At 39.9% G+C, this 68401-nt stretch overlaps 9 protein-coding genes across 12 annotated transcripts in view; 4 read left to right on the top strand and 5 right to left on the bottom strand.

Annotated features, from left to right (window-relative positions):
• LOC145911111 (uncharacterized) overlaps positions 1-2483 on the top strand; it is a 3316-nt gene extending 833 nt beyond the window's left edge. The window contains exons 1-3 of the mRNA XM_082998358.1: positions 1-72; positions 357-519; positions 951-2483. The exon at positions 1-72 is cut by the window's left edge and continues 833 nt beyond it. Of these exons, the coding sequence (XP_082854484.1) occupies positions 1-72; positions 357-519; positions 951-1928 (1213 nt within the window). The 3' untranslated portion in view covers positions 1929-2483. The remainder of the gene's footprint in view (positions 73-356; positions 520-950) is intronic.
• Positions 2484-7413: 4930 nt separating this feature from the next.
• Positions 7414-10242, top strand: LOC145911092 (GATOR1 complex protein NPRL2-like). Of its 4 annotated transcripts, none has more exons than XM_082998337.1 (8): positions 7414-7563; positions 7661-7821; positions 7882-7973; positions 8059-8276; positions 8378-8574; positions 8792-8964; positions 9487-9805; positions 9862-10242. In XM_082998337.1, the coding sequence occupies exons 2-8, from the start codon at positions 7723-7725 to the stop codon at positions 9988-9990; spliced, it is 1227 nt and encodes a 408-aa protein (XP_082854463.1). In that variant the 5' UTR covers positions 7414-7563; positions 7661-7722; the 3' UTR covers positions 9991-10242. The 4 variants fall into 4 exon arrangements, with proteins under 4 accessions (XP_082854463.1, XP_082854465.1, XP_082854464.1 ...); XM_082998339.1 differs by lacking the exon at positions 7414-7563 and having other exon boundaries at positions 7628-7821; positions 9487-9660; positions 9718-9805; XM_082998338.1 differs by lacking the exon at positions 7414-7563 and having other exon boundaries at positions 7628-7821; positions 9538-9805.
• A 3997-nt stretch (positions 10243-14239) lies between these two features.
• On the bottom strand, positions 14240-15746 carry LOC145911847 (uncharacterized). Its single transcript, XM_082999289.1, has 6 exons — positions 15552-15746; positions 15263-15442; positions 15031-15215; positions 14854-14978; positions 14621-14791; positions 14240-14334 (listed from the first exon to the last, which is right to left on the bottom strand). Exons 1-6 carry the CDS (start codon positions 15744-15746, stop codon positions 14240-14242), a joined length of 951 nt encoding a protein of 316 aa, XP_082855415.1.
• Positions 15747-20262: 4516 nt separating this feature from the next.
• LOC145910907 (gamma-1-syntrophin-like) lies at positions 20263-43131 on the top strand. The gene is made up of 12 exons (XM_082998124.1): positions 20263-20510; positions 20805-20933; positions 21162-21300; positions 22158-22340; positions 22734-23034; positions 23366-23495; positions 24854-25021; positions 27367-27529; positions 28330-28394; positions 39827-39922; positions 40856-40966; positions 41806-43131. Exons 1-12 carry the CDS (start codon positions 20325-20327, stop codon positions 42004-42006), a joined length of 1872 nt encoding a protein of 623 aa, XP_082854250.1. The 5' UTR covers positions 20263-20324; the 3' UTR covers positions 42007-43131.
• On the bottom strand, positions 29765-37000 carry LOC145911295 (uncharacterized). Its single transcript, XM_082998585.1, has 11 exons — positions 36622-37000; positions 35683-35762; positions 34180-34357; positions 33808-33991; positions 33208-33399; positions 32746-32908; positions 32308-32469; positions 31499-32052; positions 31156-31299; positions 30941-31067; positions 29765-30509 (listed from the first exon to the last, which is right to left on the bottom strand). The coding sequence occupies exons 1-11, from the start codon at positions 36759-36761 to the stop codon at positions 30145-30147; spliced, it is 2289 nt and encodes a 762-aa protein (XP_082854711.1). The 5' UTR covers positions 36762-37000; the 3' UTR covers positions 29765-30144.
• A 231-nt stretch (positions 43132-43362) lies between the features above and the next one.
• LOC145911846 (uncharacterized) lies at positions 43363-44265 on the bottom strand. Its single transcript, XM_082999288.1, has one exon. It carries the CDS (start codon positions 44263-44265, stop codon positions 43363-43365), a length of 903 nt encoding a protein of 300 aa, XP_082855414.1.
• Positions 44266-45308: 1043 nt separating this feature from the next.
• LOC145910508 (uncharacterized) lies at positions 45309-57409 on the bottom strand. The gene is made up of 23 exons (XM_082997651.1): positions 56556-57409; positions 56446-56486; positions 56281-56334; positions 56138-56212; positions 55860-56031; positions 54552-54680; positions 54241-54384; positions 53858-54029; positions 53740-53794; positions 53389-53478; positions 52640-53027; positions 52216-52379; positions 51447-51516; positions 50933-51126; positions 50521-50688; positions 50029-50215; positions 49700-49857; positions 49522-49634; positions 48999-49135; positions 47912-48056; positions 47530-47639; positions 47338-47465; positions 45309-47201 (listed from the first exon to the last, which is right to left on the bottom strand). The coding sequence occupies exons 1-23, from the start codon at positions 57334-57336 to the stop codon at positions 47106-47108; spliced, it is 3771 nt and encodes a 1256-aa protein (XP_082853777.1). The 5' UTR covers positions 57337-57409; the 3' UTR covers positions 45309-47105.
• A 1689-nt stretch (positions 57410-59098) lies between these two features.
• On the bottom strand, positions 59099-67726 carry LOC145911407 (kynurenine/alpha-aminoadipate aminotransferase, mitochondrial-like). The gene is made up of 12 exons (XM_082998728.1): positions 67688-67726; positions 67523-67609; positions 67262-67306; positions 66803-66976; positions 66430-66637; positions 65886-66095; positions 65764-65826; positions 65639-65707; positions 65388-65498; positions 65196-65322; positions 64713-64921; positions 59099-59339 (listed from the first exon to the last, which is right to left on the bottom strand). The coding sequence occupies exons 2-12, from the start codon at positions 67534-67536 to the stop codon at positions 59295-59297; spliced, it is 1275 nt and encodes a 424-aa protein (XP_082854854.1). The 5' UTR covers positions 67537-67609; positions 67688-67726; the 3' UTR covers positions 59099-59294.
• Positions 60105-64561, top strand: LOC145911095 (uncharacterized). Its single transcript, XM_082998343.1, has 8 exons — positions 60105-60226; positions 60500-62048; positions 62164-62310; positions 62582-62722; positions 62792-62935; positions 63007-63121; positions 63202-63349; positions 63852-64561. The coding sequence occupies exons 2-8, from the start codon at positions 60562-60564 to the stop codon at positions 64199-64201; spliced, it is 2532 nt and encodes an 843-aa protein (XP_082854469.1). The 5' UTR covers positions 60105-60226; positions 60500-60561; the 3' UTR covers positions 64202-64561.
• Positions 67727-68401: the final 675 nt, after the last annotated feature.

Genomic DNA, 68401 nt, shown 5'->3' with positions numbered 1-68401 from the left:
CGTTATGTGGGGACCAAACAACCAAGTTCAAGAATTCTGGGAGTCTATTTATACTGCCGTGAGACTAAATAGGTATACGGTGTGTGTTATTCTTTCTGGATAGAGTGCTCATCGCTACAAAGATTATAGGGAGGTTAAACCTTTCAAAAAAAATTTTTTGTAATTTAAATTGCAATATGCCTAGCAGCAACAGAATTTAATGATTTATTTTTGTACTCCGTACGTTATTCCAATAATCTTGAGATAAACAATAGACAACATTTTATATTTTTCCATTCAATCATTACAAGAACCTATTTTGAACTGAATTAGCTGTAAGCATCCAGATTAAAGTGATTGGAATTGGTTGCGTGCAGGACGCTTGTACTTCCATTCTTTTACGGCCATCACACGATAGGAGGCGGAAAAATCCCAGCTGATCAAAGGATTGACATCCACCGTGTTTGCCAATTTGTTTCCTGCGTTTCAATACAAGAAATGAGAGAGGCGTGCAACGGTTCGTTTGATGCTGCGTTTATAGTAAGTAATTTGTGGTTCACTATCGTAATTTGTGGTTAAGCGTCATGTGGCATTGTGGCGATACATCGACTTTCTGACTAAGTGTATGTGCTGATTGCATTTTCTGTGATACAAAATTGTGTACAGCGATGAAGTTACTTTTCAATAACCCATTAATCGATCAAAAATCCAGTTTGATTTTGTTTCTGCAACGAGATTACCAGACGGACAGGGCGCAAAGATTGTAGGCATAAGTTAAGGAATGCTTGGCGGTCAGTGTTTGCTTGTATCATATACACCACGCCCGTTTCAAATTTTACACAGCTATTCTTGTTAGTGCCTGAAGGCAAACCAACACATTCCAATCAAACCAATCATATTGCAATCGTATGCTGAATTCATTTAGACTACAATTTATTTTTTTGTTCCACAAGCAACCTTTTATTTTTCAGTTTGGCAAAATGAGAGCGGTTTATCTGCGAATGGTCGAGTCGTCCACGGGAATGCATGTATTTAACGTCACGCGGAAAAACTACACCCAAACACACGGTTCCCGAAAACTGGAAGTGACCGATTTTAAACCCGGCGAAGAAAACGTAAATATTCCGACTTTTCCAGGCATCGGAAAAAAAGTGCCTCCACCCCAAAATGACCTTAACCGCGTAATGACGTTGTTTGAATCGGACGCCAAATGTGCTCTACAGATTATATCCTTTAATGCTCTACTTGTGACACGAAAAAACATCGTTTCTTCTCCTCTGACGGACTCGGTCGAAAACATCACCAAATTAACGGATGACGAACTTTACGCCGCAGCTGTTGACGCGGCACGACGTCCTCAGTGTCTACACGAGGCTGCACTTGCCTATATAAACAAATCCTTTCTAGGGGAGGATTTCGTTGCGGTCCACTGGAGGTACAATGCCGGTGACTGGATAAATGCGAGATGTCTGCTGAACAAACCAACCAAAGAGTGCGAAGATTTAATGCGGATTAAGCCTGAGGATGTTGCTATGGGCATCAACAAGAGCATGGAGAATTTCACGTGGAGAAACGTTTACGTGGCTACACCACCCAACATCAGGGATTTCGGCGAAAAAGTCCACTTTGCACTTCGGCGTTTCCACCCAAATCTTCGCCAAACTGCGCAGGCTGACCTCGTTGAATTTCTGAAGGTGAACTTTCAAAGTTGCTGGACTCAAGGAAAATGGGTGAACCCGAGGGAAATAGTTTCCTCAGTCGAAATGGAGATCGTAGAACTAAGTCGCTGGTTTTTCTTTTCTGTTTCGTCTACATGGTCGGGAAACATTCGGCCAATGAGGGTACAAACACTTAAAAATGGAAAAAGGGAAAACTTGTTTGAGGCTTCTGTTTTTGAAGTAGCGAAGGCCGCTATGCTCGATAGAAGAAATCAATCATTCATCGATTAATGATACAATATTTTTTGTTCGTTTTGTGTGCGAACAGCTTACCGGTATAAGGAGGAATTTCACGTGCTTGCTTTCTAAAGAGAAAGAAAAGTAGCAGTTACGCGTACTTCCACGTTAGCAGAGAACTGGCGTTCAGTCTTGGAATTGTGAACAAATTACTCCAAGTTTTAATTTATTTTTGGTTTGAACAAAGGCCACGTGGTCGTTAAAGTTGCGATGATACCAACAAATTTCTGAATGCATTCCTTTAAGCCAACAGCATACGAATGCTGATGCGCTTTGTTTCCATTTTACCTATACTTTTTGTTTGAATTATTTGGTCAACCATTCAGCGAACGAAAAGTTTGGTTGTATTTGGCGCTTATAATCATAATATAACAAACTTCGTGTTTCATTTTCTGCTCTCAAATGTCTTCAAGAATTCGCAAGTCATTTTCTTAGTCTTGGTCATCAACTGTATGAGCCATCGGTGCAGCCTTTTTTTCTATATGTGCGCCAACAATATGTGCTTGCGTATGTTTATCAAACAAAGAAATAATCTTAGCACCAATAAAAATCGGCAGCGCTCTGAATTTGGAAATATTGCAAGTGGAATTTTACTGAACACGCTGGACAAGTTTAAAGGAAAACACGCGCAAGAATAAATGGATTTGGTTCGCGCGGTTTAAACAAACTGCGAAAGTAATCTGTATATTCATTATTTTGAAAGAACTGGATCGTCTGAAGAAGACAGTGTTCTTCAATTAGGCTCCAGAGTGTTTACGAGCTCTTTAACGTCCTGTGGGGTAGAGCGTGATTTTTTCTTATTTGTGGTTATCATGACATACTGTTTTTTGGTGTGCCTAAGTTTTTTCGATTACACAAAAGATTAACCTGAATATTCGGTTAACTTGGTTGTGTTTGCCTAAAACGATCGAACAAAAAAGTTTTTTCTGCGTGCGTTAGAAGTAAGCATAATCTTCATTTGTGTCTAGAAACACTGTATGCAGGGTTGCCAGAATATTTTTTTTGTTTAGAGCCAAACAACAGACAAAAAACGCCAAAAAGCGCCAAAACTAGTTTTGAGTGAAACAGAAAAGATCCAATCGTTTAAATACTGCATTGTTTAATTTTCTGCTCCCCTAACATATGTTCAATTGTATTTACAGGCAAATTACATTCATGTGGTAGAGCAACATATAATCTCTTCTTTGTTTATTTATGCTCTTGGATTATTTCCGACTTTCTATGTGCATATAGCAATGCCAGTGCTACACAAAAACTCAACAAACAGTCTTTCAAAACTCAAATTATGACGTCACTAAAGAAGTAGTCAAGTTTACGAAAAAGTCATAGAAATGTTTTCTATGGACTTTGGTTTACGCTACCCAGGCATACAGTTTGCAAACCACCCTCATTCTGGCAGAATTCTGGCAGAATAATTTTGCAAATTTGCCACATTTTGGAAGGTACAACAGGCATTTACTCAAAAATTGGTTTCTTTTGAATTAGAATCAAATTACAGAGATAAGCAAGCAGTTCAAACCTCAAAAAACATTTAAACAAATTTTTTCGCAGCTGTATCAATCAAAAAAATCGCGAATTAAAAAAATCGCCTGGTTTTGCGATTCAGCATAATGGCGGCATGCAAAAAACTTCCCTAATACAAAGAATTCTGCTCGGCGTTCTTGCAATAGGTGCCAATATTGACCAACATCACGAGAACGGAAATTTAATGCTCTACCACATGCAATTAACAAATTTGAAATTAAGGTGCCGGATGACCTTCAAATCGCCCATCGAAGACGACCCGCTTTTTTGCGAATCAGCAGCATAATGGCGTAATGTCGGCATGCGAAAAACTTCCCTATTAAAACAATTCTGCTCGGCGTTCTTGCAATAGGTGCCAATATTGACCAACATCACGAGAACGGAAATTTAATGCTCTACCACATGCAATTAACAAATTTGAAATTAAGGTGCCGGATGACCTTCAAATCGCCCATCGAAGACGACCCGCTTTTTTGCGAATCAGCAGCATAATGGCGTAATGTCGGCATGCGAAAAACTTCCCTATTAAAACAATTCTGCTCGGCGTTCTTGCAATAGGTGCCAATAAAAGATTCAATTTTGTGCTTCATCCCCTTGAACATTTTGATGGTTTTTCAACTAAACTTTTCACAGCACCCTTCACCAAACGTCTGACTGACTGAGAAGAGCAAAAATTTGCACTAAAACTGCACCAAACACGCTGAAAATCGCCCTGGCTACACCACGTGACTTCTTGCTCATTAAACAGAAAATTGACCCCAATGCATCACCAGTTGCCTTGTGACGAAACTGAGACTCTCTATGACGCAGGAGTACAAGACGGGCATTCCCCGCGGGCAAAACTATTTTAATAGAATTGCTGACATGCGGTCTTTAGTCCTATTTTGATAAAATAAAGTTTGGTCCTGGCCTTGAAATTCGTTTTGGTCGAAGATTGCCTTTCTTTCTGTTTGTCCCTTATGACGCAATGACTTTGATGTGGACATATTTCACGCGTTATCGTTTGACTGTACTGTTGCATTCTATTAGGATTTGATCTCAGATACCGAAGGGTTTATCAACTCGTATGGATTCGTGGTACCTAACATGAAAATTTTATTAACCCCTCTCCTATTATCTCCTGACTCCCCTACCAATGACACATTTGCAGGAATTTACTACATTTTCAATTTTCTTTTTCCTCAAAAGTAACCACCACAATTCAACTTTTCCTTTTTTTTCGAACTGAATACGACCTGCACAGAAAATAGAGCATATTTTTTTTACAGTATTTTGTCACAGAAATCAATTATGCAACACATGTCACAGGATAAACAGTAAATACATATGTTTGTGTGTATTAGAAAAAATAGTATTTAGCGTTATATATGTCACATACCTCTAAAATTTGTTGCCATTTTATCCAAAGAGCACATGAAAAAGAAATGTAGAAAGCAATCCATCATCTAAACATGTAGCAAAAATGTTTTGTATATGTTTACACCAAGGGTGTACAAACTGCAGTCCGCAAATCAATATTTTGTAGCTTGTCGAAGGCTGCTACGTGGCCCGGCCCCGGAAGTCAACAAATACAATTTTTTACAAATAAAGTTGTGTATTATTGCCAAGTTTGCTGATTTGTGCAAATGTACATGATTGAACACATGTTGTACTTGCATACTGCTAAAGTTATAAATTTAGAAGGCTTATTGGTCAATATGGTCAAATTTGGTCAATATTGGCACCTATTGCAAGAACGCCGAGCAGAATTGTTTTAATAGGGAAGTTTTTCGCATGCCGACATTACGCCATTATGCTGCTGATTCGCAAAGAGCGGGTCGTCTTCGATGGGCGATTTGAAGGTCATCCGGCACCTTAATTTCAAATTTGTTAATTGCATGTGGTAGAGCATTAAAATTCCGTTCTCGTGATATTGGTCAATATTGGCACCTATTGCAAGAACGCCGAGCAGAATTGTTTTAATAGGGAAGTTTTTCGCATGCCGACATTACGCCATTATGCTGCTGATTCGCAAAAAGCGGGTCGTCTTCGATGGGCGATTTGAAGGTCATCCGGCACCTTAATTTCAAATTTGTTAATTGCATGTGGTAGAGCATTAAATTTCGGTTCTCGTGATATTGGTCAATATTGGCACCTATTGCAAGAACGCCGAGCAGAATTGTTTTAATAGGGAAGTTTTTCGCATGCCGACATTACGCCATTATGCTGCTGATTCGCAAAAAGCGGGTCGTCTTCGATGGGCGATTTGAAGGTCATCCGGCACCTTAATTTCAAATTTGTTAATTGCATGTGGTAGAGCATTAAAATTCCGTTCTCGTGATATTGGTCAATATTGGCACCTATTGCAAGAACGCCGAGCAGAATTGTTTTAATAGGGAAGTTTTTCGCATGCCGACATTACGCCATTATGCTGCTGATTCGCAAAAAAGCGGGTCGTCTTCGATGGGCGATTTGAAGGTCATCCGGCACCTTAATTTCAAATTTGTTAATTGCATGTGGTAGAGCATTAAATTTCGGTTCTCGTGATGTTGGTCAATATTGGCACCTATTGCAAGAACGCCGAGCAGAATTGTTTTAATAGGGAAGTTTTTTCGCATGCCGACATTACGCCATTATGCTGCTGATTCGCAAAAAGCGGGTCGTCTTCGATGGGCGATTTGAAGGTCATCCGGCACCTTAATTTCAAATTTGTTAATTGCATGTGGTAGAGCATTAAATTTCCGTTCTCGTGATGTTGGTCAATATTGGCACCTATTGCAAGAACGCCGAGCAGAATTGTTTTAATAGGGAAGTTTTTCGCATGCCGACATTACGCCATTATGCTGCTGATTCGCTCAAAGCGGGTCGTCTTTAATGGGCGATTTGAAGGTCATCCGGCACCTTAATTTCAAATTTGTTAATTGCATGTTGTAGAGCATTAAATTTCCGTTCCCTTGATATTGGTCAATATTGGCACCTATTGCAAGAACGCCGAGCAGAATTCTTTGTATTAGACTAGTTTTTCGCATGCCGCCATTATGCTGAATCGCAAAACCAGGCGTTTTTTTTTATTCGCGATTTTTTTGATTGATACAGCTGCGGCAAATGTTGTTTAAATGTTTTTTGAGGTTTGATCTGCTTGCTCATCTCTGTAATTTGATTCTAATCCAAAAAAAAAAACAATTTTTGAGTAAATGCTTGTTGTACCTTGTAGAATGTGGCAAATTTGCAAAATTATTCTGCCAGAATTCTGCCAGAATGAGGGTAGTGTTTGCAACGCTTCTGAACTAACTTGGGCTGTGATGCGTGACGTTTTTTACCGAAAAGAAGCATACCGCGAACCTGTTTCGTCACGAACGAGCCCGGGCAACTTCCGAAAGCAAAGCTAACAGGAAAAACGCCAGAAAAGGGCCAAATAAGCCAAACCAAATTTTGGGCGCCAGACAAAATGGAAAAAAGCCAAATTCAGGGAATTTGGCGCCGAAAGCGCCAATCTGGCAACCCTGACTGTATGTGGTGTTTCTGGGTTCTATTCTGGACAATTTGCCATTGTAGGTATTCAATTTTCCCCACAAAGGGCTTTGTCACGTCACAACACACGAAAGTCGGGCATTCGAACACACACTCCTGAAAGTCAGGCAATTCCAAGGCGTATAATCACGAAAGTCAGGCAATTCCAAGGCATATAATCACGAAAGTGAGGCAATTCCAAGGCATATAATCACGAAAGTCAGGCAATTCCAAGGCATATAATCACGTCAGGCAGTTGCAATGCACAATAACGAAAGTCAGGCAATGGAAACGCACAATAACGAAATATTTTTGGGAAACACTGCTGTTGAATTCAGGCGAGCCAGACAGTCAGGATTTTAGTCAGAGCAGGGAATTTACCGAAATCTATACTTAAGCTCTTCAATTGTTATGTTAGGTTGACGTTTGCTGCAACAAATTTGCAAAGCAAAGAGCACACAAATCGGAAATACATTGCTTATTACACTAGTATTTTCCAGATTGGGAAGTTTGTTTTTGCGCAAGGATTTTTTTCGGCGATCGTTAATTGCGCGGACGATGGCAACGTTTTTTCGTATGTTAATGCATCAGCTAATTAATATTGCGCGAATTATAGGTAAATTTTCGGAATTTTTTTCTCTATCCGGAGTCTAAATGTACATTTTACCAAACAATATATTTATTTTTCTGTGATCACCTGATCGACAACTAAGAAAAACATTGCAACAACCCACTGTAAACTGCCCAATTGTGCAACTTTTGTACTGATGCAGTCATGGACCCCGGAGCAAAACTTTATGTTCAAAAGCATCCAATTGAATGTATGTTTTTCAGTGAGTTCCATCACACACAAGGTCCAAAGATAACGTATCAGGTACAGGTTTTGTTTAAAATGTTTGAAAAAATTATGATTTGGATAAACTCGCTTTTATAGTACCCTGAGGGATGTATGACGAAAGATCTGTTGGAAGCAGTTATCAATTATATCATACCAAAACCAGATTTGCAACAAAAACTTATTACAGTGTAAGTATTATTTTATCTTGTACAGACTCCTCACAAGGTTATTAAACTATTTTTTATGTATGACTTACATTATTTATTTTGATAGAAATGCAGTTGGAAAGAAAGTCATTGGGTGTCCAGTTTGCTTAAACAGCCCCCATTACCCAAGAAACCAATTTGTATTTAATTTTGGATTGGTTTTGGATAATGAATACAAGAGTTCACCTTGTATTCCATTGATAAAGAAACTATCAACATATATGATTGAAGTGGAGACTGAAGACCATTTTTTGTCAAGTGAGAAAACCAAAAGCAGGATTCCAGGTATTTGCTTTGTGTGTACTAGATGTCCAGTAAGCAACCTACAAAAGTTAAATGGGAATTCCCAATTTATTCATTTCACAAAAATTCACAATGCCCTGCAGACATACTGAAGCAAATGTTCACACAACTTAATAAGAATGGAAGTTGCACAATATATGTAAATGATTCCACCACAATATACCTTAAAGTCTTTCCACCAACAACACCTCCGCCCCCTGTGTACGATCATCATGTTCCCATACTTTGCATTGATGTGGATGACTATGATGTTGATGACTGGGACCTTTCCACACAGCAGGTTTGAAAAATTGCCATAATTATGAAGTATGCATGACGGTAATATATCAATTTTTATGATCACATTCATACCTTAAATGTCAAATGTCCTGTAGGATTTTCTTTTCCAAATAATTTTGTAAAAATTGTGATTTCAATATTGTTCAGTCTTCTGAATAACTTATCTTTAAAAATTAGTGTGTTCATAATAAGTAAAGAGTCTAACTTACACTTTTTAGATACTTCCATACATTGATGGTTTCAGACATGTGCAAAAAATTGCCTCAACTGCTGATGTTGATCCAGAGCTGACTCGAATTTGTATTCAGAATCTTGCTTTCTACAACCTAATTAAACTTATTTCTGTTTTTCAGTACACTAATATCTATGTTACAACTTCTAAATTAAATATGTAAGTATACTTATTCTTATTTGGGTTAAAAAGGTTGTTTGAAAACGTTTGTCTATTGAATTTGCAAATAACAATCAAAGATTAAAGAGAAACACCTTACCCTTATAATAATTAATATTGGTTTGATTTCATGACTCTCTTGGTCAGTAGGTGTTGTATCTGGTCCACTTACCAGTCTTCTGGGAGACCCAGAATTTGTTTAGGATGGTGCCACTGCATTATATTACTATTTTGTAATTAATTGGTATGTTTTGGTGATGTACCTTTGTGGATTTTGCTGCCGTAAGTAACTGTCTGAAATTTTTGGCATTAGTTCATGTCAAAGTTGAGAAGGATATTTGGTAACTTTTACTTTTGGTAACAACAAAAACTTATTTTTTTTTACTTCAACTAAATGCAAACAAGAAATATTTGCTAGTAGAAAAGCCAGATGATTTTTGTAAGGTATACTGCCATTTTTGTTACTGTATACATAAATGTTAACCAAAACCACAGTTTGAGAAATTCTTGCATTCATTACAGGATCATGGATGACATGGAGTTTCAAAATGAATGTTTGAATTATGTGGCTAGGACAGGACATCAGAGACCAGTGCTGCGAGATGTGATGACCCTTTACTGTGGTCTGGCACCTGGTGTAAAAGTTCAAGACCTCTGTCAGAGAAATCAGGATGAAGTTTCCCGTGTTGATGAAAAGTTGAGTATCAATTATTTTTTTTTATTGCTAAGTCATAAGTGCTTTCTTTGTTGCAGGAGACTAATACAGTTTGGTCTTATACATGAACTTATCCGCAAAATTAACATGTACCCTGTCACCCTGAAGCCTACACACAGTTCTAAGGTGAAGAAATTTGACAAGTTTTATTGGTTGCTGTTTGATATTGAGTTGTTTTGCAGTCAAATCTCCACAAGTATACCAATGGTCATTACAGCTCTGATGAAGTGTGCTGTAAGCTTGAAATTAACCAAAGTGAACTTCACAGTCGCTTGGAGCAGGATCACAACATTGTAGCACTTTGGAAATAAATACTTACAAAAGTGATCTGGTTAGGTTTTGACAATTTCATGGCATTAACCTCATTTGTAGCACTGAGTTATTAAACTTCTTTTGCCATCCTTGCTAAAATAATGACCATTGAAAATTGTACAGATAGTGATCGTTACTACATTGATACACATGCAACAAAGCTACTGCCTTTCGTCTGTTGCAGTACTGTTATTTCAGTTCTTTTGTGTTTATGTGTACTTCTAATTTCTCCAATAAACTGTCAAAATTGACTTTTCAAACCAATCCCCAAGTTTAATACATAGCCACATTTATTGCGGGGTAATATGAAAACGTAATTTACAAAACAACAAATATAAAAACATACCAAAAAGTTGTCATAAAACATAAAAAAAAACATATTCAGTGCCGATAACCAACCTCATAACTCACGTTCGACATCATAATTTTCAAGAGTTCTGAAATATGCAAGCATAAATAGTTAGTATTAACGTGTCTGGGATTTTTCCAATGGAAAAAACATTTGAAATTTCAACTACCTTAACACATAATAACAAATGGGACAGGGTAATTTTACAAATTAATTGCAACATAATTCAAGTTGCTTTGGCGCGGAAAAGTAAATAACAAGATACCCAGTCATGCGTGTAAATTTTCCCATATATAAGTTTTCCGTAAAAAAACATACTTGTAAAATCCAGAAATATTTATTTGGTTGTAATAAAATTATGCAAGATTACTGCACTACAAATCAGGATCGTTTTCTTAACATTCATCAAACTTCGCTTTTTGAAAAGCCACGATTGTTTTCAAATGTTAATTTGTTTCTGATGTAATTTTGCTACTACTCCCAATCTGTCTCCAATCTTTACTAAGACTCTGATATGATATTTCACTCAAAGGTACATTTTAATTCTTGCCGTTTATAAAAAAAATTACCGCGAAAATCGTTGGCGCCATTACTCAACCGTGAACAATCTTTCGACGTACGAAATTTATTTTAAGAACGAACAGGGAAGAAATGAGGGTATGAGGGTGAAGTTGGGGTCTAGTGTACTATTGTACGTACCTATCTTCTAAAAATCGGGGAACCCCCAAATTACGTCACAATGAAGGTGGGGTCAAGTTATGACGTCACACCAAAAATTACGTCACTGTGACGTCACTAACCGAAGATATGCAACGACGAAGTTTCTCGCCCACACACACATACGCGGTTCTCCTGCAGGCACATGAAGGTCGGCAAAAGGCACAACAGCAACGAAGAAATACATTTTTACGCTTCATTGATTACATAATGAAACAAACCTGTGAGAAACTTGAAATTGGGTACGATCAACCACAAGGGTGCGTAAACCAACATATGAAAAAATGAAAGTCGGGGTTAACGCGCTTTAGCGCCGTTGGCGGTAAACAAGTCCCAAAGTATACATCCATACGTACCAATAAAGGAGACGTCACACAAACTTTAAATTTGGTACAGACAACCACAAGGGTGACTACACCAACATACTAAAAAGTTAACTCGATACCACTTTATTGACCCTTTGTTTATTGACGACAAATATTTGTTTGTGACGTAACAATTACATTTAAAGTCGATTTTAATCCGTTCTCGAATATTATAAACAAGAGTCCCTCCTTGACAATCGAGCCCATTCTCAACACAATCCAACAAGTATTTCTCTCAAAAATCATCAAAACTTTAACCGACGTTAACACGCTTTAGCGACGTTGGCGGTAATAAGGTTCCATAGTGTACAATTCTACGTAACAATGAAAAAGACGTTGTATAAACTTGAAATTAAGCACAAACAACCAGAAGGGTTTCCACACCAACATACTAAAAATTTAACCCGATACCACTTTATTAACCTTCTCTAAATGAACGATAAACTTTTATTTGTGACGTAACAATTACATTTTAGGTCTATTTTATTCGGTTGTTATATATTATAAAGAAGAGCTCCTCCTTGACAATCGAGCCCATTTTCAACGAAATCCAACCAGTATTTCCTTCAGAAATTATCTAAACGTCAACCGAAGTCGACGCGCTTTGGCGCCGTTGGCGGCAAAAAGATCCCATAGTGTACAATTGTACGTAACCATGAAGGAGACATCGTACAAACTTGAAATTTGGTACAGACAACCACAAGGATGTCTACACCAATATAGTAAAATCTTAACCCGATACCACCTTATTAACCCTCTCTTAATCGACGACAAAATAGTGTTTATGACGTAACAAACATATTTTAGGTCTATTTTAATCGGTTGTCGAATATGTAAAAGAAGAGCCCCTTCTTGACAATCGAGCCCATTCTCAACGGAATCCAACCAGTATTTGTTTCAAAAATCATTAAATCGTCAACCGACGTTAACACGCTTCAGCGACGTTTACGGTAATAAGGTTCCATAATGTACAATTCTACGTACCCATGAAAAAGACGTTGTATAAACTTGAAATTAAGCACAAACAACCAGAAGGGTTTCTACACCAACATACTAAAAAATTAACCCGATACCACTTTATTAACCTTCTCTAAATGAACGATAAACTTTTATTTGTGACGTAACAATTACATTTTAGGTCTATTTTATTCGGTTGTTATATATTATAAAGAAGAGCTCCTCCTTGACAATCGAGCTCATTTTCAACGAAATCCAACCAGTATTTCCTTCTTAATCGACAACAAACTATTGTTTATGACGTAACAATTACATTTTAAGTCTATTTTAATCGATTGTCAAATATTTTAAAAACGAGCCCCTCCTTGACAATCGAGCCCATTCTCAACAAAAACCAACAAGTATTTCTCTCAAAAATCATCTAAACGTCAACCGAAGTCGACGAGCATTAGCGCCGTTGGCGGTAATAAGGTTCCATAGTGTACAATTGTACGTAACCATGAAGGAGACGTCGTACAAACTTGAAATTTGGCATAAGCAACCACAAGGGATCCTACACCAACATACTAAAAAATTAATCCGATACCACTTTATTAACCATCTCTAAATCAACAATAAACTTTCATTTGTGACGTAACAATTACATTTTAGGTCTATTTTATTCGGTTGTTGTATATTATAAATAAGAGCCCCTTCTTGACAATCGAGCCCATTCTAAAGAAAAACCAACCAGTATTTTTCTCAAAAATCATCTAAACGTCAACCGAAGTCGACGCGCTTTGGCGCCGTTGGCGGCAAAAAGATCACATAGTGTACAATTGTACGTAACCATGAAGGAGACATCGTACAAACTTGAAATTTGGTACAAACAACCACAAATGTGTCTATACTAACATACTAAAAAATTAACCCGACACCGTTTTATTAACCTTCTCTAAATCAACAATAAACTTTCATTTGTGACGTAACAATTACATTTTAGGTCTATTTTATTCGGTTGTTGTATATTATAAATAAGAGCCCCTTCTTGACAATCGAGCCTATTCTAAAGAAAAACCAACCAGTATTTTTCTCAAAAATCATCTAAACGTCAACCGAAGTCGACGCGCTTTGGCGCCGTTGGCGGCAAAAAGATCCCATAGTGTACAATTGTACGTAACCATGAAGGAGACATCGTACAAACTTGAAATTTGGTACAGACAACCACAAGGGTGTCCACACCAATATAGTAAAATCTTAACCCGATACCACTTTATTAACCCTCTCTTAATCGACGACAAAATAGTGTTTTTGACGTAACAATTACATTTTAAATCGATTTTAATCCGTCCTTAAATTTTATCAAGAAGAGCCCCTCCTTCACAATCGAGAGTACTTTTAATAAAATCCAACGAGTATATCTTTCAAAAATCATCAGGTGTACGAAGCGAAGGAAATTCGCGAAAGCTTGTGTACCATTTACAATACAAAAGTCAGTCTTTTGCAAAAGAGTGCCAATCAGAGAAAGAATTTATCACATATAGACTGATACGGCAAGTTTAATAAACAAATTATTATAAACTGTCGGAAAGAAAGCACATTGTTCTTTGTCGTTGACGCACCCACTATTTTTGTGGATGTGAAGCAACTCAAGAAACAGCCGCTTGGAGTGGTCCAACTCCTTCTCCAGAACTTGGGCTTTATCGAAGACAACTTCGTGTCGCAATGTCACCGCACGCTTGGACAACGCAGTCTTGCTGGCATCTTTCGATGAGACATCAACAATTACAGTTTCCAACTGTTTTGATCGACTCTTAATTATTATCAAGAAGAACTCCTCTTTGACAATCGAACCTATTTCCGCACTGTAATATTTTTATGTTATTTGAGATTTTCCAACTGCACCCTTGAGGTAATCTCCATGCAGTCGTTAGGGTTTTTTGCAGCAGGACCCTTCGCCATTAGCCATATTTTACCTGCACGAGAGTTAGGTTTTTTGCAGCAGGCCCCTTCGCAATTAGCCATATTTTACCTGCACGAGAGTTAGGTTTTTTGCAGCAGGCCCCTTCGCAATTAGCCCTATTCTACCTGCGCACATGCGTCTTCCGCAACGGGAACGCCAGTCTATCTGAAAAACTACATTCGTATAAACTGTTAAAATGTACCACATTAATCACACTTACATTTACACTTGATATTTTGGATTAGTGCTGATGGCCAGCACCAAATCATGGAAATAGTGCGACTTCGGTCGCCTCTGACGCCACATGAATTCGTCCAGGTACGTCGGAATATAGTCCCGATGGACACCATTTTTTTGGCGTAACTGGCGTTTAGCCGCCGACCACAGGCTTTCTATGGTGTTAGTGTGGACGCCTTGTGACGTAACATACTGCACAGAGTGATTCACTGTTCTGTGAGTATATCCGATGTCTACAAATGCAAAAACACACGTTTAAAAAAACTACATCTACTGGTCACTTAAGTGAAGTTACTTCCTAAATTGTTATAGGCCCGCCACTCGTCGGACCAAATTTCTGTGCCGGGCAAAATGTGTCGGCGTATAACTGCCTCCAAGGTTACTTGGTCCCTCGAAGGAACCAATTCCATAAAACAGTCCCTGTCAAAATAGTTCTGTGCAAAATGCAATTAACACGCTTTTAAAAAAGTACTTGGTTTCCACATCAATGCCACCGAACACCCACTGCTGCGGAATCGGGCGAGCCTGGGCGTTCGCGCAAGGCTTTCTCTTAGCAACCAAGGACTCGTCGATGCTGACGACATGTCCTGGGCCTCCAATGATGCATGGATTCCGCAGAAGGTCCTCTGTGCATATCTGCATGATGCCAGTGTAAACCTTGTAAATAAGTATTAAACAACCTATTTAAATGGTAAAACCATCACCTCTCGGAGAAATCCACACCAATCAACAGAAATTTTGTTAGAGATTTCTGCCTCTTTCTCGATCGCCTCCTGACTCCGTCCCTCAGCCCAATAGTACAGAATTGTAAGCAGTTGAACCATGGACAGGTTGCTTCCTTCGAAGAACGATCCTGCCCGAACGGAGACTCGTTTTCGACATTCCTGCAAGCATGAAGGCAACTATAGGAAGTGTATGTTAACGCAACTTCTTCTGGGCATTTCCTAAATTTGGAGAAGACAACGGGAAATGCAAATCAACCCTAACCCTTACTTGGTCCGGGCATCTCCATATTATCCCATCTTTGCTTGCCCGTAGGCGTTGTTCCATCATCAGCGTACCACAGACACAAGAGTGACTGTTGGCCAACAGCCTGTACTGCCGCGCAAATTTAATCGCATCCTCCACATAAAGCAAAGCTCCGCAGAGCGATAGTTGCCGAGCATTTATGCCTACCAACGAATTCATGTTGAATTTGCAATAAAAACCACATGGCAGATTGCTCGCTATTTCATTGAAAGAATGAGAAAAAGTGTAGGGGATATTGCGAAACAAAGGCCATTATCAACGTCCTTATAATGAAGTTGATATTACCAAATAAGGTAATAGTTTCAACTTATGGTTTGGCCAAATAAGGTAAGGTAAAAAGCCATGCTGTGGCATTTTCATAACGCAGTAAATACTGATATGTATAAGTTTACAGGCAGTTTACCAAAAACTGGCTTGATACACCCAGGAATCCGTTGCAATGAACAATGTTTAAATATTATTTGCTGTATCTGCCTTCAAATGACTTGAAATTTTCAACAAGTTAACTACAATGCAGATGGAGATGACCTGTGAAAACAGTTTTTGTTTAAGTCTTGTCGTTTTTCAAATATTGAAACACACAGTTACCATCGTAGCGCATTTTGCGCGCGGAAGGCGCGTTGGTCGTGCCCTCTGCAAAAAGTTGATGCACGGCTGTCATTTGCTGTATCTGCCTTCAAATGACTTGAAATTTTCAACAAGTTAACTACAATGCAGACGGAGATGACCTGTCAAAACAGTTTTTGTTTAAGTCTTGTCGTTTTTCAAATATTGAAACACACAGTTACCATCGTAGCGCATTTTGCGCGCGGAAGGCGCGTTGGTCGTGCCCTCTGCAAAAAGATGATGCACGGCTGTCATTTGCTGTATCTGCCTTCAAATGACTTGAAATTTTCAACAAGTTAACTACAATGCAGACGGAGATGACCTGTCAAAACAGTTTTTGTTTAAGTCTTGTCGTTTTTCAAATATTGAAACACACAGTTACCATCGTAGCGCATTTTGCGCGCGGAAGGCGCGTTGGTCGTGCCCTCTGCAAAAAGATGATGCACGGCTGTCATTTGCTGTATCTGCCTTCAAATGACTTGAAATTTTCAACAAGTTAACTACAATGCAGACGGAGATGACCTGTCAAAACAGTTTTTGTTTAAGTCTTGTCGTTTTTCAAATATTGAAACACACAGTTACCATCGTAGCGCATTTTGCGCGCGGAAGGCGCGTTGGTCGTGCCCTCTGCAAAAAGATGATGCACGGCTGTCATTTGCTGTATCTGCCTTCAAATGACTTGAAATTTTCAACAAGTTAACTACAATGCAGACGGAGATGACCTGTCAAAACAGTTTTTGTTTAAGTCTTGTCGTTTTTCAGATATTAAAACACACATTTAACTTGTTGAAAATTTCAAGTCATTTGAAGGCAAGTACAGCAAATGACAGTCGTGCATCAGTTTTTTTAAACGTGTGTTTTTGCATTTGTAGACATCGGATATATTCACAGAACAGTGAATCACTCTGTGCAGTATGTTACGTCACAAGGCGTCCACACTAACACCATAGAATGCCTGTGGTCGGCGGCTAAACGCCAGTTACGCCAAAAAAATGGTGTCCATCGGGACTATATTCCGACGTACCTGGACGAATTCATGTGGCGTCAGAGGCGACCGAAGTCGCACTATTTCCATGATTTGGTGCTGGCCATCAGCACTAATCCAAAATATCAAGTGTAAATGTAAGTGTGATTAATGTGGTACATTTTAACAGTTTATACGAATGTAGTTTTTCAGATAGACTGGCGTTCCCGTTGCGGAAGACGCATGTGCGCAGGTAGAATAGGGCTAATTGCGAAGGGGCCTGCTGCAAAAAACCTAACTCTCGTGCAGGTAAAATATGGCTAATGGCGAAGGGTCCTGCTGCAAAAAACCCTAACGACTGCATGGAGATTACCTCAAGGGTGCAGTTGGAAAATCTCAAATAACATAAAAATATTACAGTGCGGAAATAGGTTCGATTGTCAAAGAGGAGTTCTTCTTGATAATAATTAAGAGTCGATCAAAACAGTTGGAAACTGTAATTGTTGATGTCTCATCGAAAGATGCCAGCAAGACTGCGTTGTCCAAGCGTGCGGTGACATTGCGACACGAAGTTGTCTTCGATAAAGCCCAAGTTCTGGAGAAGGAGTTGGACCACTCCAAGCGGCTGTTTCTTGAGTTGCTTCACATCCACAAAAATAGTGGGTGCGTCAACGACAAAGAACAATGTGCTTTCTTTCCGACAGTTTATAATAATTTGTTGTAACTGTTGTGTCTCCTGCAATGTTTGGCGTTTTTGCCTCTAGCACGTGATTTGACAAGCGGTGTCAAGGTGTCCTTTTTTCTTTTGTGTCCCTGCGTGTTTTAGTGCAGTTCACTTTTCGCATTATACCTGATGAAGTCTCGCCGCATGGCAGACGAAACGCCGAAGAAATACAGTACGTTATTTTATGCCAGAAGAGGAGTACATGCAATTGTTACATCACAAACAAAAGTTTGTCGTCCATTAAGAGAGGGTTAATAAAGTGGTATCGGGTTAAGATTTTACTATGTTGGTGTAGACACCCTTGTGGTTGTTCCTTCATGGTTACGTACAATTCCACACTATGGGAACCTTATTACCGCCAACGTCGCTAAATCGTGTTAACGTCGGTTGACGTTTTAATGATTTTTGAAAGATATACTCGTTGGATTTTATTAAAAGTACTCTCGATTGTGAAGGAGGGGCTCTTCTTGATAAAATTTAAGGACGGATTAAAATCGATTTAAAATGTAATTGTTTCGTCAAAAACACTATTTTGTCGTCGATTAAGAGAGGGTTAATAAAGTGGTATCGGGTTAAGATTTTACTATATTGGTTTGGACACCCTTGTGGTTGTCTGTACCAAATTTCAAGTTTGTACGATGTCTCCTTCATGGTTACGTACAATTGTACACTATGGGATCTTTTTGCCGCCAACGGCGCCAAAGCGCGTCGACTTCGGTTGACGTTTAGATGATTTTTGAGAAAAATACTGGTTGGTTTTTCTTTAGAATAGGCTCGATTGTCAAGAAGGGGCTCTTATTTATAATATACAACAACCGAATAAAATAGACCTAAAATGTAATTGTTACGTCACAAATGAAAGTTTATTGTTGATTTAGAGAAGGTTAATAAAACGGTGTCGGGTTAATTTTTTAGTATGTTAGTATAGACACATTTGTGGTTGTTTGTACCAAATTTCAAGTTTGTACGATGTCTCCTTCATGGTTACGTACAATTGTACACTATGGGATCTTTTTGCCGCCAACGGCGCCAAAGCGCGTCGACTTCGGTTGACGTTTAGATGATTTTTGAGAAAAATACTGGTTGGTTTTTCTTTAGAATGGGCTCGATTGTCAAGAAGGGGCTCTTATTTATAATATACAACAACCGAATAAAATAGACCTAAAATGTAATTGTTACGTCACAAATAAAAGTTTATCGTTCATTTAGAGAAGGTTAATAAAGTGGTATCGGGTTAAATTTTTAGTATGTTGGTGTGGAAACCCTTCTGGTTGTTTGTGCTTAATTTCAAGTTTATACAACGTCTTTTTCATTGTTACGTAGAATTGTACACTATGGAACCTTATTACCGCCAACGTCGCTAAAGCGTGTTAACGTCGGTTAAAGTTTTGATGATTTTTGAGAGAAATACTTGTTGGATTGTGTTGAGAATGGGCTCGATTGTCAAGGAGGGACTCTTGTTTATAATATTCGAGAACGGATTAAAATCGACTTTAAATGTAATTGTTACGTCACAAACAAATATTTGTCGTCAATAAACAAAGGGTCAATAAAGTGGTATCGAGTTAACTTTTTAGTATGTTGGTGTAGTCACCCTTGTGGTTGTCTGTACCAAATTTAAAGTTTGTGTGACGTCTCCTTTATTGGTACGTATGGATGTATACTTTGGGACTTGTTTACCGCCAACGGCGCTAAAGCGCCTTAACCACGACTTTCATTTTTTCATATGTTGGTTTACGCACCCTTGTGGTTGATCGTACCCAATTTCAAGTTTCTCACAGGTTTGTTTCATTATGTAATCAATGAAGCGTAAAAATGTATTTCTTCGTTGCTGTTGTGCCTTTTGCCGACCTTCATGTGCCTGCAGGAGAACCGCGTATGTGTGTGTGGGCGAGAAACTTCGTCGTTGCATATCTTCGGTTAGTGACGTCACAGTGACGTAATTTTTGGTGTGACGTCATAACTTGACCCCACCTTCATTGTGACGTAATTTGGGGGTTCCCCGATTTTTAGAAGATAGGTACGTACAATAGTACACTAGACCCTGAAGTTGTGCCTGCAGGGGAGCCTTTCAGGCTACAATAACATACCTTGAAACCATCTGTATATGAATATCCGTTGGTTTCTGTACTAGTGTAGTAAGGTTTATGTTGCCACAATATTGGGGATAGTTTTGCTTCATATATTTACGAATGCGCAGGTGCGCAACTGTTTTATATATATATTCTTTTTACGTGCAAGTGAAAATGATTGTCTTGTAATTAGCAACACTGCGAGGTTAGCGAAGTTTACTGAGTTTTATGTTTGTGTTAGCTGCAGTAAAATTCCATCATGTAAGCTTGGGATTATTGCTTGTTTTATCGTTTTTACTTTGTAGATTTTAAGATTTATGACAGTTGTGTAGAAAAGTAACTGTCAATCCAAAAGATACTGTTATCTGCCAATGAAAGAGGCGGTCCTCAGTGTTAAACATGGGGATGGGAGCGAAACTTGCAAAGTGTCAGTGAAACTTACTTCGGATAATCTTATTTTGGCTTACCTAGAAGATTCCAATCATCGTTCTCCAATTCCATCAACAACAATTAATTCACCTCTTCATTCAACTAACAAAGAATCATTTTCATGTCAAGTATGTGTAGCTTAAATGTTTTAATATGTACATTATTTTGAAGAGATCAGCCTTAGCTTTGAAAACAATAGTTATTTTCCTTTTTTTTGTTCTGTTGTGTTAAAATAACACAGGAACGTTTTTACTGCCTGTAAATGAACTTATTTATAAACTGTTAATGTATAGCAGTATGTTTAACCTTAAATCAAACAAAACAACAAATCTTAGCACCCTTGTCTAGGCATAATATAATGGAATGGAAGCATTGTTACCCACATCAACATGTCATTTATCTTTACTAATTTGCATTAACAGACCACTGCATCATTGTCATCGACTGATTCTAGCAACAGGAGTGTACCAATCACAAGTAAACCAGATTTGCTGCCACCTTCACAACCACCTATTAGTTTAACCCAGGACGATTCAGGCCCCTCTGCAATGGTAAATTTAAAACTTGAGCCAGTTATTTTGTGCAGTTATAAGTTAACACACCAATTAGTGAATAGCCCGGATATAATGTTTGAACTTTTAAAAGTTTTTTTTCTCATGCCCGAATTTTTTTATGAACTACTTTGTTGTAACTATAATGGCAACTTGGAAGTCAACTGTGAAGTTTCCTAATATGTATAAAATAAACATAAAAACTAATGTGTAACTTTGTATTTTTAGCCTGCCAGTGAAGCCTCCAATCCTGAAAGGGTTGTTACCATTAAACGACAACCTGGGGGTGGATTAGGTATCAGTGTAAAGGGTGGAGCTGAACATGGAATTCCAGTCCTTGTATCAAGAGTGTTTCGTGGCCAAGCAGGTACAAATATATTGTCGTGCTAAACATCAATAGCTGACAAAATCATTCTATAACTTTATATTTTGATACATACATGGCAAAATACTGTCAGCTAAAATAACTGTATAAGTATATAAAGCAAAAATTTAAGTGTAATTTTTTGGTGGTATATCCTTTCAACCACAAAATTAGTAATATTTCTTGTTAGCTCATATTCATATTTTTTGCATGCCAGGTCTTCCTATTTCATTGTTTTGATAGGCCACAGCTGGCTGAATGATATTTTAAACCATTTCTCATGAAAGTTGTTGTGCACTGTTTGACCTGCTAACAACTGCTTGTCAAAAGAAACCTGTTTCTCCTCGGTGAAACTGGTTTCTTTCTTAGAAGTGGTGCCAATCTTAAGACCAAAGGAAAATACAATTTGCTCCTATTTATAGTTTGTGGCATACGCCATCGTGGGTCCAATTTCATGCTGTTTGTAAATGCCACCTAGGGGTAACAGGGTCATGGTGAGGTGAAAATAACAAGTTTGACAAAAATTTTACTTACATATTGTTCAAAAAATGTATTGTTATTTCTTTTGTGGGTCTGGTTGATATTTTTGGATATGGCAAAGCTTAATTGTTTTGTGATTTAGCACCTATCAAAATTCCAAAATTTATTTTGGAAAATTTATTATGGGTTCATGGGGCCAACAGCAGTAAAGAAAGTTACCATACTTTCCAATCAAGATCCTGTGATGACACATAAATGGCAACTTTGCTTCATATCAAGACATTCTTGGTATAGGGGTGACCCAAGTGCAAACACAAATACTTCTCTTGCCAGCTTATCTATTGCCAGAAGAAAATACGAATCAATTTTATTTACCACAGCCGACCAAACGCATCTGCTGCACCCAGGCGACGCTATAATTGCGGTCAACGGCAAACGCGTCGAGGAGATGATGCATGATGACGTTGTGGCCGAACTTCGCTCCTGTGGGCCCCAAGTCGCTCTCACCGTGCGCGCATACGACGGCGCCAACCACGTGCTTCGAACTGCCGCCTCATCAGCAAGTGAGTGAGTGCTCATCTGTTCTGTGTGTGTTTACAGAGTGTCCAATTGCTCCGATCAGCGCCTTTCCTAAGCCTCGTTTAAGGGGTGTGCGTGGACCATGTGTAAACGTAAATCATAATGCTTTAGGCGTTGTCAACTATACTCGCTTACCTGACACACAAGGACGATTAAATTGGAATGGAAGTCCCAGTTTCATTAAATTGATAACTGGTTACATGCGTTATAGGTGTTTAATTAGTTTGCGTTTACAAGCTCCATGCACAGGAAACTATTTGAAAAACAGACACCATGATTCACAGCATTTTGAATTTTTGAGTAAGAATTGGTGTTAAGCCTTTATCACGGCAACGGATGCTACTTGGCCGAGCCAACTCTCCATTACTGTGTTGCAGCTCCAAGTAAAAGCTCCGTATCGTCCGACCAGCCACTTTCGCCATCCGACGAGCGCCGACCGTCGGGTAATTCCCCGCCATCGCAACCCAAGCTGTACGAACAGCCGCCCCCTTTACCGAGCAAGGCGACCCCAGCCCAAATGCACGCAGAGCCCGCCACCAGCTCCCACAACACGCCAAACCGTTTAAACGAGAGCACCCAACTCGACTCTTCAACGATCCGACCGTGGAGGAGTGACGTCACAATCCCACTGGCACTTGCGCAACTGGAACACTACGAAGAGGGAACGGATCGAACTCGGTGAGTTGGCTATATGTTCCAGCTGCTTGGTAAGAGGATTGTAGTGCTTGATTTTTCTACGTTTTCCACCACCGGCGGAAGCATCCGAGCCACTCGTGTTTTGAACGCTCGTGCAACTTGGGCAGTGGTTTGATGCTTTCTGTACATTCGCCCAAAACATACAAGATTCTCTTATTTAAGCATTTTGGTGTCAAAGCGTAATTCCAAACGTATTAAACCTTATGTTATATTCACAGGCATTAGAAAGCTTTGGGAGTGTTTTTAGTTTTTATCAACCATGGCAAATGTTTCCAAGTAGAAAATCCTGACCTTTATTTTGCCTTTTTTGTAGGGAGGACTGCTTTGAAGTGATTGCATGCGACGGCACCAGATCTGGACTGATCACTTGTACAGGCAAAGCCGACCTTACCGATTGGGTACAAGCTGTGTCGATCGCCATTCACCAAGCCAACATAAAGCAGGTCAGTGAGAAACGTGCGCCTGCCCATTTTCGTGATCATAGAAAAACACGGTTTTCCTTTTTTGTAGGCATTGGTTATGAATCACGCTTGCATATTTAGTGTGTACATTGTATTGTGACGCACAGTCTGTTTCGCCAGTGAAAAGGAACTCTAGCAAGTAATCTATAAATAAGCGGAGTTAAGTAGAGCAATGTTTGACCGGAAATACACAAATAAGTTTCTCTCGTCTGCACAATGGTTTTAAAATATAATAGCACACGAACCAGCAACTGTAGCTGATCCGTTTTTCAGTCTGATAGTCTAATTACCTTCACATTTCCTGCCTTGTACTGTGTGCCACGCAGTCACAAAAGCATTCCTGTTCCGCGTGTTGGTTCGTAATCGGCCCCGATTGTAAACGAATTCGCTTTCCGGTCGGTCGGTGTTTAATAGCCTATACCCGATTTCCCGCGCAAACTTCGAGCATGTGTAAAGACGGTGATCGCCCTTTTGGCAACAAAAGCGTGCGATCTTTTTACAATGGTACAATGAATCCGCAATTTACGGTTACGCTTGTTGGTAAGTTTGTGTCGGTGGTCTATTTCACGTACACTATCACGGTTGTGCTGAAAGCATTTGAGTGCTCTTAGCACAAGTTCGCAAATGTAGCTTTCGGCAAGGCTAGCTTAATCGATCGACGTAGAAAATTACTTTCCAGCGCTTAACTCTACAAAGCCGCGTAACGCCAAGGCGACCAAAACTCAACGCAGGTCCATAAGGGGCCAGTAGCAATTAGATTTTCTGCCGAAAACCGAATTGCCAACCACTAACTCCATCGCGTCGATTCATGCGCGCCACGCTTGGCAAGGCTTCTTGCCATGTCTCGCTTAATTGCTCATGAAATGATTTTTTTAAGCTTATTGATCAGTCTTAGTCCTATTTCGGGCGGTTGATTGCTTGGGTCTGCACGTCTCTTAACAGTTAATGAGGCGCAAAAGACGCGTTTCGCAGCAATGCGTAATGTCAATCGTGAGATCGTATTTTCAACAGTTGTCACACTTCTGTGTATAAGAAGTACATTCGGACGTTTGAAACAAGAGCTGAACCGGGAGATTTGATGCATTTTAACCTCGGCGTCCACTCATTCATATGGGTACTGACGCCAGTACCGAGAAACGAATTTTACCGTATGTTACCTAAATCAAGGCCACAATGCTAGGAGTGCAAGGGGCTGGTTGATGATCTCTCCGGTTCAACTATGGAGCTGTGTTTGTCTTCCAGCCCTATCGGCGCAACTGATCAAAGAAAGAGCCATAGACAAATCAAATTCCCGGGTAATGCTCCGGAACGAAACCTTACCTTGTTTACCTTTCCCAAAGGCTGAAGACTGGAGAGAGGACAGCCATGGCGAGCATACCAACACCCCAATCTACTACATGGGTTGGATAGGCGAGCGGCCAACGACGCCAAACAACGTAGGTCCTCCGTGGAGATCTTGCTTCATCGCTATTCGCGGCGACAAACTGATGATTTTCGACCAGCCGCCGGTAAGGCTTGTGATGTAACGTATGACGACCAGTACGTGGAATCGATGTGTATATGAATTGATGTTTAATACTTATGTTGTGATTGTAATGAGACTTATCTAAAGGATTATGCTGATGACGCGTCATAAGGCTACATTTATTTTTTGTTTTGAAAGCTTAATTCTGGCGACCCATAAGTCCTACTAATAAGCATGGATTCAATAATATGAATTCTGCGCTATGCTTGTTTATATTAGCATGAAACCAATAGATCGAAACAGTGGCCATCTGTATGCAGAATTTAAATTCTACCGCTGGTATGCTACCATGTGCACCACGCTTGAAACAAATGCATCCATAGGAAAACAATGCTTTCACGAAATAACCAGTCAGTGCTTGGGCGTTCCTCTAATACAGAGGCATTGACGCATCGATTGTGGCGCTTGTCGGCTGGCTCCACCCCTTAATCGAATGTCACTCGTGTGGCAGGAATCGATCGCACTTGGCTGCAGAGATACAGCAATGCCCTGTAGTGCTTGCTCCGTTTGGTCGAGCCTCATTGAAAAAGCGTCGATTAAAACTGCTTGGACTTGACCGGGAAGCGTTTCCGGCGTTACTGGGGTGTTGTCAATTTCGACGCGCAATCGTTCCTGTAAAGTTTGTTGTTGGAATAAGATTGGCAACTGTGCTTGAATTCGTGATTTGGGGTGGGTGGGGTTAAATGTGGACCACATACGCCGTTGGTCGAATCAACTTGCCAAGTTTAACACTTTGAATCTTTATGTTGTTGAGAAACTTAGCAGTAAAGAAACGTTTTGCAGTTTTTCGAAATTTTTAAGTTGGAAACGCTTTATTTCTCAGGAATCGGGCGCGGAGGAATTGGGTCGTATTCGTTAAAATAGAAAGAAATGATCATAACTAAATAAAACCGCCAATGTTTGCAAATGGATTGTATTTTGTTCAGAAATACCAACCTTTGACTTCTCATTCGTTTACTTTTAAATTTGAACTTCGCTGGCGTCATTAAAATTCTCTTTTTCAACATAACACCGTCAGCTTTTAATAAAATTAAAAATGCTCTCTACTGCGTTTGCAATTCACACTTAGTTGCATTATACTACAAACAAACTTCCCAGCTGTCAATAATCTTCCTCCCCAAACAGCCCGAGTTCGTCGATAATGAAATCAATATAACGTACCGTGTATGTCTTCAAAATTTGCGTCATTGGGATTCCTACCGCCTGACTTACGTTGATGTAGTATCTCTTTAAATATCTTCTGCATAATTTATACTAACCAGCATAAGCGCCAGCGGTTGATTGAGTTTCGATTGGTTTTTCCCGCCCGATTGGCATTCTCCTTCCCTCGATTTCACCAACTCCTCGACGCTTATCTTGTCTGGTTGTTTACGTTGGTGGTATGTTACGATAATGTATGTGAAAGCTATTTGGTCAAAATATCGCTTGCGCAAGTGCAACGTGTCCTCGCCGGAGAACCTTTAGTGTGGCATGTTATAGCTGCCTTTAGGATTTAGGCGGTGATTGCTATATGTTTAACAATACTGGATGTCATCGCCTTATTTTACTCGTTACGATGCAAGAGCCCAGTAGCCGTTTAATGCGCGTTTATTAAACCGATATTTTCGACCACCCTCCACCACCATACTATTGAATGGCCAGTTCACCTTTAAGCACGTGAAGGCTCTTGTTCCATGCACCGGGAGACACCGTCATTTTGTGTCAACCAAAAACCACTTGTGCTTTACGAGACCGGAGCTGCTGTGTTTATTCTGTCCACAAACGGCTTCCCGCCCGGCGGGACACAACGTGTGTTCCACGTTATCCATTGTCTCGGAAATTGAGTACTTTAACGGTTCCACCGCGACTCCGACAAACCGTATGTACAATGGCTATTGACTGGACGCTATATGGGTCAACCAGGTTGGACTCCTTGTGTTGGTCGCTCTGTTATTTTTGCAATCGCTTTCAAATCTCTTTCAGCGCCTTCAGCTTGTAGTAACTTGTCGTACACTGCTTGGAGATTAGTAAAGGTGGCGATTGACGACAGCTTGATATTAGGAGGCTGTTGTTTGATGTGGATCCTAACTTGTTTCGTGACTGAACGAAGATGCGTTCGTTCCACGCTCTTGAAACTACGTTGCGAGGAATAGTTCCACTTCATACTTAAAACATAACTTATATATACTGTGCAAGCTTGCCTTTGCGCAGACCGGATTCATTGTCAAAGTACTCCTAAAACCTTTAGTTATGTGTGGGCATTTTGTGACATGAATTATGACTAGAATACTTCATTCACGTCTTTATGGGTTTCCGGACATAACCTAGAAGTTTGTTTATTCACTTCAGCAAACAAGCGACGATTGGTCGAACTGCTCACGTGTCCACCTTCTCCACGAATCGCTTTGCCGCTCACACGTGTTGCCACGGCAACTGCTCGACGGCAGACAGCACTGCTTCAGCATCCAGCACTCTTCGAAGTCGCCGACGTACTGCAGTTTGCAGACAAGAGGTAGAGCGATAACGTTTATGGCCCTATTGTTTCTGCATTAATGATTAATGACGCCTCAATAATTGGGTTTTTGTTCAGGGAAATGAGGCGCAGAACTGCACTTGTTCTATTTTTAATCCTTTTATCGCTGTGAAGTGTAGGGGGAAAGTTAAGTACTTGCGTATTTTCGGTTACAAATGCTTTTAACGTTGGCAGTGTTGCCATGTAATCTCCTCTCCCCTAAACGCGGCCCAAAACCTTCAGTATGGTGACGCATATCAGTATGGTGCCCATCATAAAACTGTACGTTATCAGTATTCTACTGGGACTACGTGTTTACCTGTAATATTTTACTACCGCTAGCACCTTGAGTCACACTATATTAAAAAATGTAAAAGTAAAAAACGGGCTTTCATTGGTCTACTCCTTTCCCACCAAATACTTCCCCCTATTGAAACGTTTATTTGTCGATGCCGGGACCAGGAACTCTGCGACGGGAACTTTCAAAGACATTTTACTGATCTTTACCCGATAATGAAGTTTTCATGCCCCCCGACAGCTCAGCGAGCAGCTTGACGTCATAGTGGTTCTCTAATTGCGAAACGTTGAAGCTGTGCCTCCATTAAGCCACCACCAGCCAGGCCGCTCCGTGTACAAATTTTGCCTAACAAAGACATTAGGCGTGGGCTGAATAAGGCATAAGCGATTTGTCTTCCTAACTTGCATTTGAGTTTGATTAAAAGCGACATGAATGGATGCGTTACATTGTATTATAGACTGTTTTTTCCTCAATCCTGTATTTTTAATACGTTATTTTTAAGATGATTTGATCCGGTTGGAGGGAAGCATTCAGAAAGCCACCCACGAGGCCGTGTACAGGTTGCAGGTAAGAGTTTTCTCTCACAAGAAATTAAAACCTAGAGTTTTCACGTTCGCTGAATGTACAAATTACGGACATAACGTTTGATTGTCTGAAAGGCCGCCGTACATGGCTTTCAGGCCATAATGGCTCAGCTTAAAGATAAAATAAATGCCTTTGCTGGGCTGTTTTTGACCACCTAACCTGCAGTGCGTAACGTACGTTTTCATCGCCACCGTAATATCATCTTCATTTGAGCAAATATGTGCGTAATCAGGCCGCTATTTTCCAGTCGCTGATACCTCGCGAAACTTGGATATCAAATATTGACTTTAATTTCGCACACGAGAGTAAAATTTGCGGCAAGGCATAAACAGCAGGAGATGAATATTACTGACGGGGTTAATGTGTAATGCGTTTTCGGTGTACCAGGGCCAGAAAAACACTTTACTTTGCGCCCCTTCGACCTTGGTTGAAGGGCAGAGATGTTTTTCAACTTTCAGTGGCAGAAATCCCCACACCACAATTTTACATATCCAAAACTGGGTTTATCCACTGTGAGTGTTTTTAAAGTAGTTGTTACCCAATATTCTGCGATATGATATGAAACAAAACAAAAAAATTAGTGAGCTACAATTAATACCTTTTTTTTATAATTGATTGTATTTTTCGCGTATGATAAGATTTTGAGTTATTCTCCGTTCTTTCCCAAATGGAAGTTTAATATATTCGAGACGGTATATGCCATTCTCGTGTATAGGATCGCGGGTTAAGCGTTCTGTAGCCGATAGTTGGCCGTCAGCGATGCAATTAACCGTCGCCTTTCATTCATTTTGCATCGATCTTGTCTTCTAATGAAACAACATCGTCTCTTGGCACGGCAGTATTCCATCAAACGGCCCCCAGTGTCAGACTCTGGCATGCGGCGCTGAACGCCTTTGCGATCTTGTCATTTGCAGAGTATCGTCGCTCAAGGAGTGTGGCCAACGTTATACGATTTGGGTTCCATTGTAACATATCTCTACGATTCTGTGCACTTCTGCTGTTGTTATTTAGTGTCCTTTAGGGATTGTGTAGCAGGTATTTTTTTTGCTGCTCTTGCCAGGCATATTGTAATGTTTGAGGATCTAGTTTTCTTGCACAATTAAACAAGTATTTTACACTATACCAGTGATGTCTACTATATCATTTTGAGTAAAACGGGAAACATTTTTTTGGTATTTGTGGAGAAAACCCTCTTCTGGAAACATGTTTGTTTTCACGTCACTACACGTTTAGTATTTCTAGATTGTAACAAACTACAATTAGTTTCAAATGATTTGCAAGCATGCACCGTATATCCGAAAAAAAGGTAAAAAAAGGAAAAAAAACTTGTGTTTGTATTATTTATTCGGTTTCACAAGGCGAGCAATATACACGATAGCCCCTGCAACAAGTTTGCTTTAAGATCAATGAGAGAAAAGAAAGCAAAGTGCAACAAACTCTTCATTAAAAATCCAAATATACGTCTGCATAGATTAGGCCAAAAACTGCAAATTTGACCTAGACAGGTAAAATCCAGACCCAACCCTTTAGCCCCAAAGAATCTTATTACCCATGAAATAAATACCCTTAATACTATAAAAAAAACATTGTCAATCTCGAGGAAAAGGGCACCGAACCCAACGGCAAGACTGCATCTCAGGGAACTAGTCGATCACGACGTGCAGTGGCGCCCCAAGTCGGAGCTCTTAAATATTCGCAGAAAAAAGCGAAAACAAGAATGAATGATATCACGCTAGAGTCTTTGCGCTGGTCCGAGATACTCTATCACCACGCGTCCGCTTCCAAGATGATTCGAAACAATCTTCGGTGCGGTTGCATCCTCCGTGCGGATGTACGATCCTCCGCCTCCAGAGTACCCTTGTGTGCTTCCTCCTCCACCACCTGAGTATCCTCCGGCTCCTCCAGGCTCGCTTTTAGATCCTGATCCACCTCCTCCGAAACCTCCGTCGTAGTACTTGGTGATGTACAGATAGCTACCACCGACTCCGGGTGCCTCTGAACCACTTCCGGTTCCTTTGATGGCCCGCGCCGCTTTCGGATCCTCGAATCGGTTGTCACTTGATGGGGTTCCACCCGTACGGAATCCAGCTCCGCCACCTGAAGATAAATCATACATAAAGCGTCATTTGGCAAGAGTGTTTTTGTTTCACGTTTCATCTATCTTCAGCAGCTGAATGGACTTAATGCATCCTTATGCAAACTTTACATCTGTATGTCAGCTTATTTGTTGTTTTTTAATTAGGTAAATTAAAGGAGTACTCCTGTTTTAGACTGTGTTCTTTAAGTGATACTGATAATGCCTAGGAGTAGGCGAAATATATATATATGCTAAAACGAAAGTCTTCTGACCGAAAAAATTACTCAAGGTTTTTGCGTGAAACTATTTGAAAGAATTCCGATACTATACGTTGGCCAAAAACGACCGTCCGATATGTTTGAAATTTCTATCCAAAGCATCAAAAGTTGTATTGTAGTCTATACTTCACATTGTGGAAGCAAAAATGCCCGACGAATGTTTATTTTCTTACCCGGCGTGTTGGTACCAGATATTGTGTTTCCTCTTTCTCCCCCGTTTCCATCCTTTCCTCCGTGTCCGAAATTAGTTCCTGTTAGAGATCCGTCTTTTGCGTTGGGTACGGTACTTGCATCCGTGTACTAAAAATTAACATTAGCATTAGTTCTGCACTTTGTCATAGCAACAAAGTTAGGAGTAAACTCTCATCTTTCAATTGGGGAACATTACCTCGTAGTTTGCGTTTGCTTCGTTGGTTGAACTGCCACCAGCACCTGCAATCACGTACGGCACTGCTGTGTAAGTCTCTTTCATCATGATCACGAATGTTCCTCCGGAGCCGCCGTGGAACAAACCCTTTTGTCCGACCAGAATCTATGACAAACAAATAGTGAAAGTTAACAAGGGGCCCATTGTATTTTACCATACATACAGTACCCAAATTCTTAGCGTATGGAAGAGAAGAATGTCACTTTGCACACAGTTATAATTTATTTTCAGTTTTAATAATTAGTAGTTTCAATTAATGAAATCGGCAGCGCATGACAGCATGGACTACCGACAAGTCTCTTACCTTCATCTGTGTTCCACCGGCAAAGTTGAATTGCCCGGTTGCTACTGCACCGTGTCCGGCCAGGCTCTTCACCTTGTGGAAGCCGCTTGGACCGTAGGCAGAGATCATGTATTTACCACTACGTGGTACTCGCCACATCTGCATGCCTTCAACCACTCGCACGAACACATTACTTCCCGAATACGATGTGTTGCACAACTCCTGTGTAGGCCCGAAGCGTCCGGACTTCTGGCCACAGTCGCTGAAAACGAACAAGTTTGGATTGCGCTGCACGTTCGTAACCACACCCCGGCTACTGTTGGTGCCAGATTCCAGGTCGCAGTGTGTCAGTTGGGCCGCAAGGGGCCCACTCGGGCCATCTGGGTCCACCAGGAAGTTGCCCGAACGCTGGACGCCGGCCTTTTGCAGCGCTCCGCACGAAGGCACAGTACTGTTGACATTCCATTTGCAGCGGAGTGACCCAAGCGTGTATTTCGCTTTTTCATTGGCACCAGTACCGATATCGCCAAATCGGAGGCCGGTCACAGGCAGGGAGTCCTTGTCGCGGAGAAAACCTACAATAAATATTTATCTCGTGACGTATGGTTCTTTGGTTATGTAGGATACTTAGGATAGGAAAACTGAAGTTTGAGAGTTGGTGTAAAAACAATTTTCTTTGACGCGTCTATCAGTATTGTAAGCTACACAATGGGCGTAGTGCTCAGCTCAAAATCATGACGAAAGTAATTAACATGCCGTCTTTTGTAAAGTTGCCCAAGTGTTACACGCAACGCGACAATCTCGCACTTCTACTGTATTCCAACACGTACCCGCATCTTCAAGCCAGTCTTCTGAATCCGAATCACAGTTGCAGACTTCATTCGGATCCTGGCAAGTTCCGGTCATGCCGCAAGCACACTTGTTGCTTCCCGGTGCTGCCCCGCCCCAGTAATCCATCCTCGTGTTGTTTCGAGAAACCCACCAACCGGTGCCTAAAAATAGCGATGTTGATCATTAGTTTTTGTTGGAAAGAAAGTACGCCAAGATTGCTGTATTGGGCATCCAAACGCGATTTACCAGCCAAAATGGAAAATTGCTCAATATGCGTTTGTCTATTTGCTTTTACCACTGGTCTACGATTGTTGTTGCATAACGTCTTACACAATGCCTACTAAGAAGGGATATTCCAGTATGAGGCATTAGCCCGTGGTGTTACATACCACCGCACCAGCGTTTTAGCAGCAGCAGCTTACGTTTAATATACTTACCGTCACGAAGCAACTTCGAGTCGTAGCACTTGTATCGCACGTATTGCTCACACGCGATCGATATATCGACCAGTTTGGCGATTTGTGACGTGCTGACGCCGGCGTAGTCGACACTTTGCGAGAAACAGCCGACCTCATCGCACCCAGTGATGTACGTGTCTTCCTGCAGGATAAAACAACGATCGTTGATGTTTTGGTTATGGCGCTAATATCTAATGATAGCAGATATTTTACCAGAGCGTGTTATTTAACGATATTATACACTTACTGGTGACACATTGAAATGTAGGGTTGGGCAGTGAATAGGCAACTACGCAACGAGGTAAACATTACCTTATCATTGAAAACTGGCATTATTATTTGCGGCCAAATGATCGTACATTGCCGAAAAATGTAGTATACGCTGCAAACACTCTGTTCAAACGATCTCACATCCCCTACAAATCTCCATACCACCCTTACCGAGTGAGTGTTCCTAATAACTGTAATCCCGGTCGACGGGTCAGAGTCCATATCGCAGTACACCAGGAATGGTTCAACTCCACCTTCACCGTCCGGATCGATCATCGCATCACCTGACTCCGTGTATCCCCATTCCTTGATCATCGCGCACGATGGAAGGTGCTTGTTCACATCTGAGCAGGTCTTGTTTTTCTGGATTAAGGAAGATTGTGGTTGAGTCATAAGCTTTAGTGTGAGCTTAAAGAATTCCAGCGGTTCGCTGTGGTTCCTGTTTGGTACCGCTTCCGTTTTTGTAATTTTGCAAAATGAAGACGCTTTTTGGAAGGGGTAGAAGTTTTGAGTGGGGCGTGCGTGAGGTATTATTGACCCTTTTCTAATTTTAAACCATTTTTGCGTTGTTTATGGACACTGGCGATGCTTATTGCAGCGAAATATATTTGTGCTGACTGGTTGACAGATTTTAGATGCTGACCGTTATATTGTTCTAAAATGTTGTAGTATTGCAAAAAGTGATTCCCAACTCCACCAGAAAAATACGAAACGTAAAAACTAACAAACGACAGCTGCGCGCGATCTATTTTAGCAGCAAATGTTGATTACCTCCAGTGCAGAATAGGCCGCCTTCAACTTAGCGTGTTCTTTCGTCAGCTGGGTTAGATTGTGTCTGAGGATGGAAAAGTCGTTCAGAAGAGCGCTGTGATTTCTGTCCAATGGCGTGAGCTGGTTTCTTGCATCTTGCAAAGCCGCCTCCACGTTTTGAGACCGGATCTGCGATTCTGTCAAGCTGTGCAAAGGGGAAGATGTTATATGCTGCCCAGTACTCAAACAAATTTTAAACACTTTATGAATGTTACGCAGAACAAGCAAAGCGCGTTAAGCATTGTCTGCAAATAGATCAGAACTTTAGATATAGGTCGAAAGCTACTTTGACTGGTATAAGAGGTAAATTCCTTTCATTTTGTCAACACTCACGAAGTTTGAAGCCTGTTTTTCTCTGCGATAAGGTCGTTGTACTCCTTCGTCTTCCGGGCGTCCCGATTTTGAAGCTCCCGTATCTGAGCCTCCATTCTTCCAATGTTCTTCATGTTCTCCTCGTTCTTGTTGATGTTGCGAATCTGTAGGTCGGTGTCGTTCTGCCTCCTTATCAAATCTGAGTAGACAGAGATTTGTTTGTTTGTTTTAAATGTTTTTGTTTCAATGCCAAGGAATGTTTTTCCTTTTTTAAATGTAAACAGTATACACGACATTGATGCCTCGCCAATAACTGCATGTGGTCTTGTTACTTTTGTTCCAAACTGTTGGTGAATGTGATGTCTAGTATTAACCAATATACAAAATCATCAAAACCTGTTGGTTAGTAGAATATAGAGGCCTATCTATCATTTCTCCCTCCGGACATCATCAAAATTCTAATTTAAATCAAATTCCCAGAAAATGTCTGGGTAACGCGAGTCATAAAAATTGTTATATAAAATTTGCCCCAGATTGGCAGGGGCTGGAAGGAATGACCTCATAACGCCGGGCGGAACGATAAAAACGAAAATAGATCCTGATGCGCTTATTACCTCGCCACCAACAAAACCGACACACCTATTCCACTGCCTGTAGATATGCGTGGTACGGGGATCAAGCAGTGAGGCGTATTTGTGTGCTCGCCCGGCGAAATGTCGTTTCGCGATGACACCCTTGTCGGAACCCGAAAATTGGATCGCACTTATTTGCAAAGAAAATGTCGCCCGCTAGCGCTGTATAAAAGTTTTCTTGCAAAACCACCCCCATCAATCGGTGTAACATTAAAACTTGTTTTGATCAAGCAGTAGTTTTTGTCCTACCGTTATATTAATTACCCTTTCGATTTTACCGAGTCATCACGAATAACCTCCTTTTCCCCTTATCAGCTTTTGTTATCTGGTGGCATCCGTCCGCCGGCTTAATACACGTCAGTGGCAAAGCGCCATCATGCCCTTGGGCGCTACGCGGTTCCTCACAATGCCACACTTGTCGCATCCTTGCTAAGGGTTATCCAGTGCACCACGAGCACTCAAATTTCGTCGCTATATTGCCGTCATTTCAAGCTTACCGACGAAGTTTATTATTTTTAGGGCATTCGCCGGAATCTAAATACTGGGTCGCTTTGCTTATTGTCTAGGAATGCAAAAGAGGATACGCCGCCATATTCCATTTTTGAGACACAAATATTTTGCTCTTGAGAACTGGACTGACGTTACGTACATAGCTAAAAAATCCTTAAGTTTCCTATGTCAACGCTTGTACAACGCTTCAAGTACAACAGCTGGCTAAAATTTCCAGCAAAACAACTTGGCAATAAGTTTTGGCACTTGTCTTCTGAGATGAAACGTCAAAAAAACGCTAAAGCGGTGACGCAATCTCTTGAAACACAAAGCGATTAGCTTTTCAAATTTGTTGACGCGCGTATTAGCCAGTCACACAAGTTCAGATTTAAATCACACCTACCTTGAACAGTCGCATGGAGAGTCCGAACTTGGTCTTCAAGCCCAGGGCAATGGTCGCGGTCTTTCTTGGGAACGATAAAACTGCAATTTGTAGATGAGGACAACGTTTAGAGGCAGTTTGTTTAAACAGAGCGCGAGCCGCGAAACTTGACATACGCCGCGCCGATAAACAGTTGCGTGCGTTATTGGCACAAAAACGGTATACGCTATAGGTAGTTTCGTATGCCTAATTGTTCCTTATAACTGTTGGTTTCCACCCTGCAATACCAATGCTACCCACACCTCATGTAGCATCATTACAAACGTTTTTTTTTGTTAAGTTTTGGTGAGGTTTGGCAAATATTATAATCAGTATTGAATACAGTACTGCTTAATAAAGTGCGATGTGTGATAGTCAATGCTCTATAGAGTTGGACCATTTGCTTGGACAACAATATTCTCAATAACAACATTTGTGTGAGGCACTTCTTGTCACCCAAAATATTATTGAAAAACTGCGGGTCTATAAGGTTCCAGCAAACACACGATAATACGCCATTGGAATTTAATGAGTTTCAACGCCGGGACATGTTCAAGTGTCTCGAAATCATCCGGTTTCAAGCAATGTTTTGAAATTTTAACCAAGGGTTTTGAGCTGTTTAAGGCGTCAACACGGTGCGGTCTGGCTTCGGGGCGTGATATCAAATTTAAAGTAGAAATACGGGGTTAGTCCGTACCTTCGCATTTTTCGATGAAGCCAATTGATTAACCTCGTTTGTAAACGTAAGCACCTGTCTACGATTATCATCAGCACGCGCAAAACATACGGCATGCATTAGGCTTTGTAGATAAGAGGTTATTAATACACTGGCATTTGGCGTGCGTGACTAGATAGCTTGTGTCTAATCTGCACAATGGTGGCAAAGAAACTATAACTTTTGGACAGTTCTATACCACCCACCTGTATATACATTGATTTTCCTGCGTGTAGCGATTCAAATAGCTGGCACACATTGCTTGTGGCGCTGATGTTGTGCTCTGTGCGACCGCCCTCGTCGCCATAGCGACCATCAGGCTCGTCAACGTCACAATCAAGTTCATTTTCGGAGATCCTGACGTCAGCAGCTCGCGTGACTTAATCCCACGTTACGTAGGTGCAAAATCCTCCACCAAATCGTCGTTTTTCGCCGTTCTGTCAAATTCTTTCCAGTCCAGATGCGGCCTCTTCGCTCCCACGGACGGAGTTATGGTGTTCGCCCGGGGCGCTGTTAACACGTACTGTGTGTGCTCACCACTCAATGACGGTGAAATCGGGATCGCCGTCAAAGCGTTGTTTTGCCTATTTCTGTGAAGGAGAATCATATTAATTTGTGTCCCGACGGCGAGGAAAACAATAGCTCGCGATTTGAGTCCTGTCTCGCACATTGATTTGCCGCCTCGTGAAAGCGGATTAAAGGCCGGCCGCGCCCGCAAACAAACTTTTTCAGCGAGAGGTCTAATGCCCGGCAAACGTCATTGAAATGCCGAAAATGTGGTATTGCAAGTTCGACCGCTCTGCCTGGAAGTTTCCTATCACATTTTAGCCAAACCCACTCGCAGGCAATTTCTTAGCGGTCAGCTCGCGCTTGTCCTTAACCTGCAATTACATACTTCGGAAGTTACATTGGTCATGTACAGTTACAATCTTTCCCACTGTCATCGTTGCGACATTGACTCCTTGATCTTATCTCGCCTCGTTTCCTCAATAGCCGTGTCATGAACGTATCTGTTACCTGCGCTGGCATTTCGTGATTCTGTAAACTTTCGGGTGCGTTGAACAACCTGACTCGGCCAGAAGTTTTGAACTCATCGTCAAGTAAATTGATCGTCTCACTTTACCTAATAGTGTGCGATCTGTTACTATTCGGGTTAGGCTTGCCACCGTCATAACAGGAGCTCCTGTCCCCATGCTTTTTGCTGCTCACGTTTAACATTGCTACTACTATCCTTTAGATTGAATTCTTTTTTCAATTGTGTTGTTATTTTCCTTTAGTCTGCGGCATCTTCCTTTCAGTTTTAGTGATAGACGATCTAAATCAAAAGCCACACAACAGGGCGCCATTAAAAATCAAGCGTCGTTCTAAAAACAAACGGTCCCCTCATGAAATCGCCAACGTCATTCCTTCTCCGCGTCGCAGAAACAAATGAAGTCAGATAGGAGAAGCAAGCCCTCCGGGTCCCTTCGCCGTTCCGAACTGGCCCGACCTGTTTTACCGTGGACGCGCACGGTCGGCTCGTCGCTAACTGGCTACTACTCGGCTTGTTACTTGGTCAGTAATGGTTGAAAATTACCTGTCTTATGTGCGTCCTGTTAAAAAATTACAGCAGTTTCGTTGGGTTACCAGTACTGACGTCACGTGGGTGGTGATGGCTTTTATGGCGTGTAAAGGTTAAATGTCCTAGGAATGGGAGGACAGTTAACTTGGGTTTAACACGCCTGGCAGTGAAGGCATGACATTGTTATGTTGTTCACAAAACTGCAATAAAAATAGTCATTGCTTCGAATTCACATCCGAACTCACTATCGGATTTCAAATGTTTCATGCTCTGCACTTACTTTGTTGTGCGATGTTATTTTATTCGGGAACTTATACAAGGGTCCTCTAAAATCAAATAATATGCCGATCTCGTATAAAGCAACTCTTTTGCCGCAAAATTACTTACAACGTATAATTCCAAAGTTTGCCAAAAAATCTACTCTGTAAGTCTAGTAGCATACGTATAAATTTATCATATATTTGCGTATATCGTGGCGTTAAACACTGGGCAGTATGTTGGACGTGTTTAGGGCGTGCAATTAAATGCCGACAGGGCGGCGTTTACCGCGAAAGTCCTTGGCGCACTTCCGAATAACATGAACTTTTGCCTTTACTTTGTGGTCAATTCCGGCATGACAGTTTATTGCTGTCTGCTTGTTTTTTTGTTCGAATGTGATGTGTTGTTGATGTCGAGGCTAACACTCACTCAAACCATCGAGCAATCAACGCACGAAGTACAAAGACTATGACCCTGGAGTCGTAATTAAGGGCGTTTATGTGCCTTTGATTTACAGGCAGGATATCGCCCTTCACCTGCCGGGCAACTTGCTTGACAGATTACTTGTCCTATGTGTTCAAGGGAACGGAGCCTCGTAGGAGCATTTGTTGTATATTCGTCGGGTGGCAATCTCTTACTCATCATAAACTGTCTCATTGTTTCTTATGTGACCTGCTTTGATCTGTTAAAGAGTTGTATACTTAGCTGGGTTTATGTTCTTAAAGCCCATTTACAACCACGAAGAAAGTATGTTGGCTATATGGATTGCCTCTGCAACTTGCCAATGTTAATTTCAACGCTCGTACCATTAATATAATGCTAAATAAAACTGTACAGTGTATGACACTAAAACGACATGTGTGAAACGTTGTGAAACTCGCGCTGGCCATTAACGTGACGTCATAATCGCAAAATTGTTAACTACTCGTTGTAAAGTCGCCAAATTGAACAATCCCGCGGTGGTTAAAAATTCGTGCGCTCCAAATGCCGTCAAGGTGTGGATGAGGCTTTTGCGCGCCCACGTACACGTGGATAATTGCCTCTGTGACGTCACAGTCGGAGACCGTCCGACAAATTGAAAAGGAAACTCGGCGCGTTCAAGTGAAGTGACATATGGGCCCTGTAAAGTTGTCAGTGGGTTGCTATTGGTCGTTGCGCCGATACGCAATAAACACGTGGGCTTTTGGGTGCTTGTCACGTGCCCTCTGGAGAATAGGACCATGACGCATCGGGTATTTTGGGCAAGTTTTATTTATGATTGGTTGAAACTTCACTTTGCTTCCTATTTTTATGACGAATGAATGGGGCATGTTAAATTGAAAATGTCGCTTTGGGTTTTCATTAAATGCGATGTTGTAAATTTCATTTTGCTAAAAACGATTTTGGTTCTTGCCTGTTCAAAATACAAGAAACGCAAATATACTGCTTCGTTTTGACCAATGTCAAATTGTTTACTTGTTTATTGGAGTATTTATATAAAAAGCTTCCTTGTTGGACTTTAGTCTCGAAGTTCTATAGCATCTACTAACAACTTCAGTCTCGTGCTGCATAAAATATTACAAACTCGTAACAAATCGTATTATTTTGCGCAGTACCAGATCTACAACTGCACAACACTTGATGACCAGCATTGTGAATTCGTCATCAACTTCAATCACGGCTTCAAAATGATTGACAGCTCGAATCAGGTGCGCATTCGTGTGACGTCACTTGATAGGATTTACTTTGCGCATGCTGTGTCATCCTGGATTTAACGGATTGTCAGAGCAGCAGTTTACTATAGCAACTACTTTGGAAGTTATCCAACGTATTAAAAACTTCTGCGATACATTTACAACTGGCTGAGTCATGGTCTGCTTGCAGTTAGATCAACTTTTTGTTGGTTTTTCGTCAAAAAATTTAACATATTTTTGGTAGGGGTCATAAGTCTTTTGCGATTGCTCAATAAAGCCTATTAGAATAGGTAAGCCACTTTAAAATACCTGAAAACAAGCCGTTACTTAGGAAATTAAAGTTGAAACAAAACGGCTGTATTATTACCAGAAGAGCCTTTTTTTAATTGAATCTTATGTAAATGGATACCTTTTAAAAAGTTTTGTTGCAAATTCCAATGTAACTACTGTAGTTAAACTGCATGTCCAACATAAATATAACATCCATTCATGTTACACACGTGTATTTGCATTGTAAATTATCATTCAAAATTCGAGGTCAAAAGCACTGTGATATTTATTTTCCAATATCCTTTTTCTGCCATTCCTATACGAGTGCTGTTTACAACGCCAAATTGAAAACTAAAGTTTTAACTGGCGTTCACTTCTTTAACCAAAAGCAGATTGCGGCTCTTTCGACTTGTATTAATACGGATTAACGTGGTAGGCAAAGAGTCCGTAGTTCGTCCAAATACAAAACCGGGCTTTTTTTCGAGGATACAGTTTTAGTTAAGTGGAACTTGTGATGTTGTATATTATGTTGCTACAATTCCAAAAAAAAATCCTCTTTAAAGTTATCTTTTACTGTCCTAGTTTTTCCTATTGGATGATTTAATGTTTTCTTAGGTTGTATTTTGTTTACAACTGTGCGAGATTGTTTTCTACAAATAATTATTTTTCTACCAACAGAATGTTTTGTGGGAATACAAGTTCTCGCAGCTGAAAGGTTCGGCCGACGACGGCAAATCTCGCATCTCGTTTTCCTTCCAAAACCGAACCACCAACCAAATCGAAACTCAGGTACTTTCCAAACATTTGTATTGCCAAGAGGCAGCGCCGGGCACGCAAACTTTATGTCTTCTTGCGGCGTAAACTGACATGTGATGTATGATCACTGGAGCCAATGATATGTTTTGGATGAGCCGCACCACAAAACTGCACTGATGAAACGTATTAGGTCGAAACAGTGGCCCTGTATGCAGCTCACGCATAACGTGCAATCGGGGAGCAAAAACACGCAATACCCCGAAAAAATTATAAACCATTAAATCGTTGATAGTTTGTTACTAAAACACAAAAAATCTTCCTCAACGCATCAAATATTATTGGCATAAAAGCTTTGTGAAATTTCGTCCCGCAGAAAACCGAAGCAGATTTTCAGGTTCTGGTGTAGTCGTGATCGTTCCACGTGCGCCTCACCCGCAAAACGCTATTTCTGTGACAAAGTGGATTGTTTTGTTTGTCGCGACCTTTCCTCATTGCTTTTTACAGTAGTAGAACAACCTTACACTTGTATTCCTGGGATAAAATGACATGCTACCTCCTATTTACTTCGCTAGTTGCGTGTTTGTCAATATGGAATACATGTAGTGTTATTATTATGCCATACCCTCAGTGTAACTGTGTAAAACAGCAGGAATACAAACTTAACAAGCAAACAGGCAACACAGCCGCGCTGACAGGCCAAATGTTCGCAGTCCTTTTGTTTTTACATTGCTGAAATGACAGCAAAGTGTCGTTGAATGCTGCCACGTAATAGCGCAATGCTAACTACATAAACTAAGAAAATCACACCACTAAATTAATGTGTGATGAACTCCGAATTCCCATCAATATCACGGCGTTATCTTTTGTCGCAGAGCTTCAACTGTGAACGGGCCTACCCGCTTCTCTTCTGCGTGCATTCCTTCCTCGCAGCCAAACTCTCGCTCGTCGATCCAACCTTCCTGGAAAAAATCAACGCCCGTGCTCTACACAACGCCTCGGATGCCAACCCGCCACTTACCAACGGCGGTAGATCTCCTCGCCATGATGAAAATCAAATGGACACAGCAGAGTAATTAGTGAAAAATGCGAAGATTTACAAGTTCCACAATTTATGTATTTCCCGATCACTTTGAAATCCCAGCATCTCTATCTGCGGTGACATCACGATTTTTGCTTTAACCTTTTAGATGTTTTGCGCCCAGTGATTGCTCTGTGAACACAAAAAAGTCGTAGTTTGGGTTGAAAAACTAGATCTAACCATCAAATTTGGTTTATTCATACATCGATTACAAAAACAGCAAAACATTGTATTTACATGTACCTTCGCTTTGCGTAGATGGGGTAATTTTTGAGCCACATGGTCACTTACCAGCAGTTCCTTCCAACATTTTTACCGCATGGCCATTCTTAATGTTTTTCACAAGCAACTCTATCGGAGTGCTTTTAACACCATAATTTTTAATCTCGTTTAAGAAAATCATCTGATTGACAGCAATTAGGCGTTTTCGTGTGTGTGTTTTTAGGTTTTACGTATATACTGTGTCATTTGACTCGTGTGCAAAGTTTGAACCAAACTTGGCGCGGATCCAACCTCGGTCGATACCAAAACCTGGAATAACTCGAACACCATCTTCAAACAAAACTGTACATACTGTCCGCACCTATTATAATAAACTACCTAAAACTGTTCCGAAACCTATACCCTCACTTCACCGGTTGTTGCTAAAGCTGCCAGGCATGTTACTTAAAGGAAATGGCTCTCGCCTCCTTATTCCATAAGCCACACTCACTTCACTTTTGTTAGGCTCCAACGTGACCATACTCCAATGATAGGAATAAGATGTTCATATAATGCGTCGTCTTCTACTCGCACGCAGCTTATGCTTTGCAACGGTGTGGTGTGGTGGTGATTGGGCGCATCGTAAGCAAGTGGTAATCAGCTTTTGCAAAATACACTTCTTATTCGCGCGCTTTACTTGGCAGCGCATCTGATCGCGGCCGGTGCTCTCGGTATCACGTAATATGACTTGTGTCGATATGTTGTGCGCCCACTGGCGGACGCTGTGTGTAATTTGGAGGGACTCTCGGTTCGCGTAGTAAAAATTTTGTGTGAATTCTTTCTCGTTTACGAAATTCTCTGCGTCGTTTGTGATTGCGAAAGTGGCTGGTCGGACGTTTCAATACACGAGTATACTGTATGTCAGTCCTTGTTCACCAAGTTTACGTCGATAAGATTAGATATACAATGAAGCCAATATGATATTTTTAGTAAGCTGCATACAAGGCCACTGTTTCGGTCTATCGGTGCTGCTTTGGTTAGCATACCACGATATTTCCCTTCCAAATGACCAGGCAAAGCTGCACCGATAAGACCCTGTATGCCCCTCACTTACAAAAAACTATAAATAGGTTTGAACGTAAGGGAAATGTTAATCAGACAAAGTTTTTGACTCTTTTCTGCATCCCAAAACAAGAAATAAAGGAAATTCGATCTTCATAAAAACGTCATCGTCATCCACATTCGACACTCCCCAAAGTTCCTTGAGGTCGAGACGCATCTTCTGTCCATAATCGAGCTGCATCAGTTCCTCATCTGTAATCTCCGGTTTCCTGAGTCTTGCCTCCTCTCTCATTTTCTCCATGTGCTTCTTGTAGTTATACAACGAGTCGACGTAACACATTAGCTGAGTCATGCTCCACGTAAGGTCACCCTTCATGCTGATGTCATGCTCTTTCGACTTCCATGGTAGAAGTTGTAAGAACTTGCGATATCTGGACTCGAATGCGTCCTTTACCCACTCGCTGTATCCATCTTGTAGTTTAAAGTTAACAAGAAGCCGAGTTCCTTTTTCCGAAAGCTCTTTTTTCTCTTCGCCCTCCACGTGTAGAGGGCTGATCTTAGGCATCCAATACCCGACAAGCGCCAACGTTCCGTCTGGCTTTAGTACCCGATTGGTTTCATTGAGGAAGGTTTCCCAATTCAGAAGATGAACCGCTTCGGCACAAAGCACTAAATCCGCGCTTTCGTTCGCACAGGGAAAAGCATCTGCCGAAGCTATCGTGTACTGAACGTTTGAAGGCTTGTCCACCATGGCTGTTTCGATTTGAATCTCGCTTATGTCAAAGGCGAGCACATGTTTGAAATGTTGAGACATAGTTTTTGTACACTGCCCCCCGCCGCAAGCGACCTCAACCATTTGTAACTCACTTGATTCCGTCCGACTGAACTTGTTCAGGAACTTTAAAATGCTATCTGAGAGAACTGGTGGGTACACATTGCGACACAAGGAGTATTTTTGAACAATTTCCATGCCTTTGAATAAATCCTCCATTCTTTTAATTGGTACAAATATAGACTGAAGTTATTATACTGATACAACAGAAAACCAGCAGTTGGGGGTGAGCACTATTTACTTGAATCTAGAGTAAACTTAATGGCTGTCGATAATAGCAAACTAACGTATTAATGTTTAACTTATAGCCCCAGGAACTAAGGCACGGGATGTCACGCCTTTAATAAAAATATCAGCAACTTGGGACCGAAAAAAAGAATGAGTAATTACGCGAATCTTGCAAGCAGACTACAGTATTGGCATTGAAGGATAGTTTTAAAACAAACTTTCGCAGTAAAATACAAACTCACTCACAGCCTTCCGAAATTCTTTTAAACTACGCATTCGCGCCAAAGCTTTTGTTCAAAAGCTTTATTTCTACAAAAAGCAACGTGGTGTTGCAATATAAACCAATCAGCGTATCTTGGCGAGAAAACGGGTTCGTGCAAAATACAGCGCTACCGACACCCCCAATAGCTGCCTGCATATTAATCAACAAAATCATCACCACTTGTCCATGTCCTTATTTTTTTTAGTTGTTCTTTTTGTCGATCCTCGTCCACATAAATTACACTTGTAGCAACGCGCAGGTGAGAAGGGATAGATAATTCGCATGACGGGCGCCGAAAACCAAAGCAAGAAGGGAAGTATAAGGCAAACGAACAAGCAACGCGCGCACGCACACACAATACCACACACAAACACACACACACAAGCGAGCGAGCACGACGCCATTACAACCGCCACCGATGAAACAATTCAACACGATTGCTAATTTTGTTATTACGCAGAAATGCGATTTGTGATGTGGTTTGGGGTCATGCGGAGAGCGTTGGAAAAACCGCGGGGCAAATAGCTGGGTAAGGATGATTTAGCAGACGAGTTCCTGGCAGCAATGTTTTTTGTCATGTAGTCGAAACAACAGTTTTTCTGAAGTACATTTTTACAGCTTTGGCGTGCGATTTTTAGGTTGTAATGCAGAAAAAAACTATAAATCACTAGATCTTGTTCGTTAAAGCTGTGCGAAGTGTCTCTTTGTAGAGTATTGATCAGTTTGCAACGGGACAAGGTGTTTTCGGGCAATATAAAGAAGCGACCGCCACCGGAACAAAAATACCTGGCGCGCGCAAAGAAAATAACAGAATTAAATCAAAGACAGCGGGTTCCTTATTGCAACGGAAACAGCGACTGCTTGAACAACCGAACGAGGGCAAAACAACATTGAAAAGGGTTATCGCGTTGCAATACGAGGGTGGACAATACTTGCCACTACCGGCCGAGCTCTACAACAATGGATCTAAACACAAATACCCTGTACCAGCACAAACATCCCAGTGAAAACAAAAAAAAGCAAATCATGCCAGTTTTTTATCCCGTAATTCTGATTCGATGCAATTTCAAAAGCAATGAAAAAATCACAAAATGCATGATGGGCGAATGTTTGAGACATTGTTGCTGAAAAAGGTTGTGTGCAGTTGTAACGCCTCTTTCTTAGATCAAGCTAGTCTTGTTAATTTGTAAGTAAACGATTTGAGTTTTAAAAAAATTAAATGAACGAACCCAAACCAGGTTTTCAAAATATTTCACCTGTAGCAAAGGAGAAAATTCGCGAACGCACGACCAAAAAATCGCGAAGAGAAAAAAAGTTACTGAGATGAGTCAAAATTCTCGAGCGCTCAACCCATTGTCCAACAAAACCAATGACTGTCCGATTGACAGAAAACACGCACAAGCCGATACCGTCTGCCAATATGGCACGAAAACGCGGAATATTCTAATTCCATTAGTTCTGCGACACATTCTACAAATTTTGTACACCGTCACCGAAAAAGCGGTACGCCCGATATTCGCGGAAAAACAGACTGTCTGGTAATCACGATTCAAATCCACTGGGCAAGTTGCCCTCAAATACCCCTGCGCGAAATTGGCCAGTTTACAAAACAAAACAGCACTACAGATAAAAACTTGATTTTGCTTTTACCCCCTTCCGTGCAGCATTGGGCAGCGACATCCAAGCAGATACGAGACAAGAATGCAAATGGAGAATGAACAACAACAGCGGACATGCGCGACAAGTAAGGACGCATACGGATGGAAAACGAAAAGGCACTTGTAACCAATGGGAACAGATACACTGTACGACGACCGCCTCCAAGACCGCGGCCGTCACACATCACCACGAAAACCACTTGGAACAAAAGCCGTGCAACCACCATCGAGAGTAAAAAGTAAAACAAGGGGAAGCGTAAAAGCCAAGTTTAAAACGCCGAGCGAAAGCATAATGTTTTGTTTGGTGGCAAATGACGAAACATCATTTCAGGGTTGTTAACGGGGGAGATGCAAAGTTTTGGGAGCTGTGCGGGATTTGATAATTTCTTCAGCCGAGTTGTCACAGTGAGGTTTTCTGAGATCGGTCGCGGGCGAACATGCTCGCCAGCACCACCTGGCGGACGACCGGCTAGGACAAACGGGCAGTGTTGGAATATACGAATTTGGCCGTCGCAGCACCTGCTGCTGGACAATGCACGAAACCGTACAGAAATGACGAGTATTTTATCTATTTCGACAGAGGTAAAGTAAACGTGGCGGAAAAGGTGGACTCCAGCAAAGTGAAACTGTGCAAAGCATGTTGAAGGGCTACTCGTGATTCTTCTGTTGTTGAAACTTGCTTTCGGCTCGTTTCATTGCTGATCGACGTCATATGGCGGCGGGGAATCCCACTTTCCAGTTGGTTTTAAAGCCAGGATTAGTTTTGGATCGCAATGCGAGCAATGGGAAATGTACGGCAACAACGACGACGACAACAACATAGTTCGTATGCTCCGGGGGAAAACACATTATCAGCGCGTTGTTCGAGAGCCAGAAGGTCCGGGATTCGAACCCACGCTGCTCGGGTCTCTGCTGGGTGAGTCGTTAGGGCATTCTTCGACCGGTGGCTGCAATTACATTACGTTAGTTGGGTTATCGATAAATGTTGTTGCTTTCGTAAACAGGACTTGACACTTGGCTAGTACCATTAGGTTTTCAAATACAGATTCGTATGAACACAAAATAGTAAAATAAAGACTTTACCAAAACCCGGAAGTCTTCTAGTTTTTCAAACTTCTTCAGCCAACCCAGTATCCTTGTGTCGATCTCAAAATTCGGTTTGCCAGAATATTTAAGGAAAGCCCAAAATTTCTCCAGCCCATAAAGTTGTCCTGAAACACAAGAAATTTTCGTTTCTTCGATACTGCAGGTTTAATTTGTAATTTTTTCACGTACCATCCTGATAGTCGCGGACTACGTCGGCCTGGAACTCCTGGAAAATGTCAGGGCGGAATTTCTTCTCCAACCCGTAGCTGTAGAATCGGAACAGACACTCCAAGCCGTACCTGCCAGGTCAAATACACGCAGTGTCATGTACGCACCGCAACAACACACTATCGATTATTATTAGTTATAATAAACAAACAAAGAAAAATAGCAGCCAAAACCAACTAAAACTTATGTTGACAAACGTTATGATTTGATCAACGTCCATTGATTCTTAACATGGGTTTGGGGAAAGAAGAATAAAACACAGATGGGCACAACGCAAGTGTTCCGGCGACCACAGCGAATTTCAAGAGAAACAATTAATTTCAGTTTGCCAGTAACTGTTTACCTGTAACCGTGTTTTCCGTCTTCGTTGGCGAGCGCCTTAAACTCTTCAAACATTTTCTTGTTGAAGTTGTCGCGCAAGAAAAAGGACCAGAATCGGAAGAGAGTGTTCATCTCCTGCGACTGACCGACGCCCAATCGGTCACGCTCTGCGTAAGGTCATTAATACCAGTCAGTCCAGGGCCAAAGGTTAACACCGGGTCAAACCACAGAAAACAAAGTAAAACTTGTGCAAATTCACTCATGAATTCGCCGATTTATGGTACACGTGTACTTGTGAAAGTCGCGATCTTTTGAGTATTATGGAGTACACGAAAACCGTTCACAATTCTATCTCAAGTGGTACTTAAACCGGTTGACCCAAACGCACCCACCGTTGGTGCAGCCCTTAACGGTCGCGTCCCTAAACGTGCGTCACGGTCCCTTAGCCGTTGACCAATCAAAATGCCGTGTGTTCTCTGTGAGTATTCAAGACACGATATATTTTTGAAAAAATCAGGAAAGATCGCATATAGTAGGTTTAAAAAATCATTAAGCAACCGTTTTTATGCAAATGATGAACGTTAAACACACTCTGCCCATTGAAGAGTTTGCTACACTACTGCAAATTGATAAGTCTGATTGTCTTGTTTAGGGAATGGTGCCAAGTTATTCGCCATAGAAAGGTATCGTAAACCAAAAAGTGTTGTTCGAATGGGAGAAAATACTAACGTTTAAATATTACGTCGACGCAGTTTCTCTTAAAACTCGTTGGAGTTTCGTACGTAGCACGCAAGTATATTGATTGGACTCCTTTTTGAATGTATCTGCGTGGTATATTTATCAAATAAACCAGCCTTAACTTGTCATGTTACAAGCATCTATTTGGAGTTGAGCAACCAGGTCATTAAACCTTTCCATAGAAATGCAAATTAAGTACCACCGGAGTTCAACAAACAGAACAAAGCCGCAACCGTCGCACCACCGGATCTGAAAAACGGCGCCTGAATGCGCAGCCTGTGCCAACGATAATTACAGGATATCCTATATTGAAAACTTTAGCAGTGCGAGCGCGCTAAACGGTCGGGAAATTAATAACACAGTTTGCTCACCTCGAAGGCATTTTCCGTGGTACTTGCTGTAGACCTGCTGTGCAAAGCCCTTTTCTTTGAGCAGCAAATGGGAGGGATGCTCGAACTTGGGGAGGGAGTGAGGAGTTCCACCGAATGCTCGACGGCTGTTTCCGTCGCTGTACACACAATGGTGGGGTTAACATGGTCGTTTGCTCGGGCACCGAACAGGACCGCCTCGAGAAATCATTTAAAAAAACGCTAGCATGGTAATGTCCTGTGTTATTTTTTTCGCCAAAGATCGGAACGATTGTTCTTTACCGATGACATTTTATACATAATTTGACTGCACATAAAACAACTAAACATTTCAATTAGCAGGTAATGGCAGCATATATAAAACGAAATCTGCAGACTTGGTCGCGTGTTTTACCATCATACTCAAAAGCGGTATGTATTTCTTTGCAAACTGGTTCAATTTTAATACGTATCATAAAACAGCAACATTTGGGTTAATTTCAAAACAAAAACCTTTTTTTGTTTGTGTATAAAAAAAAAGTTTTACCTGTATGACGGAGTCCTTGATCTTGATCTGTGCTCCCTGATGTCCATCACCCATCCGACGTGATGCTCCTCCGGAGGATGGCTGCTGTGGCGCGTCTTCCTCTTTCTTGGAGTCTGGATAACACAAAGTAGACATTCGAACACAAGTTCCAACACTTAAACCATGTCGTAGGTTTTACCATCGGATCGGGAGCCTTGTTCTCTTTTACCACCGGGTAGAATCTGGGCGCGACCGCCGAATCTTTGTGGTGAGGGGTGCGCGGTGTCTTGCGGGTCATGTGGGCGCTTGGGCTACCCTGGATCGTAGCCGGGACGGCTCGGGTGGCGTTTGATTCGTCTGTGCAGATGAATCGTTACAATTTTCGGCCTTAAACTGAGACTGGAAAAGCATTAAAAAAAAAAATACGTTTTTGAGGTTTATTAAACCCTCAAGAAAAGAAACGGCGACATACTATCTCCAATTCTACAGTATAATGATCTATGGTTACAGATACCAACAAGCTTATACCAGTTTTGGTAGAAGGTGACACTACGGGAGGCGGACCAACGGTTGTTTTAGTCGGTGGACCCGGAGGTGTGATTTGACTCTGATCGGGGGACCTTTTTTCGCCCCTCATGTCTTGGAAATCTGCCTGGCTGATTAAGTTCACTGTGGTGTACGAGGGTTTGGATTCCTGCATGCAAAAATCATATGACTATTGTAAAGAATACAATGACACATTGACAACGTGTTTAGTTTCATCAATTACGAATTGCTATTGTTTCGCACAGTGTTGTACTCGTTTTTGTGCGCCCAAGAGTAAACACAAGGTCTGACCTGACTTGGTAACACCCAACATTGGTTTTAACGGTGCCCATGCCATTTGTGTATCTTGTTTATTGTTCATATGCGTAGCAACTTTGCGTGCAAAAGTGATTTGATTTAATTTGGTCTCTAAAAGAGTGTCCAAAATCGGACAAAGTGACTGAAATATCACAAGGCAGTGGTTTGGGCACTTACACTTGGTTCTAAAACTTCAACATCATCATCCCATGAATCCCACAACTCCTGTTCATAATAGTAAAGGCCGTCATTGATGACTGATGCCAGATCCTGGGTCATTTTGGTCCTTGTCGTGAAGAATCCTGTCCTGTCTCCCCCAGGATGTTTGCGGAATGCTGGTGGGGTCTGAAAACACAGTTTGAGTCAGAGAAGTTGTTGTTTGTGGTTCAAATGATGTATATTTAGTTCTCCACAGCATTGCAACACCAATGGTTTGAGAATTTAAGGATATGATTTACCAATTTAGAATACAAATTGTGGAATGAAAACAGGTATATATGTATATGTATAATATTTGAATGTATACCATCCCAGATTAACACAAAGACAAATGATACAGTAGGTGTTTGTGTTTAAAGCACAGTGTTACCTGTGTTACAATAATAATCTTTCTGATATCAGCATCGGTCACATCGTCATCCGAGTCTGAATCCCACTTGGTAAAACTTCTCTTCTGCATATTTAGCTCCTCCATCTCCTCGTCAAACATGAAGTCAAGTTCCTCTCTTTTGTCAACGACATGTGATGGCTTCCCCTTTTTCGATTCTCCAGCTGCTTTAGATCCTTTAGAGACAATTTAAGTCTAGATTAAAACCTGAGTTCTCAACCAAAGAAAACATCAATAGTTTTTTAATGTAGTTCTGCTCTCATGTGCATGTGAGTCGCAACATATTCAGGAATTAAAATAAAAAATATTTACCCCCGTTCACAGAAGTGTTAAATGTAAGAGAGACATTTACATTGTAGGTGGGAAAATGCCTGCTAATGTTTGCACCGAACTAATTTTAAATCAAATCACCATTTCATCAGCAACAACATAGCAAATAATTGTCAACTTCTGTTCACAGTTTAAGTATAGTTTTGATTTAAACTTAAAATGTTACCTTTCTTTTTCTCTTGTTTCTTTTGTGGGGGTTTTGTATTTTCAGGTTCTTTTGGTTGTTTGTGTTTTTCCTAAAAAATATTTATTTTACCAAACAAGTTTTGGGAAATCAACAACATAATGGGTTCTGAAACTTTCCAATCTGTATGGTGAACTGCTTTCCAATAAAGGACAATCAAACAGGAAAGTCAATGAGGTCGGACAGGGATTAACTTTCAATAGGTGTGTTACAGCTAGCAGCACTCAATAGGTGTCATATTACATTTAGTTGAAACATGATCCTTACTGGTTTATTTGTAATGGGAATGCATTGAGTTGCCCAGTTTCGACCAAGGAAGTACACCACAAAGTTCTGGGTATAATTTATCATTGCACCACAATATTCTACCTTTACATTTCTTTCAAGTTTTACATGTAAATTGTCACAATTGTAATTTGGATTAAGTTTGAGGTAAATTGGCCAGCATGCACATATACACCCTTTTTGTGCACATACATATGAATACCAACAAAAACAAAAAAAATTATGTGGCAATAAACACAACAGTTTCTGGTGCACTTTTTTGTGACAGACTGATTTCTTAAAAGCAACTTTAATGACACAAGGTTGGTCACACCAAAAAAAGTGAAAGAACGCGAAAGCTTGTGTCATTAAAGTTGTTTTTCAAGAATCATCCCGTCGCAAAAGTGCACCAGAAACTACTGAAGTTGGAAACCGGAGACTAATATGGAGCATTGCAAAATTAGCAATACTGCAACTTGGTTCATACCCGCTTCACACGACTAGGACGATGTTTCTCCACTTTTGTCCACCATTTGGCATCCATGTCGGGAAGACTGGAACTGAGGCCACTTTGTCGAGCAGTAACAAGGTTGGTTTCATTATCCTCGGTTGCATCTTGCTGTGATTCTGGTGTCTTTATAACTTCTCCCTCTGCACAAAAACACTATAATTGGTGGAAAGTTGCTACACAGCATTTTTAGACGCCGACATTACAGGTCTTCAATGTTCGTAAATAATAATAAAACCAAAACAAGTCCCTAGTTATCATATCCTCATACATATGCCTGTTTCATTGATTGATTAAAAAGTATATGAACAATTAAAAAAGTAGGTTATCAATTTGATAACAGAGATGGCAGAGAAACGGGAGCATTGAACATTTTTGAAAAATACTTTCAAAACTGGCCTACCAATTGATTCATCTGCATCCTCGTCCAATTTAGCTGAAAATGGTTTGCCAGGTACAAAGCCAGGAGTGTCTACCCATTTCCATAGCTCCGATTGTGCTACAACTTCCTCAGAAACTTCTTCTGGCACTGTGCTGTTGAGAACTGTAGCATCATCCACTGACTTGTGTCTGAGACTCCTGGCTGGAGAGTGGAAAAATTCCTCTGAAGTTGTCGATGTTGGGGAAAGGCTCACTATGACTGGGGCCTGATGTCCAGATGGAGAGATCGGTATAGGTATTCCGTTGTCATTTTCATCTGTGTGATTGTCTATGATCACCCATTGCATAGGATTGTCTTTGCATCGTACACTGTTGTCCACCACTTCCAAAATAGTGCTGTCTTTGAGTGCCTGAAACACATCATGTTTTTGTGCTATTTTTAACAGTCCATAAACTTTTTGTGTCACCAGGGCAGGAATTAGTTATGCCGTGGTAGGATCTACCTACTTTGAACTGCTAATGCCCATAAATTTGTTTGCCCATAATAAGCTTGAGTAGTAAAACACAAAATTTCAAAATATCAAATTATTTAAAAACAATACTATGCATTTGTAGCATTTATACCATATCTAACCCCATAAGAAATTAGCAAACTAAGTTTAGCCGACTGCAAGATATAAATACATGCAAGCTGAATTATTCCAACAAGCTCACACCATGAAAAGTGTAACATCGACAATATGCTGTAAAAGTTTAGTGCCACTCTAATACCTCAACAATAACTTCCAGATCCGTAGTCAGCGCTTGCACCCTTTGGAAACCAGCAATGAAGCTAATTGGCAAATAGCCCTCATTGTCCATCTGTTAAGGGCATGTGTTAGTAAACTTTAGACATGTTGGGCATTGCTAAACTTGCTTTACAATTTGTATTATTTCTTACAAAGTAAAACTACAATGCATAGTAATATCTGGTTGGGTATACTGTATATAAAACATGACATATCACTGTGCAAGGATTTAAAGCACACTGGTTGTGTTTTGTTTGTTGTTGTATGTCTCAAATAGTGGTAAGCAACTGTAAGCAGTGCAGCAACATTCAAAGACAAGCAGCTTGTAACTCACCTTTCTTCGGAGAAAGAAATCCCTTTCCAAATTTTCAGGACTGAAGTAATATTCACTGAAACAGGAAGGATGTATGTGAGAGTATTTGTCTTGGACACAAGAAATTACACTAACTCACATTTGCCACTTAATGTATTCAAGATTGTGCGCGAAAGAGTTTTCCTCCGGCACATAGAGTGGCATGCCATCCTCTAGAATTGGTGATATGATTTCCACTGGCATAGCATATCCCGATGCGTCATAAACTAGCAACGTACCAGACGGCAAATCCCCGGGAGAGAAAGACTTGTCTGTAAATGGGTAATTACAATGATCCCAATTATATTGTGCCAGGTTGGGAATAGTGTATTTAGAACACTGGACAGATAGACCACAAACAAATATTATTACCACAAGCCTTTTCAAGTGAAAATAATTGACCACTTGCGAGAGAAAATAAACATAGACGTTCACATTGATAAATATATATTATACCAAAAATATTTTTGATTTGTACATTACCTCTTCCACTACCTCTAAAAGAACCCCTTCCACGGCCTCGACCTCTGCCACGGCCACGACCCCTTCTGCCATAATAATCACGCTCAGATTTTGAGCTGTGCCAATTTACATTGTTGCTGTTGTTATGGCTTCTGCTACCTTTCACTGTAAAATGTTAGGGGATTAGACAAGCTGTGGATGGCTTAAGGAAATGCAGTATGCTGTTAACATATGATAGCCACTGTTTATATATATATATACAACAAAATTTGTTTTCCTAAACCACTTGTACAATGAAGAAACTTACAAATACAACAAAAACTCATACTAACATCCTTCAAAGTTTCTGTAAGGCTTGCCTCGTTCCCCCCTTTTAGGTGAGGTGGATCTTGTTCTTCCCCCACGAGAACTTCCTCTTTTCGAACGAACATCGACAGGTAGTGGTACCCACCTGTGACGCCCTGCAACATATAAAAGTCATTGCAATACATTCAGGATGAATATATATATATCCAAGGAATCATAATGGAACATAACACATCTAAACATTATTTAAATAAAAAGAACAAAAAACAAAGTATTTAAAAAAAAAACTTTATTAGAAGTCTAACTAAGCAAAATAAAAACAAAAAATAAAAATGTGACATACAGTTTCTAAGAAAGAGAAGGGTAAACAACCAAAAATGAAATGCATAAGAAAGACATCTAATGACTAACAGCAATGAGTAAATGCTAACCAGATGGTCAATCCTACTAGGAAGCCTATAGTTTATGCACAGAATAGGAAATAGTCTAAACAAGAGGGTGGTCTGCCTCATGCACAGATGGTGGTTTTCCTTTGAATAGTTTGTGCTTGGGCTACAAAGTATCCTGATTTAAAGCCATATTATCAACATATATATATTATTAATGGAAAACTGCTTAAAACATTTTACTAAATTATTTTAAAAATTGTACATTACGATATTTTTTGAAACAACACATTTGTAGATTAAATAGTTTAAAATGTCAACATTTAGTGTACATAATGTAAAACACGAGCAGTAAAACAAGACAAACTCAAATTGCCAATGGCAATAATTGCTCACTGTTGAAATATGGAAGCATCCAAATTGGTTTGACAGGCTGCTAACAAGCCTTGTCATTGGCAAACACCAGTGGGAAAAGTGCATGATAGACACAGGCCTCTGACTATAAATAAATGAACAGGGCCAGCACAGGAATGGCAGCAAGAGATGTTAGCATTTCTACCCTCGAAACATATAGCACAATTTGACTTAACCCACTTGAGCAAGAGGTTTTAAGAGCTCAACAAACAGCAGGTCTATGATGTTTGCACAGGCAAAAGCTCATCAATAGTATTGTTACCACAGTGCAATCCACTTGTTTCTGACCGGCATATAGAGCCATGGCACAAATTCATTATCTGACTGTGGACCTGTGTTTTTTCGACTGTGGAGATTTTTCACAACCTTACCAGAAGTCAACAAATTTGACAAAGTTTTTGAATCATTAATAGCTAGGAAGTAAAATTTTGCAAATTTCAATTGTCTATTGACCAACTTGTTTATTACAAAATATTACAAAGCTGATGCCCTAAAGAAGTACAAGCACATTACGTTTGGTACTATTTGGTATACCTTTTTTCCTACTGTTTGGTGTGTTAGGTTCAGATGAACGACCAGCATCATTTTCTTTGGAGGAGTCACTGTCATTGTTCTTGTCATTATTGCAACTCTGACTTACAGCAACTCTGCTCTCTTGGCTTGTCTGACGTGGGCCAGGTCTACGCCTTTGTTTTCTCTTTTGTTCCTTTAAAAAAAAAATTGTAAAACAATTTTGAACATTTGTGTATTATGAAGGTCATGAAGAAACTTAATACTTCAAATTAGTACTTAATTGCTTTGCAAATACATACCGTTTTGCCAGTTATTTCATTGCTTTCAATTGATTGATTGGTACCATTATCCAGTTTGCTTTTTGGTGACAATGTCTACAATCAATAACAATAAATGAAAAATAAACTAGGCACTACCATATCACAGGTAATATGATACTTACAGACTCATTTAAAGAGGGCCAGGTTTCTTTTACTGGAGAAGTTGAACCACTTTTCTAAAACCAAACAAAAAATATGTTAACAGTATGTACGTGCAAATAAAACTACAACAAAACACATAAATATAGGTGGTATCATGTCAGAGACAACACAACATTCCAACACACCTCAGTTTCATTTCCTTCAACACCAGAATCACTTGCAGAATCTAAATCCAGGAAAAATCTTATTACAGTGCAGTGAACATTATCTAACATGCCATAACTAAATTGCCTACTTGTTTCCTTTTTTGTGTCTGTTGGTTCGGCAGCCGCACTTTCCGTGGGCTTCTCTTTTGCGGGGGCTTCTTCCTTCGATGAGTTCCCAGTCTTCCCCCATGCACAAGTTGCAGGCAGTTTTATAGGTGAAGGTTTGGTAGTTTGCTTGGGTTTTGCCGGCGACTTTTGCTTTGTTGCATTTTTTGTTGCCTTATGGTTTGGTGTCAATGACGGTGGTGACCTGTTTGGTGAAGGTTTTTCTTTTCCCCATGGATTGACTTTTGGCACTGGTGCCTCAACATATTCCTTGGGTGTGCCTTCTTTCTTGTCACTATCAGATTTTCTCGACTCAGAATCAGCAGATTCTCCCCCCGACTGCATCTCAGAAGATGTCCCATTTCCATTTGCTTGATTGGTGACATTTTCTTGGGATGGGTCACTGTCTTTTACTTTTTTGGAAACACCACTGTCAACATTGTTTGGCGGGTATCGAGCCTTCTTTTTGTGGTGAAAGCGATTTGACCTGCCTCTGCTGCTACTGTGTCCCCTTGTATAAGGACGATGTTCTTGTTTGTCACCTTTGGCTTTTACAGTACTCCACCCCTCTCCACTTTCATCCTCTTCTTTTCCATGATTTTCTGCAACATTTTCATTCTCATCCTTTTCTGCACTCCCTGTTTCTATGTTTTCCAACTCGTTTGGATCTGGACTGCAATTAGCCCAGGATGGACTTTTTAGTCCCTCATTCTCATTGTCATTTGTCACAGTGGATATGTTGCTAGCAGCAACAACACTCGTCATTGCAATAAAGGAAAGGAGTCGTGCCCTTAGAAGCTTTCCAGGATTCTATTTTCACTTTGCTAAACCACCAACGTCAACTGAAATCACAAATCAATGCATATTGTTACTGATATTCTGCAAGTAATAGCAAAGTAAAAAAAGAGTATGCTATAATTATAATATGATACGTTTTTATTTGCATTTTATTTATCCCACTTGACAACTCATATCTGAATGATCAGTATAATTGCAGTTACTATATTTGATAGGTTCAACTTAACATAACAGACTGTTGCTATATTAAAACTGTAGACATAATAAACAAAGTTCCATATGTCTATGGTTTTAATATAGCAACAGTCTAACGTTTTGGAATTCCAGTTGAATAATATAAAACCATCGTAATCAAAACTGCCCCAAACTTCGTTAAAAGCTTATTTTATTACCACGGTATGACAAAAAAAACGTCTGTCTTATGCAGCTGTCGTTTCATTACAGTGTGCCTTGACAATGACAACACCTCAATGTAGCACATCAAATCACTATATCTTATTTTAATAGCTTTAATATGCATAACTAAGTCACGATGATCTGTTTTAAGCACGTTTGTAACTCCGCACCTGGACCACGTGTCACGCAACGCACACACACCATCTTCTCTCGTTTCTCGAGCATGTGCAGCTTCCATGACGAATTATCGGCCACATTGCGCATGCGCACCACTTGTGTCTAGTTCCAGTACTTGTAATTGGTGTTTACTCACATTCATGAAAAATTTAGTGCATTGACACAAACAGAAACACACGTTGGTTAAACCTCAAAAGTATACTATAGATTGCAATATAATCGTATCTATACGGAATGTCGATGCGAATTGCGATAGCAGAGATGTAACGATTGATATGTTACAACATAGAACTATGAGAATGGCAAACAAATGTTTTTTTAGTATTCTATGGTTACAATAAGTAGCATACACAAAAACCAAGGATATATTGGCAATAAAATGATTCCTGCTACAGAAGCGGAATAAATCTAAAAAAATATATACAATTACACATTTCCTAAAAAACATGACCTTATTTTTTGAAGGTGCGTCTTTTTAGGAAATTTAGGAAAATACGAGCATCCTTTTTTCTATGGCCTGTCCTCATAATTAATCTGTTTTGAGACGTTTGACTTAAACAACGTTAAATACAGGCCTTTTACTTTTTTCTGCGAACAACATTTGTTTGCCATTCTCTATATAACACGACTAAAAAGGTCATGTTGCAATATTGGTAAAATATACAGCATCATTGACGGTAAATCGCATTTCTTTTCAATCTTTCTTTCTTCGTTTTCTCATCGATGGCTGCCCTCTGATTATAAAGATATATGCATTGTTCTCCGGATGGAGTATAGAGTCGTCAAACCAGCCGTTTTTAGGACTATAGGAAAAGTTACACAGGTTCGCTTAACTATATTGCTGGGAACTTGTTCCTTGTCGTACGTCGTATGTAGGCTCATGAATGATTTCAGTGCAAGCGCCGAAGGAAACTATAATAGGCTATCGCAGGTGAGCTGAATCTATCTGAAAAATGACCTAAGACGAACTAAAATAATGCTTTTGGAGTCAAAATGCCGCATTGAAATTCGCAAATTATTGAATTGAAGATTTTCAAAGCTCGGAACGAAAATTTATGATGATTGAAAAACTATATAAAGAGAGAATATATGAAACCTACCAAACAAGAACAATTCACATACCCACAACAAATTAACCCACCTTATATTCTGTCAACGAGATATCTTTTAATCACAGCAAAAAGCAAGAAAAGGCGATTTGAAATGAATAACAAACCGAATAGTCATCGTGATTTTAATAGTTTGATAATTTTACAATGAGAGGTATACATTGCAAACACATGCAACACGCAAACACTGTGCAAAACAAGGTGAAATATGCATGGAGTTCATAGGTAAATACAAGCTTGTGGTCACTTCTTTTCTTCTTCGAGTAAATCGGCTAGTCTTCGAAATGCCTGTAACAAAAGCAACATTACATTCATTGCGCTTTCAATTATAAAGTCAAATATTATGTGACTCCAATGCTAATTTACATTGACCGCGAGTGCTATTTGTGTTTTATCTTCCCCGTTTTCCTGGGTCGTTTTATATTTATTAGACCTATTCTTGTTTAACTGTGGATTTCATTTAATATTTTGCAAATACTTCACGCCCAAACCCTAAATAGCAATGTTTCATGCAATCGCATGATTAGCAGGATCGCCCCACTGCGCAGATTCTTGTTTGGCGATCACAGCATTAAAAGCCTACAGGGTTGTGAGTTCAAACCGTAAATGATCCGGTTGTCGTTTTTGATTTCCTCACGACCATACTTTTATAACCATCCATTCTACCGTCCTTACTAAAGTTTGCCAAATCGGGTCGCAGAAAACGTTCGGTAAGCCAAGTTGGACTTTACGTTTTGAGGGCTTTGGCCAGCACGACCTGGAGGCCACGCCGGTTGCGACCCATCACCTCGAACAATAGAAGGAATCCTACGACAAACCGTAAATCTCCAAGAGAACTTTCACATGGATGCGTGACTCGTTAATCTCTCTGTGCGTATAATGTTAATTTGTTGTAGGCTGGTCATTTTCGCAAAATAAAATTTGATAATTTATCTATGACTATAAGACAGAAATGATTTGCAAACCACCAAGCACTTGTTTTTGTAACGATTAGTTAAAGCAGATCTGGTTAAAGTTTTGCCAATTCAGCAGGCCTACTGGTTCGGATGAGAGGAAAAATCCCAAAACACAGACAGAACAAAGATTCCAGCTTCTGAAGTGTGGTGGCAAAGCAAATATTGGTTAAAGTTGTCTTGTGACAAGTTGCTTGGACAAATGCAAAAGGCAAGACGCAGGTAAGTCTCTCATAGTTTTATTTTACGCGTGTCGTTTACTTACAAGCGGTTACTTCCTTCGTGACTTAGGTATATTACATAGAAGTTATTACAATATTGACTAAATAGAATAATGGATGTTAGGCTGAAAAGTGCATTGCAACTACAACAATTTACAAATGTTGAACTCATTTTCGATCGAAAGTAGACTTTTAATGGATACACATGTTAGGTCTGATCTGACTGTTTACTTTCCCTAAAACTTAACAAGTTTTTGTCTTTTATTTTCAATAGAATCTAGGGATATAATTCTCTGGAAGTGCAAAGTTAGTACTGATGCTGTTGGAAGCAAAAAGATGGCATTTTGTGTCACTTTATTTTGGATAGCCGTGTCCATCCAATGTTCAGTTGTTTTTAGTGTCAGATGTCACAAACTCTGCAATTGTGAGCTATTGGCGTCCAATGAACATGCAGTGGCCTGTCACAGTAAACTGGCTGTTCAACAAACAAATGTTAACTCAGTCAATGCAAGTTTACATCCTAGTTGCAGTGAAGTGTTACAAATAGAAAAATTGACTTTCAGTTTTCCAATCAATCATCTCAGCATTTCCTGTGTGGAAATTGTGTCACCGGAGAAACTTGTGAAATTTACAAACCTTATCACTCTAACCGTGACGAACACAAACATGACTGCATTTTCTATGGACTATGTCAGACTAAGTGTAAATCTTAACAAACTCAATCTATCTTCCAATCAGTTGCAAGTCTATGAAGCTCCAAAGGAAGTTGTTTTCAGAAACCTTGAAGATCTTGATTTAGCTAACAATGCACTTACCCAGCTAGATATACAAAGTCTTGCAATACCTCAAATCAAGCAAATTGCTGTACAAAACAACAAACTATCATCCACTGTATCATTGCAACAACTTAAATCATTACTGAGCATGGATATTTCCAGCAATTCTTTTAAGGATGAATTTAACCTGACCAAATTAAGTAATATTCAATCTCTGGTTGCAAAAAATGTTGATGCCATTTATGCATTCAATTCTGATGGATTCTGTAAGAATTGTAATCTATTACCAAACAATTTGGTCAGTATTTATCTTCAAAACAATCGGTTGTTTCAAGTTCCAACTTGTAGTGGCCTGCTGGCAGGCTTACATAACCTAAGTATTTTGCAGCTGGACTGCAACAGAATATCAGTTCTGACAGAGAGGACCCTTAATGGACAGTGTTTTGCAACCTTGCAATTTTTGCATTTATCACACAACAGGCTTGTGAAAGTAAATGGGGCATCTTTGAATTATTTGACCAACCTCCACTTTCTGGATGTGTCTTATAACTATCTGCAACATCTTGAGCCAAACATTCTTCAGAGGTTTACCCAACTTGCTGTCAATGGTTATAGTATTGGCAACAATGATAGCAGCGATGTAATTGTTCTGCACAACAACACATGGTCTTGTGATTGTCTTTCAATTTCACTGCAGAGCTGGATTCTGCATAACAGCATGGCAACACAAGTTTTTGCATGCCACCATCCAAAGCTTCTCCAGGCCCACTTTCTTGAAGATGTTACCTCATCAGATTTGACATGCAGAAACGCATCGATTGCTGAAACTCACAATGTTACTGCAGTTGAGTTTGAAAGTGCCACTTTGGTGTGTTCTGCTAGTGGTGTTCCAAGACCCCTAGTACACTGGGTTTCACCCAAAGGTGAGACTATATCATTGGAAAGCATTGCGACAGACAGTAACCAACAAGACTCATTTTCACTCTCTGAGTTTGGGGAGACTCTTTCTGTGCAAAATGTCCGCTTGCGCAACACTGGCATTTATACGTAAGTGACTTGCATTCAAATTTTATTTTTATCTGTGTGAAATGCATATGTGTAGCACAAGAGTTATTGTTAACACATGTTGTATGTCTTGATCATCAATATATACTGATTTCAGATGTGTTGCCTTCAACAACATCAGTACCACAGAGGCCACTGTGGCCTTGAGCGTCCTACTGGGCCAAACCAGTACCATTATACTGCTGTCAGTTGCTTGTGTGGCATTCATGATAGCTGTGGTAGTGAACTCAATCAACATGTGTGTGTAAGTAACCTTGCTGCAGTAAATAAACACAGGATTGTGACACAGACAATAAACGTTAGGAATTTCAAAATGTGTTTTTTAAAAGTAATGGTTGTTTTCCGGTTAATGTGAGATAATAATAATGTGGGCAATCTGTTTATAACAAGTTCCTGCAGGGTCATTTCCTGCCCAAAGTCATATAGCAGAAAAATACCCTGTTGCCCTGCTGTTGTTATCGCCATTTTTTCTATTCAATACAAATAGCTTTTTTTAATTTTGTTTTTAATTTTAGATACATATGTGAACATGTTGAGAAGAAACGACAATACAAAAAAGCTTTGCAAGCTCAAAAAGAAGAAGAAAAACAAAATCCCCCCATTAAACTACGTTCAAGATCCTTCGATGAATCCATGGCATCATTAAGTGCAAACAGGTTTGCAAAACAATTACATCAAGTAAGAGTTGATTTGTTGCAAAAAATTGAATTTTCTTTGTTCTTCAGACATTACAGCAGATATGATTTTACATGTCAACAAATGTTTCTGGATACAGTTGTGAAAGGTGCACACTCTGTAAAGAAGACCTTGTATGATGCAAGGCATTCAGAATTCTCTGCAAACATGTGGGGATATGCTGCTAATATTAGGTACACAGTCAATGTTTTAGGAAAAGACTGCACTAAACCCATGTACTAGCATATAACTGTTGACTTTTAAGGGAGCGCCTGCACATAGAAATGCCGAGTGGAGTTCAGCTTCCAAGTATTTCCATGCCAAGCATATCAATGCCAAGTATATCTATGCCAACAATGCCAAACATGCCTACAATGCAGGTATGATATTTTAAACAGGTCTCTTTTGTGGTCAAGTATGCCATGACAGTAAATAGCCTCACAACACAATGTTTCCTTAGGACATTAACACAAACATTGAAAGGCTGGGATCGAGCGTAGTGCAAAGAAGTCATACCTTGGCTAGCTCCGTAGGTTCAGTTTTTACCCTGAAACGCTGGATGTGGCAAACACAAAATAACTCCAGTGACAATGAAAGCAGAGACTCAGGTGGGTGCATGTATGTTCGTAACTGTATTTATACAGGGCCTAATTGCAGTCGAGGTAAGCACCTACACCAGGCGCTCTTTGAGTTAATAAATGTCACCTTCCTTCCTGTATACTGAATTGGTTGTGGTAGAATTGGTGATCATCAACCACAGCCCCAACTATCCTGCTTGACTCGCATTAAACAACTGTGAAAACCATTATTGCTTTTATCTATAATACAGCCAAAAAGTTGTTAGTTAAACATGAACTTTGATGTTAATTTGCATATTATTTGGCTGCTTTTACGTTTTTTATTATTACAAAAAAATAAAACTGGGTTAATAACTTGTGTTGTTTTTATTTGGCTTCTATAAAAACTTGGGATTTAACATTTTGGTGCATGTTACATAAATTAGAAACTTTCTGGTTTGTGTAAAAATATGATATTTGTGTCACTTGAAGAAATGCCAAACCCTGAGTTTAAGTAATTTTGTTGATTTGTTAACAACAGTTTATTTTCCAGATGAGAACCTTGCAGAAAATCCCAGCATCACACAAGTGTGTGTAGATGTCCATTCACAACAACAGCCACCTGAAGACAGCGGGTTGAGTCAGCCACCATTTCAGACAGAAGAACCTTCAACAAGCAGAAAAGATAGCTTCTTTCAACTAGGCAGAATGTACAACCTGGGCTTGGTGAGGTCAAAATCCCTCATCCAAAATATGCCACATGGTTCTAAAAGCAGAGAAGACTCTGGACAATCATCAGCTGAGACAGTGACAAGTGCAATTGTTAATGTACACCCAAACATAACCACTATCAGTTCCACTGTCGATACCACCCACTGGCACTCTTATGAAACTTCAGTTTAAATTTCCGGCTTCAGATCACATTTCCCTAAAATTTTGTTCTTGACTCACCTAATTTGCTGTTAAAAATGATTTATTTATGAAAGTTTAATTGTATGTTTTAAACAATATAGAAGATTTAACATGTTTAGGATTAAATATTATGCGATTGGGTGTGATTAAATATTACACATTGTGTGTATATATGTGGATTTTATAAATCTAACTCTGTGCAATAAGCATCAATAGCTACTGCAGATGTGACCTACATTGCTGGCTTTTGGTATTAATATCGAAATGTGTTTGAAAAGTTTGGAGTATTTTATGTTGCAATGTAGGGACTTTATCTTTGTTTCTTATAAACTTCCAATAAAACTTAATATTGTGCTGAAATTAGAGGTTTGGAAAGGAAAAGCAAAAAAGTTGATTTTTGTACGACTGAAAAATCAGTAATTAAAATTACTTCTACTTAGTCAATGACCATGAACCAAAGCAAGCATGCTCTTTTAAAACTACCTTCAGCCCCATTTCTCACCTCATCCATCATTTCTTCGGAAGTATATGAAAAGGCCACTCTACAGAAAGAAGATGGTTTTCCTGCTTCAACATTAAACACTGACCCTGGAAGTAGCAGAACCTTCTTTTCTAAAGCCTTCTCCTGAAGCAACTGTGTTGTGTCCTTGATTCCATTCAATTTCATCCACAAGAACATTCCACCTTCTGGAACGTTCCACTCTGCCAATCCTGTGTGTAAATATATACACCACACTTTATTACCTGAAAATGGGAATGTGAAGGACAATAGCTGAAGGCAACATAAGTTAACTCTAAAACTAATCCAATGTAGACAAAAATTAATGACCAGTGCAAAAGTGTAAAGTTTTAGGTCGGGAAATTTGCTTTGCTGCTGAGGCTAGTGGTTTGTGTTTGCAGTAAAATTTGTTTAAATGGCCTCGAAGAAGCCTTTTTAAATTAAAACAATCTGCAGACGTAATAAACATTTTGCTACAACACTTACCCTTCAACCATTTGTCAGCAGAGCGGATGCATTTGTCTCGTTGATCCTTGTAAAAAGTCTGAATGTCTGCAACATGATTACTGAACCCTTCAATGCCCCATTGATCAAGAAGTTTACTCAGCATCATCTATGAGAAATAATTGACAGTTAAACAAATGATATGATAAATTTATACTGCACAGGCAAAATTACCTGAATTAATGTACTGGTGTGAAGAGCTGTTACTTGTTGATGAAGAATAAGTCTTTGAATAAAAGGGTTTGCCCCAGAAATCCAACCAACTCTTAGCCCTGATGACATTACCTGAAGAAATTACCAAATTGCTGTAAACATGAATTACGTTTATTGACATATTTATTGTGTAAATTAATTGCATAAAACAGATAAGACATGTGACAGAACATTTTACAAACAACAAACAGAATATTTCATTTTCACACTACCTTGGACATCGAATCACTGCGGATTACTCTTCCATCAACATCAAGAGACTGATAGCTTGGTACAGGTTTCTGTGGAAAATAACTGTTACCACAGGCTTGATTTTTTTGTTTTTTAGGACACTTACTTCAAACTGCAAGAAGTAGTATGGATCATCTTCCACGATAACCATATCATAGGTCTGTGCAATCTACAAACATCATAGATACGGTTAGATTAAAACTATAGCCATGAAACGTCACACTTTACTTTGTAAATTTCTTGTTTGCGCTGTAAAGTAGCTGTAGCACCAGTTGGATTACCACCACTGGGAATTGTGTAGAGTACTTTGGGAATTGTGGATTGTGGATCTTTGGCATCTTCAGGTTTCCATTGCTCCATGACACTCAGTAAGGATTTTGACATCATACCGTGTCTGTCAGTTTGCACGGGAAGAAGTTTACAGCCCATTGGCCTCAACTAAAATGTTAGAATAAAAAATAAGTTTTTTCAATATTAGTTTGGTTTTCAAATGGACAAACATATCACTGTTCACCAAGACTAAAAACAAACAAAAAAAAATAAAAAATAAAAAATTTTATCAATTTTGTGACAATAGTTTGATAAAGTGCACTTGGTTAACTGTTGTTCCTTGTATAGTTATGGTTGGTGTAAACAATTTTTTTAAACACCTAACACTTGATTATTGCAAACATTACAAATTCTGCTTTGCTGACAACAGATTTGTATTTTAAAAAATAACTTAAAATTTACAAAGACGTGTAGATTGATCACAATTTTTTTTCGTTATTACCATTGATAAGGTGCCAGAATAACAGGGGTCATCAAGGACTACATTATCGCCAGATTTGACCAACATCTCAAATACTTTTGTGAGCCCATCTTGGCTGCCCGGTGAAATGTAAGTGTTGAAACCATCATCCTCGATTGACTTTTTCATAATAGGTGGATCATGAAAAGTTTTATGAAGTGTTTTTACCCAATTTATAAGATCCTGTGTTCTAAGAAATGGAAAACACCATAAACAAATATAATGTTATTCTTGCCGTCAGACATTGTTAACTCAAACGTATGTTTTTCTGGCATAAAAGTTACCAGAAGAACAGCACTATAAACAAGTTGTGAGACCTCACTAACAGAATAAAGAATTTTTAGTATTCTCATACCCCTGGGATGCTGAGTACTGTAGAGCCATTGCCATATCTTTTCCATTCAGATTAATTGCTTGTCCTGATTTTGTGACAATTTCAAATGATTTAAACGGAAAAAGTTGAGTGTTGGGCATTCCACTTGCCAATGAGATAATGTCTGGATTCTGGATTGCCATTAATGTCGTTTTTCTTTAAAATTTAGAAATTAACATCTATGAGATACGTTAAGTTCCAGAAAGTATAATTAAAAAACTTCATATCAAAAGCAAGCTTTTGATGGCTTTTCTTTTATAGCAAATTTGTAAACAACCTAGAACATAAAAAAATGTGTGTATCTTCCATAAAATTTTGCATACGAGTCCTCTGCACATGACATTTTTTTCCAGTCTGAATACCGCTAATGTATAAACCATTAAGTAAATGACATATATCACAGAAATATGTGTCCATTTTGGGCGAAAAGAGAGGCAATACCTGATGGGTGACTCTAGTCTTGCTGCACTTGCTGGAGTGATAAACCTGTAAAATCAACAATTTCCATTCAAATACTCGGGTGCAAAATACTTAAAGAGGTAAAGAGTCTGATTAGGAAGCCAAAGCTAACGTACTTTTGATCATTTTATGTAAGTTAGCATTTTAGTAGTGATGATGAACCCAGTTAGAGTTTATTCAGACTCTATTTAAATAAATCAACACAAATTTAACAGTTTAAAAGCACTTCACAACATAGGCTACCTGCTGAAGTTCATGATGGCAAAATCTTCACAAAAACGCTATATTACGAAAAATATCGACTCTTCCGAAACAAATACAGTGATAGTGCTTTAAGAAAATAAAGATATCCTGTTTAAAAACTTACTACCAGTATAGGATTTTTTGCTTTCAAAAATGTAACATTACTTTGTTGTTTGTTTGGAATCTGCTCACCAACGGGTGCTTTCCCCAAAATACGAATTAAACTCGTTCGGCGTCCACAAACCCACAAACCCACAGACATTATGATGTTTAATAGATATCGTAGGATTTCTACATTCCACTCCTGTAGGCATTTTTTGCATCAATATGTGCCTCAAATGTAGCGCGTACTTTACACTTCACAATATAAACCAATTTTCGTAATTGTCATATAGGCCAGTGATTTTCAACCGGTGTTCTGCGGAACATCAGTGTTCCGTGAAAGATCGCCAGGTGTTCTGCAAATTTTATTAGTTTGACTGATGTTTCGTGGAATACGGGTCATAAATCACTTGTTTATCACAAAGGATGTAAAAAGCTTTATGAAAATAATCATCCACTCTCACCAGTTAGAATGTTCCATCGTGAATTGCCTTATTAATGTTGTGTAACAACAAGACTCGTTTTGTAATAAAAAGAATGTAATTGCGCAAACGTGTTGCTGATGCCGCAATACTTCACACAGTTCGGGTTGAAAAAGGTTGAAAAATACTGATAGGCTATACTTTATAATCCCCAGACGGAATCACACTGCAAAAGTCTTTCACTTGCAGTTTGGATGGTGCCCCAATACTTTATTGGTGTGTCAAAGGCTCAGGCGCAATGAGTCTCTTGGAAGGCTAAAGACCCATCGGCAAATTGCCTGATTGTCTATAAATA

Source organism: Ascidia mentula, chromosome 8, assembly GCF_947561715.1.
Source record: "Ascidia mentula chromosome 8, kaAscMent1.1, whole genome shotgun sequence".
In the NCBI taxonomy this organism is placed as follows: Eukaryota; Metazoa; Chordata; class Ascidiacea; order Phlebobranchia; family Ascidiidae; genus Ascidia; species Ascidia mentula.
This window is presented reverse-complemented; position numbering and strand designations above follow the sequence as displayed.

What these genes read in the sequence shown, in the direction of transcription:
- LOC145911092 (XM_082998337.1), top strand. Translation starts at nt 7,723, where the DNA reads ATGGACCCCGGAGCAAAACTTTATGTTCAAAAGCATCCAATTGAATGT. An exon ending in CAACAAAAACTTATTACAGT is followed by an intron (nt 7,974 to 8,058) that starts GTAAGTATTATT and finishes TTATTTTGATAG; the next exon opens with AAATGCAGTTGGAAAGAAAG. An exon ending in GGGACCTTTCCACACAGCAG is followed by an intron (nt 8,575 to 8,791) that starts GTTTGAAAAATT and finishes TACACTTTTTAG; the next exon opens with ATACTTCCATACATTGATGG.
- LOC145911847 (XM_082999289.1), bottom strand. Translation starts at nt 15,746, where the DNA reads ATGAATTCGTTGGTAGGCATAAATGCTCGGCAACTATCGCTCTGCGGA. An exon ending in GGCATTGATGTGGAAACCAA is followed by an intron (nt 14,979 to 15,030) that starts GTACTTTTTTAA and finishes CTATTTTGACAG; the next exon opens with GGACTGTTTTATGGAATTGG. An exon ending in GGCCTATAACAATTTAGGAA is followed by an intron (nt 14,792 to 14,853) that starts GTAACTTCACTT and finishes TTGCATTTGTAG; the next exon opens with ACATCGGATATACTCACAGA.
- LOC145910907 (XM_082998124.1), top strand. Translation starts at nt 20,325, where the DNA reads ATGAAAGAGGCGGTCCTCAGTGTTAAACATGGGGATGGGAGCGAAACT. An exon ending in CTGCAGTTTGCAGACAAGAG is followed by an intron (nt 27,530 to 28,329) that starts GTAGAGCGATAA and finishes GTTATTTTTAAG; the next exon opens with ATGATTTGATCCGGTTGGAG. An exon ending in TGATTGACAGCTCGAATCAG is followed by an intron (nt 39,923 to 40,855) that starts GTGCGCATTCGT and finishes TTCTACCAACAG; the next exon opens with AATGTTTTGTGGGAATACAA.
- LOC145911295 (XM_082998585.1), bottom strand. Translation starts at nt 36,761, where the DNA reads ATGAACTTGATTGTGACGTTGACGAGCCTGATGGTCGCTATGGCGACG. An exon ending in CGGCCTATTCTGCACTGGAG is followed by an intron (nt 33,400 to 33,807) that starts GTAATCAACATT and finishes TCCTTAATCCAG; the next exon opens with AAAAACAAGACCTGCTCAGA. An exon ending in AGACTGGCTTGAAGATGCGG is followed by an intron (nt 32,053 to 32,307) that starts GTACGTGTTGGA and finishes TATTTATTGTAG; the next exon opens with GTTTTCTCCGCGACAAGGAC.
- LOC145911846 (XM_082999288.1), bottom strand. Translation starts at nt 44,265, where the DNA reads ATGGAGGATTTATTCAAAGGCATGGAAATTGTTCAAAAATACTCCTTG.
- LOC145910508 (XM_082997651.1), bottom strand. Translation starts at nt 57,336, where the DNA reads ATGACGAGTGTTGTTGCTGCTAGCAACATATCCACTGTGACAAATGAC. An exon ending in TTACAGAAACTTTGAAGGAT is followed by an intron (nt 54,385 to 54,551) that starts GTTAGTATGAGT and finishes AACATTTTACAG; the next exon opens with TGAAAGGTAGCAGAAGCCAT. An exon ending in GAATACATTAAGTGGCAAAT is followed by an intron (nt 53,795 to 53,857) that starts GTGAGTTAGTGT and finishes TTCCTGTTTCAG; the next exon opens with TGAATATTACTTCAGTCCTG.
- LOC145911095 (XM_082998343.1), top strand. Translation starts at nt 60,562, where the DNA reads ATGGCATTTTGTGTCACTTTATTTTGGATAGCCGTGTCCATCCAATGT. An exon ending in GGATATGCTGCTAATATTAG is followed by an intron (nt 62,936 to 63,006) that starts GTACACAGTCAA and finishes TTGACTTTTAAG; the next exon opens with GGAGCGCCTGCACATAGAAA. An exon ending in CAAACATGCCTACAATGCAG is followed by an intron (nt 63,122 to 63,201) that starts GTATGATATTTT and finishes ATGTTTCCTTAG; the next exon opens with GACATTAACACAAACATTGA.
- LOC145911407 (XM_082998728.1), bottom strand. An exon ending in GCAAACAAGAAATTTACAAA is followed by an intron (nt 65,827 to 65,885) that starts GTAAAGTGTGAC and finishes TGATGTTTGTAG; the next exon opens with ATTGCACAGACCTATGATAT. An exon ending in TGCTGACAAATGGTTGAAGG is followed by an intron (nt 64,922 to 65,195) that starts GTAAGTGTTGTA and finishes ATTTACACACAG; the next exon opens with GATTGGCAGAGTGGAACGTT.